The following is a 72,089-nucleotide window of genomic DNA, read 5'->3' on the forward strand; positions in this document are numbered from 1 at the left end:
TTTGCCAATAACAGCATATTTTTTACAAATCAATATGAATATAACATAATATTTAACTTATCCTGCATATACCTACGGCCATTATCGCCGCGGTTTCCATGAAAATGTATAAGTATGCATATAGTCTATTCAACGTTTTTTGGTACATACGTCATCAAGATGTATTAATGTATTGTCGCAAGTTGTAAATTTGATTCTAGTTAAAAAAGACACGATGCTGCCTGATTAGTTCGAACGCGTAATAATGACCAAAGCAACGAATGAGTCTGTCAAAATCGCCCGGTTGTCAGCAAAATTCTTGAAATCAATTTATAAGTAAGAGGTTATAACTCTATCCCATAAACCACTGTGGCTGTATAATTGACTGTAGATTTTAGATGTACTATAATGTCAAAAAATTATATTTGGTAACACTTTTGTTCAATTATTTTATTTAGATTAGAACTTTGTTGTATATCGAAGCCAAAGTGAACTAAAACTCAGAGTTGATGCGGCAACATTGCGACATTTTGACGTCACAAATTTAGACGACGAATGTACAAAATAACTTTAAATAGACTATAAAAATGGTGTTATCTCTTGAGAATATAAATACAAATATTAATTCAAAGATACTTTATTTGTTTTATTTCTTATCCTTCATAAATTATCATAAACTATCTTCGTACGCATTATTATCAAAGAAATGTACAGTTGCAGCAGGTTCAACATCGAAAGTTACTTTCTGCATGTTAGACGGCATCTGAGATTGTCTACGTAACACAGTTGTTCTTCTACGATTAATCGCAGTAATATTATCGGTAGACACTGGAACGTCACCTATAATTCGAGCCGCAATTACGAGTGATATCTATAGATTATTAAATTATTTATCTTACAGTTTCCTTCCTCTCTGATTTTAGCCATTCTAACAGCGAACGCCGTATCGAGATCATTTATAGTAGCACGAACTTTTTCTTTGTTTTTCACTAAATTTACCACAGTGCTTCGTCTGGATACTTCTTCATTGATTTCTTTTTCGTTTTCTTCATCGCCGTTCACTCCCCTGAGTTGTATTAGTTTTCGGAAAATTGTTATTGGATCTTTGTCAAGAAGTTCTTCTTTTGTCATATTTTCAACCTGATAAATATATTATACTTATAAAATATATTTTAAGACCTGTAAAACCAACGCTTCCTTTACATGATAAATAATATGACTAAGAAAAATGTATAACTAAGTATGTCCAGGTTTGTCAGTCTAATACAGTACAGTTAATTTTTTTAAATATTTTCATATAGTAAAATAATTTAAGTCATACCTCTGTGCTGCAGAAATTAAAATCCAGAGAGGTGTTAGCCATTATTTGTGAGTATGTCGCAAATCTATGTAAGAACATACAAAGGAATTGTATCAGCAACAGTCCGAAGAAAAATATCATGAAAACAAATCCTATCGGTTCCAATTGCAAATACGTGGTACCTACTGATATCTAAAAAAAAATATTATGGTAATTATTATGTTGTAATTAATTAGGATAATGATATCAATCAGCAAAATAGTTTATTTGAAGAAATATAATTAGAAAATATAGTAATTCACCATAAGAAGTTTACAATTACAATCACATCATCTTACATCAGTATAAGGTATTTATATCTTTGTATCGTTACTTTAAAAAATATATAGTCTATGGCAAAATGACTACCCCTTTTCAAAAAAGCGTCCTAGGCCTGGAAAATATATTAATTTTTTAAATCGAATCGTTTTTGATACGTTTCCAATATTCGGAAAATCATAAATATATATTTTTATCGGTTTAATGGATATATTGATATTCTTTCAACATACCTAGAATGTAAACACCAATTTATTCTAAGGCAGCTTCAATAATCTCTAGTTTTTTTATGGTTTAATCATTTTATCTGCATTTTTACAGAACCGCAATCCATTTATACGCATTAGTAGTCATAACTAACAAACATAAAATATTTATAACAGAAAACTTGAACCGGCTTCCAAAAATAAATAAGAACTTACCAAAAAATTAATGATAATCAAACTTGGAATTTTAACACAGAAAAACGTTTTAAAATTATATATGTATATAATAATCGTTGTAATAAAGAAATAAATATAAACAAAAGCCTTATTTTACCTATCTACTACACGTATTTGATTTTCTACTGTATACACACAAATTAGCTTAATACCTACCAATTTTTAATATCCTATTTTTTGAAGTTGCTTCAATTTTTTGTTAAGAATACTTTATTTTTCTCTGTTTAGTGATAGATAATTACTCAATACTTATTTTACTTAATTACGAAGTTGTTTTAGTAAGTATTACAATGAGTAGACCTAATAAAAGTGCATCCTTTATGGGAAAAAATAGGAATAGAGAAATAATGATCGAAAATAAGAAACGCTTCAGCCAGCAGGGTCCGCTACCTGATCTACGTGATTTTAAAAATATTCTAACCAAACTACAACAACAAAAAGTTGTTTCCCTCGTCAGGAATCAAATTATTTTATTAAATCATTACCCCATTAAAGCAGTTGCCTGCAATATTTCTACGACTTCTCATATGACATATAAGGTCAACTAAAAAGTCCCCGGTCTGACACATAGATGGCGCTACTAAAATTAAATCCATATGTTTTTCAGTTAGCCCTAACCCCCAAAAGATCCGTGTATTAATTCAACAGCTGCCGGATCATTAGTGAATTATACCATTTTGACTGAAGGAACTTTTGTTATTGTAAATAAAATGGATAAAAAGGAATTTCGCCTGTTGATAAAATATTGCTTTTTGAAGGGGAAAAATACAGTTGAAGCAAAAACTTGGCTTGATGCCGAGTTTTCGGACCCTGCCTCAGGAAAATCAACCATCAAAGATTGGTATGCTAAGTTTAGACGTAGTTAAATGAGCACCGAAGACGGTAAACGCAGTGGACGCCCAAAAGAGGTGGTTACCAACGATAAGATTTAAAGAGTCCACAAAATTAATTTGATTGACAGTAAATTGAAACTGAATGAAATAGCAAACACTCCAAAGATATCAACTGAACGTGTACATCATATCATTCACGAATATTTGGGTATGAGAAAGCTCTGTGCAAAGTGGGCGCCGCGCGAGCTCACTTCTGATCAAAAACAATTACGAGTTGATAATTTCGAGCAGTTTTTGAAGATTTTCAGATGATCAAGCGTAATAAACCCGAGTTTTGGCATCGATATGTGACAAACGTTGAAATATAGCTCCATGATTTCACTCCGAAGTCCAATCGACAGTCGTCCGAGTGGACTGCACTCGATAAACCCGCTCCAAACCGTAGGAAAACGCAACAGTTGGCTGGCAAGGTTATGGCGTCTGTATTTTGGGACATGCACGGAATGATTTTCATTGATTACGTTTAAAAAGGAAGTACCATCAACAGCGACTATTATATAGCGTTATTAAACAGTTTGAAGGACGAAATCGCCGAAAAAGGCCGCATTTGAAGAAAAAAAGTGCTGCTTCACCAAGACAATGCAACATGTCACAAGTCAGTGGAAACGATGGCAAAATTCCATGAATTGGGCTTCGAATTGCTTCCTCATCCACCGTATTCTCTAGAACTGGCCCCCAGCGAATATTTCCTGTTCTCAGATCTCAAAAGAACGCTCGCTGTGAAGAAATTTTCGTCGAATGGAGAGGTGATGGGCGAAACTGAAGCCTATTTTGAAGCAAATACAAATCGTACTACAAAAATGGTATCGAAAAGTTGAAGCGTCGTTATAATTAGTGTATCGCCCTTGAAAGGAATTATGTCAATTAAAAAAAACTAATTTTACCAAAAAAAAATTTATTATGGTAGGCCGGGGACTTTTCAATTGACCTGTTAAATATCTGTTTTATATAAAAAACATATCTGAAAACATTGACCTTTGACATTTGAGGGTTTCCCTCGACCTCCCCCCTTTCCTCCCATCAGATCGTCACTTGGTTTCACCTCAAAAGTGCCCTCTTTCGAATAAACAAAGAATTTTGAAAATCAACGAACATAGTTTAAAAAATATATATCTACAGCCGAACAAAGAATCTCATCATTTATCGAAGGCGGTTAAAAGTGATGTTTAAGCGAATAATAAATGGATAATAGAAAAATAATAAAAGCACATTTGAAGTAATTTTGAGAAAAGTATCTTTCTTTTGTTAGTAATTATTAATACTTACTTCATTCGCCCCCTCGCTGTTGGTATAACTGAAATTGTATTGAGCATCAAAAGGCCATTCTAAATGGACCAAATCCTTCTGGAGCGTCAACAGAAAAACAACCAACACAAACATCGAATTTATAAAGAAGAACATCATCACTATTTTATCTCTCAAGTCCTTTAACGCTTTTGCTACTTTTGCCTATAAAATAATGAAATAATTACTGTTGAATGTAAAACTATTTATTTCAAAACATCTGAAGTTTCATCACAATAATGGATCTTATACATTAGGTATTTTGTTAATGTTGCATTATGTTCTCTTTTAGTTTTAATACTTTTACTTAGAAAATATGTTTCGATCACAGTAATCGCATAAAGAATTAGAGAATATAGTATTTATTTCTGAGGAACCACCCACCTTGTCATCTTCAATGGGATATAAGTACTTATCCAACAAATCCTGCCAAAAGGTTTGTTCCTTCGGATCTAAATACGTCACCTGGCTCCAAATCAATGGTCCATTATAAAACCAACTGTTAGAATTGAACCCGTTAATAGCCGTGTCCCACGAGTCATTTTCCTCGATTTCTTCCCCAGCCTCCTGGATATCTTCAATTGGAGGTAGCATCAAAACTGAGCCACGTTTTAATGATTTCCTCGATTGCATCACCTCTTCACTAGATGGATCAATTTTGATATCTTCGATTCTCTTAATCCTTTTCTTAATAAAGTCGAAACGTTGTTCGACATGTTTCAACATATTACTGATCATGACGTGATGCAAGGGTGGTTTAACGAATTGCTTGATGAAGTCGCGAATCTTTAGAACAAAAAGCCATAATGGTGATTGTTTTTTTTTCTTAACTTGGACTTTAGGAGCGGATCCCTAGGATAATTAATAATTATTATATGCAGAATTACTGAATTCAATAAAACAAATAACTTTACGATATAGTAACGGTTTAGATAGACTAAAATCGCACCTGAACTGTTTTAAAAACGATAAATTAATAAATTTACACTAAATTATAATTATAAGGCAAATAAAGGCAAAATAAAAAATAAAAAAACACTATGTGGCCCTTACACTTTTAAACAGGTCAAGGTGCTTAAAGATGGTGAAGTTACTAATACTAATAACAATAGATGTACAGAGCAAACAGAAGAATTTGAGAAAGGAACACTAGTTCAGTGTGAGTAACAGGTGAATTGAAAAGTCCCCGGCCTGACACATAGATGGCGCTACTGGAATTAAATACATATGTTTTTAATTAGCTTCAAAAGATGCTTGTATAAACTTGACAGCTGTCGAATCATTATTTTGTGAATTATAGCATTGCATGAGCTAGTTTTGCTATTGTGAAAAAATGGATAAAAAGAAATTTAGAGTGTTGGTAAAATATTGCCTTTTGAAGGGAAAAAATAAAGTTGAATCAAAAAAGCCAATCAGTTTTTCCGAATACTGCCCCAGGAAAATCAACCATCAAGAATTGTTATGCTAAGTTTAGACGTGGTGAAATGAACTTTTGAAACAACGACGAGGTGATGATTTCGAGCAGTGTTTGAAGATGATTAAGCCTAATAAATCCCAGTTTTTGTATCGTTATGTGACAATGGATGAAATATGGCTCGATCATTTCACTCCGAAGTTTAATCAACAGTCATCCGAGTGGACTGCACACGATGAACCCGATCCAAAGCGTGGGAAAACGCAACAGTCGGCTGGCAAGGTTATGGCGTCTGCATTTTGGGATGCGCATGGGATAATTTTCATTGACTACCTTGAAAAAGGAAGGACCATCAACAGCGACTATTACATAGCGTTATTGGACCGTTTGAGGGAAGAAATCGCCGAAAACGACCGCATTTGGAAAAAAAGTAACTGCTGCTTCATCAAGACAATGCATCGTGTCAGAAGTTAGCGAAGTGAGTGAAGTTAGCGACTCAGATCTCAACAGAATACTCGATGGGAAGAAAACTTCGTCGAAGAGGTGATCGCCGAGACTGAGGCCTATTTTGAAGCAAATCGTACTACAAAAATGGTATCGAAAAGTTAGAGGGTCGATATAATCAGTGTATCACCCTTGAAGGGAATTATATTGAATAAAAAAAATAATTTTGCCAAAAAAATGTGTTTTACTATGGTAGGTTGAGGAGTTTTCAAATGACCTGTTATTCGACAATTTACAAAAACCACGTCGACAGAAACTAAGAATTACAACAAGGAATACAAAAATAACTTGGAACAAAATAAGCAGAATTTTCAAAAGACACTAACTTATTAAGTACTTGTTTATAATTTGATCAACAATATATATTGGTGAAGACGAGAAATAATAGTATAAAAAACTATTAAACAACCTAATTAAACTATTCTATTTGATTGTTTAGATAATCGTCTTCCTCGTCCCTTATTTTTGAAACTAGTCTACATGCTTTCATCTTATACATCCACTAAAAGACTATATTTTTTTTATTTCAGATAAAGCAGTCAAGTCTGGCCATGTCAAGAAAAAAGAAAAAAGTAAGAAAAAAGCATTATAAATTTAAAAAAAAAAACACTACCATAACTGAAGTAAATATTATAAGCAGAGAGATTATAAAGTATATCGTCTCATAATAAATTTTTACCATTTTCGGCTGTACAAACCAAACTACAAATAGTTTCGATGTTGTTTCGTAAAAGTATACCCTCAAGTGGCCAACAAACTAATCTACAACCGAACCCGCGTAAAACTAATACAATTAATAAACTTACCAAATACAAACCTATTGCTACAACGCTAAACTATATCGTAAAGTTTTCAAAATGTCCTAAATATTCATTTCTCACCGGATTATTAGCAACAACGGTAACCTCTCTGGTACCCCAGCTTACATTATTCATGTTAAAAACAGAGTATATTACCAACAGCATGTACATGCTAGGCACCGTAACCAAATAAATTATCCCATATTTCAAACAATAAAACTCTTTGGGGTGGATAAGGGCTGCTATTATGTAATCTCCTGAAAATATACAGTGATTTAAGTAATTGTTACCTATATAATAACACTGTTTTGGGATTAATAATATTTTGAAACAATGTAATAATAAGAAATCGAATATGTTTTCAAATAATTCTGTTGAAACAAGAAATACTCAATTTCTTTAAAAGCAATCTCAACTGGATATAATAAGCTCAACCTAATAATTCAATACTTGTTGCGCGTTTATAAGGAAAAGGTGGAAGACTTGAAATGACTTTATTTGCACCAAACTTAAACTATAAAAGAACAGAGGGGTATAAAGATAAATAATGATAACCTTCACACTGTCAAAGTGGTACCAACTGCGCGCTCCTTTAGATTATTTAACTACCCTGTATTGCTGAAGACTGTGTGTAAATTTCTGTTTAATTATGTGAAGATACAGTAAAGGCTATGTATGAAGATTGTGTTTAATTGGACGTATACGTCGCTTTTGATCCTGTTTGGATCATAGCGTCTACGTTCTCCTTATTTTAAGTGTTATGCGATTCTAAATATGCCTATATTACCACCTAATTTTTCACATTCTTAAGATTCAAAATCTTAGAAGTTAGCTTATCTGAATGTTCGGAACTAATGTATATATGTTTCGAGTATTTTTTGTTGTTTGCAAATAATTCTGCCATGAGTAAACTAGACACAATCAAACAGCAGACACAAATACATGAAGTCTAAACTAATTTCTACAATAATGTTTCAGAAACTTCTATTACAAATATAAATTCGATCTATTAAATTATCTTTATTAATTACTTCATTCACTCATAATATTTAACTCATATTAAAATTACAATATAAACAGCTATATTGGAACCTTGAAAGAGAATACGAAATACCAAATTACAACAAGATACTGATCTACAATAAGGTGTTCGAACCAATATGTTTATATGGTATAATTACTTCATTCATTCATAATATTTAACTCATATTAAAATTACAATATAAACAGCTATATTGGAACCTTGAAAGAGAATACGAAATACCAAATTACAACAAGATACTGATCTACAATAAAGTGTTCGAACCAATATGTTTATATGGGATAGAGTTGTGGGTCTGTACCCGGGATAGTAAGCAGGTATTCCAGAATAAGGTATTGCCTAACGCAGTGGACGCACCTTGGTATGCATCGTAACCTTGAAATTCTTACAATCAATGAAAAAATCAAAAGGTTCGCTGAGAAATACGAAGCCAGGGTGCATTTTCATGAAAACCCAGAGGCCCTTCAGCTGCTGCATGGACGACACTTTGTTCACAGAGTCTAAACCAGAGTGTAAGATACCAGAAAGCAACTATACATTTTTTATTTACATATTTACATAGTATATATTAACGTAACCTTACATATAACATAGTTATTTAATACTAGATATATTTGGATTGAAGTTTAATCCTTTCACCTTCTGAAGAAAACAGGTCAATTGAAAAGTTCCCGGAGTACCATAATAAAATACATTCTTTTATTTATTTTGCATTACGAAACTTTAGTAGAGAGTACACCAATTATTACCGTTACACATGAAGTTGGGATTAATGAAACAATTTATAAAATCTTTACCTAAATATAGTGGTAGTAACACTTAATATTGGCAAATTACCTATTTCTGAGATATAAAATTGGTATCAAATTATGATAAAATATTAGATGATTAAATAATTAATATATTTTAGGTCAACTGATTTAAAAAGCTTTTACAAGTATTTTTATTGGACTCTGTAGTTTAAGTAAGAAAGTCAACAATGTACAGCTATGATTAATCAAACATTAAGTGATTTCCAAAAATTGAACTTATATTTATATAGGTTTTCTTAATCTTAAGAGAATATATGAAGATTGTATAAATTATTTCGATTGTTTGAATATATTTTAATATCTTTAAAAGATGCGTAGGTATATCAATTTAATGTAGTGCAAGAGTTAATATTTTATATACAAGAGTGGGCTTTTATCTGTTATGAGCAGAGATTGTTAGACTAATCAAAATGTAAATCAACTGAAAAAATCAAAAATAAAATAATGAAATGAAAATTCCATAAATTCAGTAGAAAACTTATCTCTACTAATATATAGGATTTTTCAATATGTATTTTATGGGAATATATTAATAAATATGGTTGGTTGTGAACGTTCTAGCGTTTTTAGATGTTTTTTCATTATTCAGTGAATGTGATAAAGTTTTATTATCAAAATGAGTAATTACTAAAGCCTTTCAAAAATCACACTGTCTATTTCATACTGCTGCCAACATATATTGAATAAATACAATACATTTTTTTAAATATCAGTAACTATTAATTTATTAAGTGCTTTATATTTACCTGCCATTAGGAAGAAAAACAGCGGAGAAGGTGCCATAAATCCGTCTTCCATTATCTGCATTACAACGCCAATAACAACAGCCATCATTAATAATCCGTAACAAGCACTTATTATAGCGGCAACCAAAAGCTGAAAAGAAAAAATCAGTAATTTAATTAACCTCAACAATAAATTGTTTATTTTTAAACCACGTAAACAACACTTGAGAGGAGGTGTCTTTTAGTTATTTAATTGGGGAAGATAAGGAAAATTGATAATTTTACAAGAAAGACTAAAGGAAGATGAATTTGGCATCAAAGGAAGGGAACGTAATTCTTTAACTTGGCTATTTCGCTATTTCGATATGATTTGAAGGAATAGATTCAGAAAAGTTTGAGAGCTCAAACTTTACTTATTATAAAATGCCAATATCCAATTTAAATTAATAATAAAGAGAATCAAGTGGTTAAAATTTAAATCTTATTGAATAGTGGCTAACACAAGGAATATATTTTTTTGATAGTTATCCTCTGCCAGCAACGGTTATATACATGTCCGTAACTATATAGCTGCTACCAGTCTGGCTAATGATTGCTAGGCTTTCATTGAGAATGTCTCATCATTCTAAATTTAAGTAATTCACTACAGGACCAGATTTGGAGACTTCCAGTGCACTTCTCAAGGCACAATATTGAAATATTTCTATATTTTCAAATAAGCAAATGGTGCTGAATTATAAAGAAATCTGCCATAATCTGGTTTGGACCTGATTGTAGATGTTTATGTCTTCAGGATCACGGATTGATTAATGGCTTTAGCTGTTCTTCAAAAAAATTCTGTCAAATCATAGATAGTCTCAAAATATCTTTAGACGAATAGATTTTTAAAAATAAATAAATACATTACAAAATTCGTTATACTAAAATCTACGATGAAAGTACATGGAAATATTCAGGGTTTGGTTGGCTCAGTGGTAAAGGCGACAGGACGGTACTGATTCTGTACAGTTTCTGATTATTTAAAATTTGCGATTATCCTAGGCAAGAAGGCAAATCTGTCAAGGAAAATCGATGCAGTTATGCCAGGAAATAGGCTGGGTAAGACCGGATTTCTAAGTTGGTCACTCGCCAATCGGTAGACTTAATACCGAAGACTCTGGTTTGGAGCCCACGTTAATCAGTAGGTCCAGTCCAGATAAACCCTCGTTGGTAAAAAGGAGACTTTAAAATATATATCCAAGGATTATTTGTAAAATTTATGATATTTGACTTAAATATTGGAATAGTAGAAGCATATTTGCATTACCTGAAAATCCGATTTACAAAACATGCAAACTGCAACGAACAACACAATTGGCACCAAATTATACAGAAATGCAGTCCACTGGGCATACTCAAATACAGCTACTGATGCTCCAACCAACATGAGGAATATTGTTCCAGGTCCAATGATTGTTCCAACCATCAGAACTATCTGAAGGCGTAGAAAATTTTACCTATTTTTATTCTAATAACATTTTATAACATTTACCTGGTAAAATATATATAGTCGAGATATATCATCGTTTTCTTTTATGATATGTTTAGCATCCTGAAGCAAGTCTAAAATATTAGCCATAGTTGAAGGCATCCACCTTCTCCTTTGGTTGTAAAATTCATTGAAACCCTCTGGGCAGTGAGTATAAGCATCGGAGGCGGCAGCATATTCAACTCTATACCCTCTCTGAAGAAGAAGCGTGCAAAGCCAACGGTCCTCTCCTTGATCGTACTGGACATAGTGACGAGCCTCCTCTGATCTGGTGGTATATCTAGCCATAACGTTGTGGTCCATCAAAGCGCTGGCTCTGAATAACGAGAAGCATCCGGGCGAACATAAGACGCAGCCGATGACGTGTTCTGTGGCTTTCTGCATCCAATGACCGACGGCGTACTCAAATATTTGATACCAGGCAATTAAACCTGATCCTGAAATTCAATTTATTTACAATGTACGAGATCAGTTTGGTAAATCAGTGGCTTAACTCAATAGTTCTAGCTCAAAGTTTTTCCAATTTCTATACCTTCAAAATAATAGGGATTGTCAAGGTAGTTAAAACAGGTTGTTTCCGATATGACCTCTTCACTCAAATTAGAAATAGGAAATAGTCGCGGGGGGCCAAATCTGGAAAATATGCCGAACGGGGCAGCAATTCAGTTACTTTTGCTTCTAATCAATATAAACTCTATCCAAAAGCTCTGAATAGTATTCAGATACTATAGGATATAATACTACGAATCATTGATAGAATGACATATCATATCAAATTAGGCTAAAAACAAATTGCCTATCAGTGTATATTTACTAGACTTCGATAATAAATAATAATAAAAAATACCGATAACATATAGAATCATATATATTTCGATATAACACCAGATAAAATCATATGGTTAAGACCTAACTTACCAACTGGATGTATTCTTCCACATGCAGCGCCTAACGATGGGTTCCTTTTCATACATTGAACCAGTAAATGTACAGCATCGGGTTGAAAATCTATATCTCCATCCAGAGCCATTATATACGTATTTCTAGATCTTTCCTTCACCTCTTCCGGCGAAAAATCATCATTCTCCATAAGCCTAACAAACACAACAACTTTTATTATGAATAATTAGAGTTTACCATAAAAATATATCCAAATAAATAATATCAGGATTAATTACGTAATATTTAAAAAAATAAGAAGTAGTTAGAATTTCATAACAATAACAATTAACACAAAATAAATTACACGACTCAATAAATAACTAAATGTTGAAACGTTTTTTATAGCCCTTTGTTTAAGTATTATACACACTTTATGCCTCTATAAAAGTATCAATCCCCGACAAACGATATATCTAATCCCTTGGGAAGTATAATAAAAACTGAATCGGTTTGCTAGGTAAATTAAATTACCTATTAGTTAATGTTTATCGAGAGTTTAATGAATCATTAAGTAATAAAATTTAAGATAGTATGAGTGAGAAAAAGTAATGTTTTAAATTGTAGTTATTTGAACTAAATGAAAAAGGTTTAGAACCAATACTGCGCGATAAAAGAATTATTTTTGATAAAAAAGAATCAATACTTTGGGTGAAGGCGCGTTAGTAATGATAAATCTGGTCTCTAGATGGATAGAATGCAGTTCAGTTGAACGAATTTAATATCAATACCCCTTCGTATTATTTTTAGAAGATAGTATAATTCGTTATTAGCCATCTTCCAGACTGAGATGTTATAAGTCACATGTTCGTGATGAAATATATTTGAAAAATAAAACCAGGCTTCATCCCATTGTGAATACTCACTCATTTATCGGGTTTAGTTGTTCCATGTGATGAAAAAGGAATTAAAAAAATAAATAATGAAAAGTATATTCTTTTAAGCAGAAGATAGTGCAACTAAAAAAACAACGAAAATAAGAATTAATATAAATCCAAGGAAAACACTGGGAGTCCTTGTAACCACTAGAGTAATGTTAAAACAATTGCCTGTCACCAACCTTGAATCAGTCATCAAGTACGAAAAGGTTTAAGAAAAATACTTAGGATTTAAACGGTATAATAAAGTAATAGTCAGACATGGATATTTCAAAATGGAACTTTGGGTCACTCTCTTATTCATTTTAGATATATTGATCTTCATGCTGGAAACTAGGATGATTTTATTCGTAGGATAATGATAATGTCTTCCCTCAAGGGCAAGGGCTACTACCATGAAGAAATGTTTATATAGCTAATATAGGAAAACTGTAGAATATCGGATTGTAGAGTGTGAAAGATTTGTGTGCATTGATATGTATTTAATTGTTCAGATAATATATCATCATTTGGTTAGAATGTATGAGAATGGAAAGAATACTAACTGTTTTGCAGATATAGCAAATGATTTAGAGAATTGTATTTTTGATTAAATCTAATTTTATCAAGGAATATGTACACAATTAGTGACAGAAGAAACAACGGAGAAATACAGTAATATCGAAATGATTTGGTAACGAAACAAAGCAACGAGGGAAGCGTGTAAACGTGTAAAGGTAATATACTCTTTATTAAAAGTAAAATACATTGCTTGGATATTGACTGCTATTAATAAGGTGGATTAGGTCTTGAGCGGATTCCACTTCATAAAAACGCCTACTGCCTACTGCGTACAAACTGCTGTAGCTGTATAATTAACTGTGATTTAAATCCGTTGATGATATATGTATTAGATATACTATGTTAAAATAATTTACATCTGGAAATATAATATTGCTTCATTATTTTATTTACATTAGTATTTTGTTATGTTAGAGTCAAAATAATTCAAAATCAAATCTGATGCAGCAAAGTTGTGACATCACAAATTTCGATCACCCCCAGGGCCCGTTTTATTGGATAGATTAACTAACAGGTCAGTTGAAAAGTCCGCTGCCTGACATATAGAATGCGCCACTAGAGTTAAATTCATACGTTTTTTAGTTGACCTTAACTCTCAAAAGATGCGTGTATAAATTTGACAGCGACAAAAAATATTGCTTTTTGAAGGGAAAAAATACAGTTGAATCAAAAACTTGGCTTCATGCCGAGTTCCCAGACACTTTCCCAGGAAAATCAACCATCAAGGATTGGTATGTTAAGTTTAGAAGTGGTGAAATGAGCACCGGGGATGGTGAACGCAGTGGACGCCCTAAAGAGGTTCTTACCGACGAAAACATTTAAAAAATCCGCAAAATGATTTTGAATGACCATAAATTGAATATAATAGCAGACAATCTGAAGATATAAACTGAACGCGTACATCATATCATTCACGAATATTTGGGTATGAGAAAGCTCCGTGCAAAGTGGGTGTCGCGCGAGCTCTCTTTTAACCAAAAACAATGACGAGTTGATGATTCGGAGCAGTGGTTGAAGATGATCAAGCGTAACAAACCCGAATTTCTGCGTCGATATGTGACTACCGATGAAATGTGGCTACATAATTTCACTCCGAAGTTCAATAGAGAGTCACACGAGTGGACTGCACACGATGATTCCGCTCCAAAGCGTGGGAAAACGCAACAGTCGGCTGGCTAGGTTATGGCGACTGTATTTTGGGATGCGCATAGAATAATTATCATTGGCTATCTTGAAACAGGAAGGACCATCGACAGCGACGAAATGCAGCTTCACCAAGACAATGCACCTTGTCATAAGTCAGTGAAAATGGTGGCAAAAATCTACGAGTTGGGCTTCGAATTGCTTCCTCCTGTTCTCAGATCTTAAAAGAATGCTCGCTGGTGAGAAATTTTCGTCGAATGCAGAGGTGATCGCCGAAACTAAAACCTAGTTTGAAGCAAAGGACAAATCGTTCTACAAAAATGTATCGAAAAGTAAGAGGGTTGCTATAATCAGTGTATCACACTCGAAAGGAATTATGTTATGCATGTAAAAAATATAATTTTGCCTAAAAAATATATTTTACTATGGTATGTCGGGGACTTTTCAATTGACCAGTTATGATTTACTAATTTTTTTTTACATTAATTGATACTCTACCTGTGTCCTAGCAGATAATACATATACATCACTTGAGACCATCTCTTTTTAGCTCTTATTTTGGCCTTATCCTTTAAGTGGGCGATCATTTTGGTTTTCCCGGGCAGAGTCCACACCAGTCTGCCACCGTAAGGCGTGGGAAATATTTCCGGTGGCTTAATGCGAACCTTCGTTTTATGAACTTCGGACGCGGCCTCGGGGACCGTATCTAGTAAATCCATCACGTACGGGTTCAAATTGGGATCGTTATCGTTGCTCGACTTCCGCACGAAGGCGTCATCGAAGAATATATGAGCTGTAAGTTAAATTGTCGTCGTTAAACGTCACATATCAAAACACGTCTGTCCGGTCATTACTTTCCCATTCGTAGTAACTTTCGACGGGATACTGCAGGTATTGTTTGACGATTCTTCGAGCTGCTTGGTCTTCGTCCATCCTGAGGACGGATATAAGAAAATCCATCATCTCACTGCGGGTTTCATGCCACATAGTGGCGCATGCATATATTCTTGTTATAGAGTCATCATATTTATCCAATTCAATATCTATAAAAAAACATTCCAGATATTGGAAGAGAAGTGACAGATCTATGAAAAAATAATCCATATTTTTTTCATTATCAGCCTATAAATTAATTTTCAAGGATTGACAACGTTTAATGTCACTGTATATTAAATCGCATGGGGTACATTTTCAGCAACTTCAGGTATGTGTCATTTTGCCGAAGTATGAATAAAAAATATTTTCAGTGCGTTGATCCTAATGTCTGAATTTGTACCGAATAAATGGCCTTTGCTAGAAGTTTTACTTTATTATCTCAGTTTGTAAAAAAATGCAGCTGAAGGTCATCGAATGCTGCGTCAAGATTACGGCAAATATGCTCCGTCGACATGGAGCATATTTCATCATTTCAAGACATCATTGTTGGCACTGAAGATAAAGAACATTCTAGACAGCCAAAATTTTTTAAAGATCAGTATTCAGAAGAATATCAGTATCAAATCAGATCAGAAGGCTACCGATGGGTTATCAATTACTCGATAAATCAATCAATAGGTAAAGCTATCGACTATAATTGAAGCGTTTCAGTTGAGCACTGCGTGAAAAACTGACAAAGCTAAACCACATTTCATAAAACCGATTAAAACACACTTAGAAACACTAAAGCGAGAACTACTACCACACCCTCTGCATTATCCAGACCTTGCTCCTTCTGATTGCTACTTGTTGCGACATACGAGATATGACCTGCCTGAGCAGCCCATCACTCCTTACACAGACATTAAAAAATAGGTCGATTAGTCGATAGCCTCAAAAAATACATCGTTCTTTCGAGATGGAGTATGCAAATTGACTGAAAGATGGTAAATATTAGAAGCGATCGAAGGACAAATCTTTTAATAAAATGCATTGTAACAACATTTCCCAATAAAGCTTCAAACTAAACACCAAATATTTTATAGGCCTATATTTTTAATTTAAAGCAGTCATCGTAAGCCGTTTAAAGCCATTAAAATCTTATCTTTTGTATATAACAATAAATAATGTTGTTATAACTAAATTAAATACGTAATATAACTAATGTGTTTGTGATGGCTAGTTTGCGCTATGTTCTAGTAACTGAGCAGCACTAAAGTTAAAATCTAGCACATCCCTTACTCTGATCTGTTTTATACTCTGTTTTGTACCAACATTATTTCTCTAACTGTTGAGGTTTCATTCTATTAAGTCTTCTTAACAGGTTTGTGTTGTTCAACAACTAGTCCTACAGCTGAATAGTTCGATGTTTACATGTCTCATAGTTTGATCAATAGTATCCATCCATAGATATCTCCTTTTCTGTTCCTTAATGCTTTATTTTAGACATGCTGGATCATTTGGATCACTCTAGAGTTAAATTGCATAAGACCAACCGAGTTTCAATATTTCTTTATACAGGACCAGTTTTCTCGTTGTTCTTTGGCATCAACTTTCCAGCAGAGACTAGCATCCAATGTCATTTCCAGATACTTAGCTGAGCCAGCAAAAGGGACCAGGGTATCATTTATTCAAATAGGTAAACACTGTTTCTGTTTACTGATAAAATTTAAGTGTACAGCGCGCCAAATTTTAATCCAAGGGTTAATTCTGTCGTTGGAGGTTTGACACTACACTGGTACCTTGTTCTGATTTCGTTTGTTTCACACTAAGCATCTTCAATTCTAAGATATCTTTCTCATAAATAAGTTGGCTAAAGGGTAAAAGTTGTGCATATTTTTGTGGTATACTCAGGTTTAATTTGTAAGGCAATACTACCTGTCACAGTTTGTCACATTAAGGAAAACACTAAAGCTAGTTCAATAATGTTTTCTAAATCCAGACTGGTCGCGGGGGATCGTTATGTCTTTTCTATTATAGGTTTTAATCTCTTAACTAGTATTTTTATGTAAATTTGAAACAACGATATAGATATATCTTGAGCATGTCTACCTGATTTGGGATTCATTATTACATCCGCAACCTTCCATATCTTTCTTGAAAATTGCTTTAAAAGTTCACTAATAATCAAATTAAGGCCTGAGGCTACTATTTTGTGTTGATATGGTTTAAAATTTTAATTTCAATTGCTATTTGTTTTGCTTTTTGAGGACTTTATCCATCATTTGGATAGAAAACACTACCTAAGTTTTCTAGAAACCTATAGGCTTTTCATGCATTATTTCATTTTGCAGACATTAGAAGTTTTTTATATATATTTTAAAATTCAGCACAATCTTCACTAGGATCACTAAAATACATCTTCGAAAAAAAAATTCATATTAAAATCCCATATCATCCGTAGGAAATTTAAAAAAAAAACAGAAATAAAATAGCACGTCAAATTTCCCACAGTTAAGATTTAAATTTGACAAATAATGCCTGTTTTGCATTTATTGTAATAACAGATATTTCAATGTAGTAAAATTTCCTCCTTATTTTTAATACTTATATATGTGTGTATACTTATATATGTGTGTACGTATTGATAACATGGATTGCTTTTTCAGATAAATAATAAATGCATACATTACCCTGTCCTCCTTTGGGGGCTTCTTTTATGTTCCGTCTGTTTAAGGCAACAGATTGGTCAATGAAAAATGCGTCATACATAGGTTTGATGAACAGCTCCTCCGTTGAGGATAAAACGAAATTTCTATTGGTCCAAATATGTTGAGTTATCCATATCTAGAAATCCAAATAAAACTGAGTTTGGACATCCTCGGAAAAAATCTTCAAGTCTCCAAAATTATAAAAAGTGACTTCAATCCAAAGCAAGCACAAGACTATGATTTAATAACCGTAGATATATTGGAAGATATACCAAAACTGGCAATTATAAAACTAACCAATTTTATAAATGCTACATTCCTATTAAAACTTTTCTATATTATTATGATTCCGAAACCTGGAAAACCTCCAAATGGAGTATAATCTTATCCGCCAATTTCTCTACTACCAAAAATATCCAAAGTATTTGAAAAACTTTACTGCTAAAAAGATATATCATAGATAGAAAAATCTAATACCTTCACATCAATTTGATTATATTAACAATCATTTAACAATTAAGTAGATATATAAAGCATAAAAGAGATACTTACAATACGTATAAGTGGACCTAGGTATGGAGAATAAAAGTCAACGAGACTAAATCAATTCATATTGAAGTCACCTAGAACCAAATTGTTCATATACCAATAAATAAGAATATTACTATTATCCTATACAGTAATAATGCCAAACTTCCGGATAAGCCTTTACACAAAACTTTGTTGAAAGCATATCTAAAAGAAAAGAGCTTCAAACAAAGTACAAAAAAGCATATTGGTTATTTAGAAGAAAATCTAAATCTGTGCATAATAAGTTGGTAGTGTACTAAAACCTATATGGTTCCTATGAAACTAAGTTATGGAGATGTTCTACGAGATATATGTAAGAACATAAAACAAGTATTTTAGAATAAGTCCGAAGTCCTGAGAAGTATTCTGGATGCACTCAGATACCATAGCAACAATTACTTAAATCGAAATATTGGAACTCCAAATATTATACAAGAGATTAAGGGGTTCCTGACAAGATATGAGGAATACTCCGACCCATGATGACATCGAAGTGCTTCAACTCTTGAAAAACACTGAACTAGTACGCTGACTCATGTGATATTATATAGTTTTGTTTTGAAACGCACTAATTGGTAAAAATACTGAAAAATTCTACTAGTTTTTATTTTATAAGAGACTAAGTAAGGGCCAAAGGGTCTTTCTAAGAGGTCAATTGAAAATTCCCCAGCCTGATACATAGATGGCGCTACTAGAATTAAACCCATATTTTTTTTAACTAGCCCTAACACTCAAAAGATGCGTGTACAAATTTGGCAGCTGTCGGATCGTCAGTTTGTGAATTATAGCATTTTGGGTGAAGCAACTTTTGTTATTGTGAAAAAAATTGATAAAAACAAATTTCACGTATTGATAAAATATTGCTTTTTGAAGGGAAAAATACAGTTGAAGCAAAAACATGATAATGCCTTGATGCCGAGTTTCCGGACACTGCCCCTGAAAAATCAACCATCAAATATTGATATGCTAAGTTTAGACGTGGTGAAATGAGCACTTTAGACGTGAAGACAGTGAAGGCAGTGGACGCCCAAAAGAGGTTAATCCACAAAATGATTTTGAATGACCATAAATTTAAACTGCATGAAATAACAGACACTCTAAAGACATTAACTGAACGTGTACATCATATAATTCACAAATATTTATGTAACAGAAAGCTCTGTGAAAAGTAGGTGCCGCACGGACACACTTTTGACCAAAAACAACGACGAATTGATGATTTGGAGCAGTGTTTGAAGATGATATAGCGTAATATACCCGAGTTTTTGCGTCGATATGTGACAATGGATGAAACATAGCTCCATCATTCACTCCGAAGTCCAATCGACAGTCATCCAAGTGGAATGCACCCGATGAACCCGCTCCAAAGCGTGGTAAAACGCAACAGTCGACTGACAACGTTATGGCGTCTGTATTTTGGGATGCGCATGGAATAATTTTCATTGACTACCTTGAAAAAGGAAGGACCATCAACAGCAACTATTACATAGCGTTATTGGGCCATTTGAAGAACAAAATCGCCTATAAACGGCAGCATTTGAAGAAAAAAAATGTGCTGCTTCGCCAAGACAATGGACCATGTCAAAAATCCATGAATTGGGCTTCGAATTGCTCATCTCATCCACCGTATTCTCCAGATCTGGCCCCAGACTAGTTCCTGTTCTCAGATCTCAAAAGAATACTCGCTGTGAAGAAATTTTTCATCGAATGAAGAGGGGATCGACGAAACTGAGGCCTTTTTTGAAGAAACGGTCAAATCATACTATAAAAATGGCATCGAAAGGTTAAAAAAAATATGTTTTACTCTGGCAGGTTGGGAACTTTTAAATTGACCTGTTAGATATCGACCTAGCATTAAACCACTGTAGAGACAAATTGTAAGTTAGACGACAACAATAAGTTATAACATTTTAATAAATAAGCATACATCTAGACATACACCATTTAATTTAATATTACGAAATGAAATGTCTGAAACATGTATTTAAACATTACAACCAGATATAATTTTCATACAGCTAACATACTTTTTAAAATAAATACTGACCGAGCAAAAAATACGTTTTCAAAAAATTCGTCTCACGTTATAACTCCTGAAAAATAATACGAGTAATCTGAACAATACAGAACATTTTACATCAGCATATAAAGGTTTAAGCGTATTTACTTTTTATTCCTTCTGTTAACGACACGGCATAAACAAAACTACCGAAATACATTCGGAAAATGAAATATAAAATGTAATATCTGCCCCATAATCGTTTATAGTACTATAAACACGAATATAATATAACCATTTTGTCGCCTCAATTTTATCCTTTCGCCCTATATAAGCAATGATAAGTACTAAAGGGTCATATGAAAAGGTATAAAGATATCCGTATGTATTTACACGTTTTACATGTTCCTCGAATATATAAGTTTTACCGTTTTAGATAGACCCACTGAGTTAAGAGAACTAGTTTTACATTTATAAAGATATAAACGGCCATTTTATATATTCTTTCATATAGGGGTTTATAATGTTAAAAGATGTAACAGCTAAACCATTGGTGATTCAATGATATTTTAATACTAGTCTATCTTTTTGAAGGAATGTTCATTCTTTCATTGGGTATATTTTCTTCATTCCCATCCCGCCTACTTTCCGAAAAATGTGGAAGATGTGAGTGAAGAGCAAAGTTCACCAAGACATTAGAGAGGCACAAGAAACCAAAGTAATTGGACCATCTCAAGATATCAGAGCACTGTCGTACCTAGTATTGGGAACTATCGACTGAAATCTACTATCAATTGTTTAGTAATAGACTATTTTTTATCAGTGTGTCAGTCAACCGTTTTCAGTCGCTATTTTCGGTCCGAATGATTCTATTACTATTTACGATCGACTGTTTCAGTCATGTACTTTTAGTTACTATTTGTGGTTCTACTAGTTTCATTTGACTGATTTTTAACATTCTGGCTCTGTTAAGGTAAAAATATTAAAATAGTGAATGATAAATAGTAAAATACTTTTGACTGTTTTTATGGAAATAATAGGAAAATATTTCCATTGAACAATAAATAAAGAATTGACATTTTTAACACAAAAAAAAAACATCTTGAAATAAAATGTGTACATAATAATCGTTGTAATAACTAAATAAAAATAAGCAAAAACCTTATTTAACCTCTCTACTACACGTACTTTATATTCTACTATATAGAAACAATTTCGCTTAATACCTACCTAAATCTATTTATTTACTTATAATATTATTTTTATTACTACCAACTGAATGAATACTTTGAAGTCGGTGCCGAACCCAGGTAGTTATATTAATTTAGATTTATTTTGTCGGAAATTTAATTTTCCGTATATGTCACAAAATTATATTATTATTTTTGTATTATTATTATTTCCGTCTTATATACTACAGTTAATGCTTAGGAAGCAAACTGATCGCCTTTTGTACTGAACGACGCCCGATTTTCCATCACCTCAGTTAAACAATTATATAATAAATTTGAGCGTTTCCCTCGTTTTCCCCCAACAGATACTGAGTTGGTCAAATGGGACCACCTCAGAAGTGCAATCTTTCGAATAAAAAAATAATTTTGAAAATTGGTTTACAATTGAGAACTGAATCGGTGAATATACATAAAAAAAATAGACAGTTAAACATAGAACGTCCTCCTTTTTCACATTCGGTTAAAAATACCTTACTACCTTTAAAAAAAGGCAATAAAGTTTGTGTGTTGTGTGAGGCTTAAAAAATATGGTGGCTGCTTAGAAAACATTCCGGATTAACCATCTATTACAATTTGTTATTATATTTATAATTTTTGTAGTCAGTGTGATTTCAAAATTATTGTTTTCTTTTATTGTTCTGCAGGACTTCTTCACAGCTTAACGCGTCATGATATATTAAAAATGATGGCATCCGCAAAGACCTAAGAGTAAAACGAACTAAATAACAGGTCAATTGAAAATTCTCCGCCCTACGGTAGTAAAACAAATTTTTTTGGCAAAATGTTCTTTTATTCAACATAATTCCCTTTAAGAATGATACACTGACTATAGCGACTCCAACTTTTTGATACCATTTGTACCACGATTTGTTTTTTGCTTCAAAATAGGACTCAATTTCGGCCATCACCTCTTCATTCGCGAAAATTTCTTCTCAGCGAGCATTCTTTATGATATGAGAACAGGAAATAGTCTCTGGGGGCCAGATCTGGGAATACGGTGGGTGAGGAAGTAAATCGAAGCCCAACTCACGAATTTTTTCCATCGTTTTCATTGGCTTTTGACACGGTGCTTTGTTTTGGTGAAGCAGCACTTTTTTTGTTCAAATGCGGCCGTTTTTCGGCGATTTCGTCCTTCAAACTGTCCAATAACGCTATGTAATAGTCGCTGTTAATGATCCTTACTTTTCCAAGGTACTCAATGAAAATTATTCCATGCATATCCCAAAATAAAGACGCCATAACCTTGCCAGCCGACTGTTGCGTTTTCCCACGATTTAGGGCGGGTTCATCGTGTGCAGTCCACTCGGATGACTGTCGATTGGACTTCGGAGTGAAATGATGAAGATATGTTGTCACATATCGACACAATAACTCGGATTTATTACTCTTGGTCATCTTCAAACACTGCTCCAAATCATCAACTTGTCGTTGTTTTTGGTAAAAGTGAGCTTGCGCGGCACCCACTTTGCACAGAGCTTTCTCATACCCAAATATTCGTGAATGATATGATGTACACGTTCAGTTGATAACTTTATAGTGTCTGCTATTTCATTCAATTTTAATATACGGTCATTCAAAATCATTTTGTTGATTTTTTAAAAGTTTTCGTCGGTAACAACCTCTTTTGGGCGTCCACTGCGTTCACCGCCTTCAGTGCTCGTTTCACCACGTCTATTCATAGCATACCAATCCTTGATGGTTGATTTTCCTGCGGCTGTGTCCGGAAATTCGGAATAAATTAATTACACAGTTTAACCTTACACAGACCTAATCGGAGATTGAAGAAACAAAATTATGTTTCGGGCTGAAATCTTAACATCTGAATATTACAAACAATATTAAGTAAAACTTACTAGACAGCGAATAACTAAACTTAAAAGAAGATCAATTATATTTAGAATAAACGGTAATATTACCTGCGAGACGAGCCATAATAACCATATCCAGGCATATTCATCCACCAAAAACCCTATCATATCTTTGCTAGGCGGTACGTTGAAAAATAAATAAGCTGGCGAGTATGCATCGAAATAAACACATTTATCTTCTATATAGGGACCGCATAGGCTTATGAGTAATGTGAGTAATATAGGGACGGTGAGATTAATAGGTAATGCAAATCCAGCAACTGTAACATAAACATTACAATTAAATTATAATAACGTAATAAAAGGAGATAGACTCACTTTGAATCATGATTTTACAGGCAAATTTTCCGAATGCATAACAAATATAGGTTGCAGTAACATTTATTAAAAATATTCCTATATTGAATAATGTATCGTTGTAATTCTGGTAAATTACTCCAGTGCTTATAGCACTGTTCAGATATTCAGCATTGTCACCTAATTGAAATTGAACCTAAAATATACATTAATTGTTATAAATACACTTTTTTAATTAATTTACTTATTTGGGTCCCTTGTACACATGTATATTGTTTGTCTACGATGGTATAGTATATCCAAAGTGTTTTCGTACATACGTTATCATGATCTTTAATGTATTGCCTGTCGCATTTTGTAAAATAATTTTAGAATCTGACAATATTTGCTTTCCCATTTTATTCTAGTAAACGATTAAAAAGAGACACATACTATCTGATAAGTTCGAACGTGTAACCGAGATAGCCTGTCAAAGTCGTCCGGTTGTCAGACGTATGCAAAATTCTTCAAAATAATAGCGATAAGAGTTTACAAACCGGCAAGAATTATATTAATGCTTTGCTTGTCTAGATAAATTTCAAATAGCTGCTTATTATTACTCTGATTCAAAAATTCCGCGGCCAGACAAAACAGATTACGGCTCTAATCAGTTGCTTTGAATGGGAACGAGATAACGGAGGCCCCTTTTACCAGTAAAACTCGTTGGAGACGTAAGCATTTTTACTCCTAAATATTAATCTGCTGCGATTTTTATTGAAAATATATTTAGCGTGTTGCAGCTGCACTGGATATTAACATGACACGGTCACTGAAATATTCCATAAAATGAAAAATATGATTTTGTGTTCACCGAAAAAAAAACCGTCCTCATACGAAGCGTCCTCATACGAAGCGGGTGAAAAATGATGATCAGCTTTATGTTAGCTCTATCAGAGATTAAATATATGAAACGTACAAAAGCAGTGAGCAGTTTTTCAATACAAACATAATTTAATACAACTATTTCAAAGAAAATTGTTAGTCTTAAAAGTAACGAAGAAGTCAAATGGAACTTCCGGATATTGCTTTTAAAAGCATAACATTTTTAAAAGCATATAATAAAATGAAGGAAAACTTATTATTTCAATTTATGTACTTAGATGAGACATGGATATTTCAAAATGGGATCAATAGACCCCACGGTCATTCATGGCAAAATTATTATAAATATAGCGTTAATACAACAGAAGTTGAAGGAAAAAGGTAAATGTTGAAATAACAATTGATTAGGTTTTATTAGTCACAATATTTGTTAATATTCATTGTAGTTACATTGTACTTCGTGGTGGAGATAGGAATGGTTAATAACACCTTCAGTTTAGATGAACTCGATACCACACATTCAGGAAGAAATTGACATATAATGGAATTGTAAAGAGATTTTAGAAAGATTGGATTAGCAGCTTAGTTATTCACTTGAATGAAACTTTCTGAATATGATATAATTTAATGGTACCAATTTCTAAGATAGGGTGCAAGTAAAAGATCAGTAAAAGATCAGTATATAATTAATAAATGGTAATTGTAGGATATCTTATTGTAGAGTGTAAAAAATGTATATGCACAGATATGTGTGTAAATGTTCAGAATAAACTTGAGAATTTGGTTAAAATTTATTTAGGAGAAATATAGTGATATTAAAATGTCTTTACAGGCAAACACTCTATCGAAGAACACAAGAACCTAACGTAAAATGTCCATATGCTCTATAGTCAAAGTAAAATATATTACTTAGATATACAATAGTTAATTAGGTGGACTAGGCATCCAGGGGATACAACTATAAACGCTCCTAGAACTTTTAACACATACGTGGTATGGAATAGAGTTAAATGTAAATATAATCAAATATAACCCTAATCTACAAACAATTACAACTGTATACTTAATGCATATAAAGATTTATATTAGGTACAGAAGACATGTATTATGTATAAATAACAAAAAAATAATTAAAATATTTTTCCTTTCTGAGATGCTCCTAATAGTTCTGAAAATATGAGAATATGACACATGAGAATATGTTTTTGTCGATCCACAGTACATCCACAGTACGATATTTTTTTAAATTCCTTTAATTTCCGAAATTCCTTTTCCTCCAACCTTATATATACTTGTTATCAACATTACTTAACATAACATTCAAATTCCAATTACTACAATTCAAATTACGTCATATATATCACTCCTACCTCTTTAATAACATCCGCACATATTTTCAATAAAATTGTTTCATACATTTTTGGACTGCCTTACAGTTTTATGTATCCCCATTATACTTCAAAGGGCTTCAAAATTGAACAAGGGTGAACTTTCTCAGTATATGGGCGGTATTAAATATTTACGTATTCATATTTTATATCCTTTTGTCCGTATATTTTTATAATATTTTAATATATAGGGCGTGGTATCATAATGGCGTTTTATTTTTGTAATGCGTATAGCAAATATTGATGAAATGTGTAATACTTAATATTGATAGATAACATATCATTTTACTTTCCAAAAATCTTGTGAAATTTTCTTGATTGAAAAAGTTGTTTGGTGTATTAAAAGAATCCTCCAAATTTCTTTAATCAAAACTGAATATATTATAAGCGTTAAGGTTGGCTGGTTATTTGTAGCAACTTAATTCTTTACACTCAGACTATCATGGTTAATATCAATCCATTAGGCTAACAGTTATCAGTACATTGTTTTTTATAACAATAATTAATAGTCCAACCATTTGTCTGCTATACTAACTAATCGAGAAAAATACTCATAGCATCAGGGAACATTATATTGGGGAGACAACATCTTGATGAAAACAGTCTCACCATTTTAAGGTGTCCAAAAAGTTTAATAATTGTTATTAGATATTTTATTGTTATTCCCAAGATACTTTTAAATGATAAAAATAAATCAATAAACAATCAGCAATATGTAAAAAAGAACAGGCTAATTGCTAATAGGCTCAGAAGCTACTGAGATGCAACAACTTTTTCAGTAGAAAACAATAAAGTTTCAACAAATCTGGTTTAGCAACAGGTATAATTATTTTTTATTAAAAACCAAAAACAACAAATGATTTACGATTTTTTACAAATTGTAAAACACTAATTCTCAAAAATTAAGCAATTTAACCATATTATTAAAAAGTTATATTAAAAATATTATACTTACTTCTGTGATTGTTATAGGATGTTCTGAAAACGCCTCTAAAAACTCAGTGAAAAGAAAAATGCACTTGCCATCAACCAAATAAAAATAGAGTAAAGTCGTGGACAGAAACAACATGCACTTCATTATTGACACTATACTGTAAGTGAAATACATATTTTTGGCAAGATCCGTCTTGGGCTGATCCTTCTGATTCAAGAAATAGGTCTGCAAACGTATATATTACAAACAAATTATTAAAACAATATCAAACTATTTCTAATTCAGTTATGCAGTTCATTGTTTCTATTTATAAATCAATTAAGTAATTATAATTTAAATAATTTGAATGCAACCCATTGTAATACCTATTGTAACTGCATCTATTATTTTATAATTTTCGCGAGAAATATTGTTTTTTTATCAAAAGATCTCGGACATAGAGGCTAATAATTTTCTAACAATTTTCTGTGATTATTTGCTATATATGGCAAATCTATTCACCTATAATAATATGTACATCTTCAATTAATCTATAAAGTTTTTTGGAGGGTATTTAGTTTAGTTAACATTAAGCGTTTTATTTGCGAACTAACCAGAATATCTCTTTATTGTTATATCACGTGGACATGGAACAATATTTACTCTACTATATACAATAACTTCCAGAGTTCAAGATAAAAATATCGTTGTTGTAGCTTTCAAGATTCATCTATATGTCGCCATTTTCCGACCAATTTATATTTGATCATCCACTGTTATACCTAGTTTGATTAGGTGGTTATATAAAGATGTTATTTAAAATATGATCAGATAGATAGATAACATCTTAACAACTAATTGATTTTTACCTGATTTTATCAACAAAAATGTGCACAGAATAATGTAGTTTGCATTTTGAATACATTACTAGAACTAAGTTTCAAGTGAAACTTTACGTTACTGATGTATACTCATTCATCATTATAGATGCGAAATCGTTCCATATAATGCATAACAACTGTTGTATATACATACGACATTTGAATATACATATAAATATACTTAATTTATAATTCAGTTGCATATTTACTATATAATTTATTTTCTATCTTACCACTATTTTTTCTGGGAAAAAGTTTTCCCACCATCCCAAGGAAATTAGCAAAACAGACGCAGGTATTAGATACAATATTGGTCGATTCTGCGTCAATGGCCATACGACGCAAGCAGATAATTGTGCCAAAATTGCGAGAATATCTATTATAATTGTGTAATTATTGCTCGACTGGAACTTCTTGGTGTTAAAGACAGATCCTGAAATATATAACAGTCATGTAAGAATAATAAATAAATATTAGTTGAATATTTTAATTAATAATAATTAATTTTGAGTTCTCTCTTCAGATATAACTGGAGATTTTACCTTTTACTACGGTTCATTATCTGATATTACGTTTTTACAGAAAAACACTTTTTTCAGTGATAAATTTAACATGCTTCGAATGCTTTTCAAAAGTTTTCTTTCCATCCCTATGGAGTTCATATTTTTAAACCTATTTTATTGCAACAACATTGGTTTTATCCATTCGTTGAATATACAGGGGGAAACCACCTTGTTGCATCTTGGCAATACTGCTTTACGTAATTTTTATTACGTAAATAATGCCGGGCATATACACAGTGCTTTGCTCTACAAGCGATCAGTTAAAAGTATGATGTATTCGACTTCTTTAAAAGTTTCACAAGCGACATTATCCACGGTATTAACAGCATATATGAAAAATGTCATGAACTGAGAGAGATCGACGAATATAAACAATAATTGTGGCTAAACAGCATAAAACTAAAGCGGCCAAAGTGACACCAGAACCAAACAGTCACTAATACTGTTTTGACGAAACCAATATGGCGGGAGCTCCACAAAGCTAACATTCATGGTAAGGCAGTCATTGCGAGACCATCTTATTCATGTCATTGGCCTGATATTTGCTATGACTAGCATATTGCTGCCAAACACTTCCGTATTAAAAGATCGTAAGGCGCTCAAAAACATAGCCAGTAGTGCTTATCAATTATAAGCACAACTACCAGACCTCAACATAATTGAGCCATTAAGGGGGAATTAAGAGAATAGGAGGTCCCCTCATGCTCTGCCCCAATCATTGAGGTAATTGACGAGCGTTATGCAACAAGAATGGGACGATTGATGGGAAAATGTTTAGAAACGAGTCTGAGAATCTGTTTCGCAAAGAATTTCAGCTGTTTTAAGATCAAGTTGTGGCTCAACACTTTATGAATAAATAAATACTGTATATACTCCAGGTTTTCACAGTATTTTATCACACACATTTTATCTGGAATCACAACTTAAATCACAACTTAAATCACTCGCAATTTACAAATTAATGACATAACTATATTAATTAATTAATTAAAAAAAAAGAGCTGTTAACTTGTAATCTCGGATTTAATAAACTAAAAGTGGCGCTACTTCTGAATCATCTATGCCAATTATTACCCATATGAAATATTGATAATGAGAAGAAGGAAATAAATCTGTAAATTTTGGTGCATATACGGATTAGATGTTTATATATGTATATATATATATATACATATATATATATATATATATATAAGCATTATCTCTTAATCAGCCACATCTATTGGTGAAAAATATGAAGTGACAATGTAAACAATTGTAAAATTAAGAACCAGCAATCTAACCTAAAATAAACTTCAGATTCTTTGGTTTTCATACTTTTCGAATAACGTACTTGATTGTCAGGGAAAAAGAAGAGTTTTCTGTGAGGTATTGTTACTGGTGATGAACAACAGATTTACTACGAAATTTTTAAGCCACAGGTTACTTCAGAAACTAGCTGTAATATATTGTTGTCCATATGGTAAAATCATTATGATATAGAATATTAGGAGCTGCGAAGTCTCTTACTGTAGATGTCTATCGATATTAAGTGAATAAGTTTAATGTCCCATCGTTACAAGAACACCAACAATAGCCAGTAACAGACGCAAAGTCATACATTACAAAAAATGTGGAAGTGCGACAATCAAAAGCGCTTTAGACAAAGTACGACCATGTCGAAAGAAAGATGAGAGATGTGGAAAATAAAGGCAATTTTTCTCGGTAAATTAAAATTTAGAAGTAAAATAATTACCAGAATACATGTATACACCTAATAATATGACTAAACCGTTACGCTATATTACTGTTGACTAAGTGGAACATATTTTGTTCTAGTAATAAGTTAAAACTTGAAATATATAATAAATTTATGTCAATATATATTAAATAATTAGTCATAGTTATATGTTAACAATTACCTATTGAGGGTATTAGGCAGATTGCATTTGCTAGCATAGCTCCCTTTATAACGTCAAGCTCTGGTAAAACCCCGAACACAAACAATGCACTTCCAATGGCTGAGAGGGATTCGACTCCTAACCGTCCGAGGAAATCTCTTGGCTTAGGGTAGACCCAGGTCTTAAATATTAAAATGCGTATTGATCTGGAAATAAGTTACAAACAGTAAGATTATTTTTTAGAATCCATCTTTTTTACATAAATTACTAACCTTAATAACGTTCCTAATTCAGGGACAGCATAGGCAAATATAATCAGCCAAATCCAGGTAGCACGTTCACTATCAGAGTTAGTGTAGACATACTCTCTGTCGACATCTTGAAAAATGGAAAGTTTTAGTTTCAAATAAATTAATATTATAGGATAATCTACGTAGAATAAACTCGAGAATTTTAACGAGAATTATTTTTAATTAAGTTATTATTTATTCTTAAAAACACTGAAATAGTATGACCAACTGAGTGAGCAACTGTATGGTGTGGTACTCATGCTTGAATTATCGTTGGTCCCTATCTTTTTGAAAACAACCAAGATGTAGCAGTTACTATTGACTGCTGAACGGTACCAAGACATCATTTGAAATTGTCTTGTGCCTGAAATGGAAGAGCAAGGACTAGAGGACATGTAGTTTCAGCAAGATAGGACCAGAGCACACACAGCTCGTTCAAAAATTCAATAATAAATGACGTTTTTCCACGAAGACTAATTTTGCCCAAGTAGCTATTTAGCATAGCTAGCCAGATCACCGGATTTAATAGCACTAGACTTTTCTTTTGGGTTTTTTTAAATCAAAACTTTATGTGCATAAACCTCAAACAATTCAACATCATAAAGACAATATTTGTTAAAAAAATTGAAGAACTTCAGCCTCAGATGTTGCCGGGCGTCATGAAAAATACCTTGAAATGTGCCAAAATTTGCTTAGCGAATGGCAGTCACCATTTGGCTGATATAATTTTTCAATCATGACGAGAAAATAACGAAAAGGCCAAATAAACTTTTTGTGAGAACCAAACTTAGTTATCTTTTCTTTGAGCAGAGTTATAGGCAATCAAAATGGTAGCGCAACTTTTGCCCCATGTTGTAGTTCATATTTTGAGCAAGCAGTTTCACTGATATCGCAGACAACATCTTGAATTTCTACCAATATGGAAAAATAATTTTCATATACTTGCACTATTTTTTATGCAAAAGTTCCAAAAAAACAAGGATAGGCTTGACAAATGCTATAGAGATTCCGCACTACCAATTTCAATGAAGGGGTTACTGAGTTCTATTGTGTTCGGATCAATACAAGTCATATCGAAAGTTCAGATCGCCCATAAAAGTTTGGCACGCTAGAAGTCGTTGATGAAATCCACGGCATGATATTGGATCGGAGAAAGAAAGAACGTGAAATTCCCGAGACTTCCTGCGACCATTTTCTGTTTTGAAATGGTTCCAAACCTGAAGAAAAGGCTGGTAAGAGGTTTGGGTAAAATGAAGTATTATTTGGAAGTAACACGGCTGGTGCACACCAAAATGTTAACAATTATTAATGTTGCTAATGTCATATTAACAAAAATTTTAACAATTAATATGTATGAATATCGTAGGAATATTGACAGAGCATAAAAACTCGGAGAAAAGTCGGAGAAACTTTATGACCAAACTGGCGAAATAAGGAGAAAATGATTGAAAATATATTGACTGAATCGAATTTACATTTTAAATTGAACATCAAAAATACTTATTATGATATCAAAGTAATTGTTGTAAACACAATTGTGTAAACAAAATGTATTTACTTATCAATTTTTATCTCAGTTTTTCATTAACAGATTTGTTGAAAGTACATGTAACTCGTTGAACTTATAGTCAAATATTATTGGTAATATGAAGAGATATAACGTAAACAATAAAACAATTACCTTTTAAGATAATGTTTTTTTGAAAACACAGTAATATATGCAGCTTACCTATAAATTTATTGCAATATTGTTTAGTAACATTATTCTTAACTTGTGATGTCATAAAAAGTAACGTAGTTTTCGATAGAACTGCAGATATAAGTACCACGGTAAATATTATGATAATAGTTGAGACTTTTAGTACTTTCACGCCATTTTCAATCCATTTTGACTCCACCGTCGATCCAACATCGGGTTTCTTGTGAAGTATTTTAAAAGAATCCCATGGTTTTATAGTTTCACCGCCCCTAGAAAGAATATATGGGTATTATAAGCTGTTCAATAAACTTTGTCGTTTTATTTTACGATTTCAAATAAATTAGATGTACTTCGTTAGTTAGCATAATCTTTATTTTTATCTCAATCAAGGCATGGATTTCAGTCCTGAAAAAAATACCGATCCACTACTCAGATGTCCTCCTTAAGGGCAGTTAAACCTAGCGCATAGAATACAGTGGCATTTTGAGATGTTCGAGGGGTTGTTGATGTTCTATGAATTTTTACTTTTTACGCCGAATAACTTATTCTGGAAACTGAGCCAGAAACCAAGATGTTAATGAAGCAACATCATAATGCCTAATATTCCTAGTAGAGACATCTTGACTAATTTACTTTCCGACAGTCAACCAATCATCAAAAACCCCATAATTCCAGGAAACTTATTAAAGAAGTAAATATGGAGGTAAATATAATACAAAATATTCCGTTAATTAATTGAACATATTTGTGTACAAATATCATCAGTTTAACTATCCGAATTTCTATTTAATTCGTCATTTTGTTATCTTATCGACATAAGTGAGAAATACTCATTTTTTACCATAAGAGAAATACCAACTCGAGAAGGTTTTAACTTTAATATACAATTATTATTATTAAAATACATCGAGTACTATTTCTGGTCATAATTTAGATAGATTTGGCATACAATACTTTTTTCAAATAATATATTTAGAACTTAAACGAAGTAACGAACTGAAGTGGAAGCATAAGCGAAATATGTATTAATTAGACAATCGCTATTGATTGCAGTTATTGTGTCTAAACCAAGTATTTATGGGAAAATAGTCGTTATTTGCGACAAAGAGAAATGGTTAACTTTAAATTACTTTTTCTAATTATCATGTGATCTAATTTAGCACATAACTTTACATATCATAAATAGACTTAGAGCTTAAGACTTACAGCTCTGACTGTAGCTGCTTAAGTGACATAAACGGTAATTTCTTGAACCAAATTGAAGTGGTTCCAAACCTAAGGAGGCTGTTAAGAGATTTGGGCAAAATGAAATATTATTTGGAACTAAAGTGGCTGATGCACACCAAAATGTTATTAGTATCTAGAAATTAATATGTATGAATATCGTATGAATATTGATGGAGCATCAAAACTCATTACTCAAAACTAATTTTATCGATACGGTACCAAGTGTGAGAAACTTTATGACCAAACTGGCGAAATAAGGAGAATTTTTTTTTATTATTTAATTAATATATTGTTACTAGTCGTTTCCTTCTAATCTACAATTTGTCTCTATGATAATTTAAATCTAGGTATATAACTAGTAGGATCCATCGGCCCTATCTCAGTCTCTGGTAAAATAATGTTTATACATGTCACTGCTGAATTTTTTAATATATGCACCTCACTACACAATACTACACAAGATCAAATGGTTTGATTCTTTTGAGTCTGTGTCCTGTTCTGGTGGTATCCAATAGTTGTAATATTTCAATATTCGTGTGAGAATGGAGTCTTTCCTCATGCCCCTTGCAATTCTCTTGATATCTGGTATCTGGAGGTCTAAATGTAGATAATGAGTCCTATAGTATTTGGGTGCACCCATAATACTTCTCAGGACTTTGTTATGAAAAATTTGTACTTTATTTATGTTACTCTTTGCAGAATATCCCCATAATTGAACTCCGTGTGTCCATATAGGTTTCAATATTTGCTTATATAATAGCAATTTATTATGTACTGATAATTGTGATTTTTTTCCAATTAGCCAGTACATTTTCCTATATTTCAATTCCAGTCCTTTTCTTTTCTTCTTTATATGTTCCTTCCAGCGAAGTTTTGCGTCGAGATTCATTCCGAGATGTTTAGCGTTGTTGCTATAGGGAATGATAGTATTATTTAATGTTATGGGTGCTTGTACGGTCTGTTTAGAGGTGAACTGCATATGTACAGATTTACTTTCATTAATTATTATTTTCCAAGCTTGTGTCCAATTATTTATATTGTCACTTGCCTGTTGTAATTTTCGTGAGTCTTCTTCACTATTGTCTCCGATAGCTATAATCGCAGTATCAGGAGAAAATAATTTAAAATGTATTGACTGAATGGAAATTATATCTCTGACTGGAGCTGCTTAAGCAAAATTAATGGTAATTTTTCCAACTATATTTCTAAATCAAAAAAAATAGTCATCAGAATGTACTGCAATCACTGAGAACCTTCCGAAGATGTTCAAGTTATAACTTCAATATTTAGAAATGAGCATAGAATTGTGCTCATATATTGGAAAGTTAAAAGTAATAATAGCAAACATTCATGGTGTTACTAGATCGACTTAAAATAGAAATCACAAAAATGTATAATAAAAAGTACTCTTTCATCAGGTAGATGCATGTTATTTCAAGCGGTCGAAAGCCAGCGTCAAATTGGATAAATTTTAAATCTAATTTCGTTGACGGTTAGTTTTTTGGTAATCTCCAAAAGACTTACAAGAAATGGAGAAGATGTTATAAACTCCTGATATTTATATACAAAATATGTTTTCACTAATAAGTTGTTGAGCAACAATTTGCTTTTAAAACAGCTGCAATTCATTGCGAAATTCGTATAGTGTCTGAATAGTTTCCAACAAAATGTTGTCCCATTCTTGTACCAAACTATAGTACAAGGAGTTGGAAATCTACTCCTCATTTTCTGCGTTAAAACTCCCACAGTGGTTTGATTATGTCGAGGTCTGGCGATGGTGCTGGTCTGGGAAGATGTTTCATGATATTCTGATGCTCTTCAAACTTAGACTGAACCTTTTTGGCTGTATGTATGAACGCATTATAATCTTGGAATATTCCAGTATTTGCAGCAATACGTTAGTCGTGGTAAAAACTTCATCACTGATGGTTTCAAGATATCCATTTGCAGTAATCCAGCCAGTGATGTGAATGAGACGGCCAGCTGAATATCGCGGTATTGCTGCCCAAACCATACCTGGAAACCTCCCCATGTTTGACCGTAGGGCAGGAAGCAGCTAGTGTGAATAGTAGGACACTTATACATCAACATGGACGTTTATAGGAAACAATGTATATCAATTTTGCCTAGTTGTGTTGGAAAAAATAATGATCATTATTCAATATACCTACAATTCTAAAAACAACATAAAGCTTATCTAATTAACTCATTAAATCTTTATCATTAGACTTAATAACCAAAATCTATGGAGTACATCCGTGAATATATAAATATGCAAAAGAATATCACTTTACCTTTCACTTTCATCAGGCAAAAATGTGTCATACTCGTCTCCTCCCGTGTCATAAATGTCCATTTTTAAAAAGGAAAAATCAATACAATAGAAATTTTTTAAAAAATTCACGATTCAACCATCACCTTGTCTTTCACGATATTAGACATTTATTTTTTTATTAAAACATTATCAATATCAAGTTTCGCTAATCAGTGAGATTAGCATCATTGAATTATAATATCGCCGTGATTTATTGGACAGGATTAAGAACGAAGATTGACGGGACAATGCCTAATACATAAAACATTTATTTTTATCTAAAATAAATATTTTGAGTCACTAAAAATACCAAAAATTAACAGTGTTTTATTTTATGTTGTTTTGGTTCAAATTAGGTAGTTTGCCAAAGAAAATATTGCCGGCGTAGTTGTAAAGGCGACAGAACGCTCCGCCTTCTGTTGCGATAGTCGCAGCTTCAAATCCTGCTGCGACATGGTCGTAAATTTATGTTTGTAATTGTTTAGTAATATATTTGTGATTGTCCTAGGCAAGAGTGCAAAATCCGATAAGGAAAATTATCCTATTCACGTCAGTAACCAAGCTGGGTAAGGCCAGACGTCTCCTGGGATAATTTATAAGTTGGTCACTAACCAGTCGGTAGGCTTGATGCCGATGACCGTTGTTCGGAGCCCACGTTAAACAGGAGGTCCAGTCCTAGTCCTATATATTGACCAAAAAAGTTTTCATCACTATGTATAAATGTTTGCCATATTTCGAGTGAAAGATGTGCATTTCTTCAGCATTTCATTACGAATCTAAAGGTATTGTCTGCTATCTGGTGAGATCTCTGGTTACGGCCGAACTTCCCATTCCAATGTATTCTAAACAATGCTTACAACGTATAGCAGTTTTCCAGGTATCCAATACTTTATCCAGTTTATTCATCAAACTTCGGTAGATATCTGCAATAATCATTTCATTAGGGGTTAGTAAGTTATAATATATTAAAGCTGTAAGAGCCATGAACACTCAGCTTCCGTGTCCTGGACCTAATCATGAATTTTTGCAGTTAGAATTGTCGTAGTAGCAATTTTCAGATAATTTTGATGGTTTTATTTGAATTTTCAAGTTTTGAAGTCCAGCAATTTATTGTTTTTGTTTTCAAACTTTAATAAATCTATTATGAACATTGATATGACAACATATTTATTATGATAATATGTCAATCAGGCGATAGATTTCTTTGTACCAGGTTGAATCTAACAGACCGACTGTATATACAAAATCTCTATTTTCTATAAAAATAAATGAAGATGTATCACTCCAAAAATAATACTAAAATAAGTAATAAAAATTATAAGTTATTTCATTATTTTATTTTATCAAACAATTAATCAGTTTCACGCTAAGTAGGAACATAAAATGTATATTTCGAAATCTGTTTTAGAAATTATTGACCAATGTCATCATATCTATTCTGTGGATGACATAGAACAAAAAAAATTTATTTACTTTTCTTTCAGTGCGTTCTTCTGTCATTGTTTGGACAGAAAACATATCTTTGAAGCTTAATAACCAAACAATCATCAGAATCTATAATTATACGATTTCGCAGCAATGTTGGATGAAATATCGTATTCAATAATAGAAGTAATAGATCACTAAACTATTGAATTACTTGATGGATACGTTAAAATTTAGACCACGAGACCTCATTCACCATATTTTCTCACGCTTAAACGAAACTAGGTCCTAATTAAAATCATATTTCTAAAAACGCAATTTTGTTGAAAAAGAGACTTAGTATACATGATGACTAACTTTAAAAAACCATGTTATAATAGTTCTACTATATTTACTTTACTTGAAATAAAATTTATGGCAAAAAAGGATTAGTTATAAGAAAAATTGTGTAATAAATAGTGTAATTGTAAAGGCGCACTAAGGCGATCCTAATCTGCCATGTGTGGTATCCACACATATGTTTATGACGTAGTTATTTTGGTTGCACTGGACGGTTTGAATGGATACAGGTCTTATTTATAAAATATTTTAATAATATTATATTATAATCAGACATTCTAATATATATCGATAATGTGAGGATAGTTAATGTAATTTTACATCGGTAAAAACTCTAAAAGTACATTTTCGTTCCAAGATAGAAAAATATTAGAGAAATATCATTAAATCTCGCAAGTCGGTTAGTATAATTTCAAAAGTTTAGTACCTTCAATTATGTCTTAATTGCCAATAACGTAATATTAAGGTAAATAATACTTGATCATATTTGAGGTTAGACCTCATTTTTTTGCTTGTGTACATGAATCCGCTTGTTCTTTTCCTACTTACCAAATAATATGGAAAATTATATTTAATATAATGTGATGGGTTTAGTCGTACAAATGTGCATGAAGTCAGTATATATTCCTACAAGATTCGAATGCCAACCAAACAGAAGAAAATTGACTTATAACTGAACTCACTGAATATTCGCTAAAGTTCTCTACTGAACGTTCACATATTTTGAAAATATGAAGAGAAAAATAGATAAAATCAAACTTGAACAAGTGACAATCAAACTCAATCATAGTTACATTAGAGAAATATAATATGAAATATCTTGTTTCTTATGCGTCAAATATTTTAGTGAGCTTTTTACTTTACTGGGTTAAAAGTAAATAGTATATATTCGATTGAATAATCTGATTTTATAAAGTTTTTATACCGTGGTACGTATAATTTGTGACAAACCGAGGTTTTAGTCACAGATTTTGTAAAGTAGTTGATAAAGTATTGACTTGCAATTTTTGCATTTTATTTATTCAAACATTACGAGGTAAATTAATTCTATATCGGATATTTTTATCTTTCAACATATCTACTAAAAGTTTAAGAAAATCACATATCCATCATATAATTTAAAAAGTATATAACTTAAACCTTTTTTTTGTAATACTATCCCTGTCAAATATATCTGCATCTGTATCTTAAAAAAAGTAATATCTTGTCTCAGCAAATATGGGGCACTTAATATCAATAATACTATTCTCACAGTTACCCATCTGATCATTTTGCTATTGCTGGGTATTGTTTAGAGTTATTACCTGCGCTTGTTGCTAAGTATTATACTATACATTTCATGGCTAGTGTATCTGGAATATTAATTCACTTCAATTCTTTAAAATTTCAAATACTCTTTCTAAAATTATTATTTCAGACACAGTCACACTATACAGAATGTATTTAGGATATTTGCCTTCATAAATCCTTCCTAGTGCTAGCACAAAATGATAAAAACCTGAAGAATTGAAATACGAAAATTATTATTAGGAAATTAGTAACGTTAATGTTCCGTAATGCTTCTGATTAGTGTACTATTAGTTATCACATTTGCAATTTTCTTAGAACATGTCTATTATATATTATTATTATAAATCTGTAATCACTACATAGTATAAAACAAAGTCGCCTGTTCTGTCCCTATATCCCTATGTGCGCTTAAATCTTTAAAACTACGCAACGGATTTTGATGCGGTTTTTTTCAATAGATAGAGATTCAAGAGGAAGGTTTATATGTATAATACATGCATAATATACTAAGGCAACATTGCTAATTTTAGAGGTTTCTAACGTGATGTCGTAAATTAACCTATTTTTTAGGCTTATTTAACAATTAGCAAAAACGCTGCCTAATCCTACGAGTTAGATCAAATTAATGTACTACAGTATTGTACACCATAAAAAGGTCTACAAAAAAGTCCGCGATGGTATATGTTTATCTTTTAGGGATAACCCACATTAACCATTTTTATTGTTTACTTTTTACGTGAGAAAATGGCTTATTTACGAAGCTATTTTACGCAATACGGCATTAATTCTTATCGAATTAAGTACCTTAAATACAGTGTGCAATTAATATAGATCAATATGGTTCCTTACAGCATGTAAATTAAACAAATATTTTCGGAGATATTACAAATTTAAAATTTGCGTTTAAAAATGTGTAATGTAATAAAAATTGTATGAATTTAGATATTCCAAAGATAGCAGGAAATCTTCATAGTAAGTATAGGGGAAGAGGAATTGTTTTACTCCAAATTTAATGCGTGCAGGCCAAGGGCAGTAATGAATGAACCAAAAATACTGGATCGATTTTAATCATGTTTTCATTGAGTGACATAGGCATATATATTTTATGCCCGTGCAAAGTCGGAGCGGGCCGCTATGCTTTTATATACAACGTTCATATTTTTTCTGTAGTGTATTTAATTTAGTATCAGCATTGCACCCGTGCGAAGCCGGGGCGGGTCGCTAGTATTATTATAATTTTTAACAGTCTATTAGTAACGTTTCGGAGTAAATAACGGTGTTAAAATAAAATGTTTAGTAACTATTTTTGATCAATTGCTTTCAAAAATTGATACCAAATAGAAATAGAAGAACGGTTAATTAGCTAAACCAGACATTTTTCACACGATATGATAAGCAATTACATAAAATTATATTTAATTAATTTATGTATGAGTAAAATCCAAATATAGATATAATCTATTTTACTACAAAATATATAACGACAAATTACACTTACATTCGAAAAGACAACTCGATCTACCCTTTTCAGCCCTTCAATCTTCCGGGAGCAAAAAACGCTCAAAAGTCCCTGCAACAAACGAAATCTCATTGTCTCGGCTGTCGCGAGATTTCCTCCGGTCTAAATTAGTTCAGTACGTCAGGGAAATATTTTTCTGACAGTCCAATTTTTCAATTACTTTGGTTTTCGTCCATAAATTGGAAACAGGTTTCTGTAGCTTTTGTAATAAATAAATTGAAGGAAACTACAACGACATTGTTGAAATAATAAAAACTTTATTAAACTCCTCTATAGGATGACAGTTCCTAAATAGAATATTCCTATACGGGGTGATAAATTATCAGTAAATTCTGATGATTTTGTAGCGACCTTGAGGCATGTCGAATTTTACATCGTGGAGTAAGCGTCTAGAAAATAGCCAGAAATATAATCCCAGATGTTGAACACGGGCGGGGTGTCATCAGCGCCAACTAGAACACGATAACGAATAGCTGGCAACCCTGAGACGTTTATCTGGGATGTTATTGAAGGTTACTTTGGATCATTCAGTATCTGACCAGCGCTGAGTTCAGACGTGCCACCATCGACTGCCCAAGCATCGTCAATGGGTAAACCCAGAGCTGATACATTTTATCATTAGTATTTTCCACATTTTATTTTATATCGTCAAGAAATAAAGGTCGCATAATTTAAACACTGATTCATTTCGTATTACCTCCATTCACCGAGACACAGGGGTATGTTTATATGTGGTTTTTAAAGTGGTGACCACGACGGGTTTGCACTCGTGAATGCAGGGTACGTGCAACATGGTGAATTTTACGTGACCGTTATGCAAAATTTTCAATATTTTTAATACGATTTTTTTTATTTTACTTATTTTCCTTCAGCATTACATTAATTCAAACATTTGTTCCTCATTAAATTTTATTTTAGTGTTGAGACAATGAACCTTAAAATTCATTTCATTTGACAATCATTTGAATTTTTCACAGCATTTCGACTAAACATTGCTTACTGTGCTATGTTTAAATCATAATGTCTTCCTTCGGTCGCACTCTCAGTTATATTGGAGGCATTTTGATTGGAGAGGCTTTGGGCAGCTTCGATCGGATACAGTCGTTATTTATTTTGTATCAATTACCGTAACGTATGTGACTACAGATTAGACACAGTGCAGCCCCAGAAGCTAGGTACCGATTGCAGTCACCGTAGGATCATGTCTTCGCCGCGGTACCAGAATTGCCAACGTCTCGTCGTCGAAGAAAATAAGTGACCATGTCGTCGAACAATCGAACCTCCCACAGCGTCTATTAGAGGAGACCTGTCAAAAAATAGCTTATTTTCAACGTCGTTCGTAGACCACGTTTAACTGCCAAAGCGATTGTGAGGCAACGGTATCTATAGGACCGAAACATATCATCAGCCGTACTAGCGCATAACCACCGTACCATTTATTTCGTTTTGTCAACCGTATAAATCAGTTTTGTTCAATCATATCTAAATGTTTTAAAGCTCTTTCTATACAGTATACTTATTTTTTATACATATTTATGCCTTTTTTGTATATTTTATTAGGAAGCGACCTTGAGGCATGTCGAATTTTACATCGCGGAAACAAAACAGTGCTTGATTGCTACATTTTATTATCATGGCACGTTATTTTCTTTTGGATACTATTTTTGATGTCTATAGCACCAAAAAAAGTACGTTTAGCCTTTTATTTAGGTCACTGTGACTAAATTATGATCGGTATTAATCAATTATAATACATTTTCCATTTAAAAAGGGATTCTTTCTTTCAATAAATAGAAACAGTTCTGGTTTGAATATCATTCTCGACCTGAATGTCTATTAAAATAAATAAGCAATTGCACTAAGCAATCGTATCTCCCATGTATCTTTCCTCTCAGCTTTCAACAAGTACATACGGATGGCGTACGTCACTACTCTTTTGAATAGGCTATAGGTGTCAACATGTTGCCATAACGCCACCTAACCAACATAGTTGAGAATTGTTTTGTTTGTTTATTTATGTTTCTTTTCAAACCCCTAATGTCATAAATGAATAGACCAGCTCTATGAATATATCTCAACATATATATAATAATAGATCATGTGATCTATTAGTTTTCTCTTTTAATCATCTCTCTAAGAAATATATATAAGTCCACTGTAATAACATTTAAACATGGAATTATTCTAAATAATATCTATTATTTCTGCTGTTTATGGTTTTCTCTTTTGTATTGACAAAATCTTTTTTATAATAGAAATCAAACAACAATTGTAATCTATAGGCCCTCGCAAAACCATAATAAAATAGCGAACCATTATTTTTGTGTAAAACTCACTCTGTGTAAAAAAAATACTTTTTTCAAAACAGAATATTCTGTAACAAATATAAGAGGAATACGTAAAATATAGAAAATAGAATATAGTATCTCCAAACTAAAGCTAATCTAAATCTAGAAAATTTTCAATCCAGCAAAATGAAGATACATTCCCATATACAACTTTTTTTTCATCAAATTCTACTTATATATTATACCATAATTGTTTTCTAATGCAAGGTTCCAGCAAAATTAGACCGAAGGAAACGATGAAATTAATCTCTAATCTTGCTGATTAAATTCTTCCTAGTCTAATGCTCCTGTTGTTCATATTTTCTAGTCTTTCTGACTATACCAATCACAATTTTTAAACTATCAATCTAGAAACCACACTTCATCATCGATAAACTATTTTCACGGAATAGTTTCGATAATCTTTTGATGGCTTTCAGTAAAACTTTCCCTTAGATTTTCAATAAACTTTTCAACAATTATGTAATATTTCAAAATATGTATTGACAGTCTTAGAATCAATAAAAATCGTTATCTCTTTATCTATGTCTATAAAATTTATAAATGTATTACCCCACATACATGATTAATAAACACTGAACAAATAAGATATATCAAATAGTCGTGCAAATATATCAAGAAGAAAAATAGTCGGACTCCCAACAGAGAATGTCACTAGCTCCAATAATTTATCTCGCAGTTGTTATTACTGTTTCAAAATATATTAAAAATGAAAAATACTTCCAAGGCTGATGATTATGGTTAGATTGTAATATTTCCTATTCCAAGCAAAAAATTAATTATACTCCATTAACCAGATAAGCAAAATAATTTTACTGAATACTGACTATTAACTAGAAGTGAATCTAGATAATATCATATTTGTAAATTCACATTATAAACATAATGATGGTTAAACGATATTTTTCTCCATTCGCTTTTTTAAATCATTAATGATTTTAATATATTTTCTAACTTCCCGTAAGTTCCAAAATATAAAGGCGATACTGAGGGTTCAAATATATTCTAATATAAACCAAACCACCATGTCCCACTCATCATGGCATTGTTTTCCTTGCAGCTGCCTATAATGAAGATTGAGAGTAAACAATCAAATTAATTGACTGTGTAGCGACTGCTACGGCCCTTTAGGCCACTATGTGTATATCTACATTAAGATCAAAAGTCGGCAACGCTGGTGGATCGGAACCATATGATTCCCGGCTATAAAAACCACCACGACAATGTGTCATTCTCTTTTATCTACCTTTTGTAATAATACCACCGCTTCCGTACTTCCTTAACATAACCTAATATCCTGTCTATCCTCCAGTCGACCAAATGTAGTATTTAACACGTGAAATAAACAAGTTTTTATTCAGCCGGGGTCTTCTGTTCACGTGCGAAATTCCTCCACAAAAATAGTAGTGAGGGTTCAGACAAAAAATCCCGTTGACAGTCACACATTCCGACCGACAAGACGAACGTTCCTACAATTGATGACCCCGTCGTGATCGACGCGCCTACAGGGTCCACAAGACCAACAGGATCCACGTGCTCGACAAGTACATGCAAGGATAGCGCGAGGCATCCATCAACACAGTCGACGCTTTCCCACGAAACTAGCGCTATGGACGAAGACCACAGAAGCCCATCATGCATAACATCAACGCATGAATACTATTGCATCACGAAACGGGACATGTAAGGCACCACACTGACTAAGATTATGGGGATCCAAGCATTTCCCTGGGTGATTGATTACATGATTATAAATGTCTTCCCTGCAATAATCCCCTGCACCACATGGGGATACGTTACACGGCAGCTCCACTCGGAGGAGAGTAATGTACACGTACGACCCATCAGGCCACCACATGTAAATCTACATTAAGACCAAAGGTTGGTAACGCTGGTGGATTCTTGTTCCCCGCTGCAAAAGACCACTATGACGACGTCTCTATCCCTTTTCTCTACCCTTTGTAACAATACCACCACAAAAATAGTAGTGAGTTTGTTGAAAGCCACACATTACGACCGACAAGAGCATTCCTACAATTTTTTTTTCTTTTTTTATTAATCTCCTAAAATTTCAACAATCTGCCCCTGGGCAATAAGTATTATTATATGATTTCCGTTATATAATATGTAGTAGATCACTTCAGTAAATGATCTACTGTACAACTTATATTCTAAATCTTATTCTAGATACTATTCTAACTTATTTTAAAGTCCATCCTAACTTATTCTAAAAATTATTCCAGTTTATTCAAGAGATTATTAAATCTCACTCTATTTGTCTTTCAATCAGTTCTTACGGCAGTTTGTGTTTGAGCCTTCGCATTTCACTGTCATCGCGCACATTTAGCTGTTTGGTGAATGCATTGGGATGCACTAATAGTCCTTCAGAGTACTTCGAACTAACACTCCGAATCACACTCATTATGGATTCTATGGGGATATCGCGGTGAATCAATTTGTTGGACACGAAATATGGGGCATCGATGATGACTCGGAATACTTCATTCTGGAACCTCTGGAGGATATCTATGTTAGATTTGCTAATAGTACCCCACAGTTCAATACCATAGGTCCAAATAGGCCTAAGTATTGACTTATATAGCAAAAATTTGTTATCTAATGATAATTTAGATTTACGCCCTATCAGCCAGTACATTTGGTCTAATTCAAACCCAAGCTGTTTACGTTTTGTAACTGTATGTTTTCTCTATATCATACGTCGATCGAAATGCATTCCCAGATATTTAACGTTGTCTGCTTGCGGAAATTTATGATTATTCAATTTTACTTTTGTTTTGTTTTGTTTATTTTGTCTCACTTGCTTTGATACGTCACGTTTTCAACCACAATTCGACTTTATTAAGATGAAGTTGGAGGTTTCTTGTGGCTTATATTGGATCCTCGTGTGATGATAAAACCGCTGTATCGTCAGCATATGTTACAACAGTAGTGTTTCTTGAGGTCGGTAGGTCAGCTGTATAGAATAGATATTAACAATGGGCCAAGAACACTGCCCTGCGGAACACCCGAATATATTGGGTATAGGTCAGTGTATTCGTCACCCTATTTGATAATGATAAAGGTCTGTCTGTGAGGTACAATTTCAGCTATTGAAAGTGCATATGGGGCAAAAGCATTTTCAGTTTAACATGCCGTCCAGTATGCCATACCTTGTCGAAGGCCTGAGAAATATCGAGAAATACATAATGTATAATTTTTCAAATAGTTTAGAGATCACAGGTAACAGGCGTATAGGACGATAAGAGGAGGATTCCTACAAATGAACGATCATAACCCCTTCTATATATTTGGCGAAGCAAAACTTTCTCCAAAAACACCTATTGAGTTTTCTCTCTATTACTCTATGAATATAATGTCATCATCAGTAATTTGAATTCGCTTAAAAAATATTTATGGAATCTAATTTTTTATTATATAAAGACCTGTCTTAATAAGATTTAATAAGGTATCCTTTTAGATTCGCTACATTATTTAATCCATGCGTTCCAAACAAAAGCCTCCTAGATTTTATCTTCGGACCTTCCACTATCTTGAGAACGAAGGGAAAAATGCTAGGGCTCTTTTTCTCCCTAACAAATGAAATTTCATTGTCTCTGCGGTCGCGAGATTTTCTTCAGTCTAAATTACTTCAGTACGTCGGGGAAATATTTTTCTGACAGCGCAATTTTTCAGTCGCTCCGGTTTTTCGCCCACAAATTTGCAGCCATTTTTTATCTTTTAATTGTCGGAGAAAACAAAATAGCAAGTAATTAATGTGTGTAAAGAGATTTGGTATAATGAATGAAATGAATAAATAAGTATTTGTTTGTTTTAATATGGAATCGGTTAAATTTGTTTTGATAGTATTAACCGAACTATTAAATTAGATGGTTTTAACATTCTTCTCCATAAAATTACATATTTTCACTTGATAGTATTGTACAAAAACTAATCATGATATGGTTTGGTTTTTAACGTAATTTTTATACGGTAATATTGGTTTTGACCAATTTTGACCAAAAAAAGTTCCAAGACAATTAATTACAAATTTAATTGAATGAAAATTCACCAAAAAACTCACCACGAATTTTCAGACAGACTATAGACAGACATACTAAAACACATTTCTTTTGGCAAAGTATGTTTTTTTTTATTCAACATAATTGCCTTCAAGGGTGAAACACTGATTATCGCGACCCTCCAACTTTTCGATACCATTTTTGTAGTACGATTAGTCCGTTGCTTCAAAATAGGGCTCAGTTTCGGCAATCAGCTCTTCATTCGACAAAAATGTCTACTCAGCGAGCATTCTTTTGAGATCTGAGAACAGGAAATAGTCGCTGGGGGCCATATCTGGAGAATACGGTGGGCGAGAAAGAAGTTCGAAACCCAATTCATGGATTTTTGCCATGGTTTTCACTAACTTGTGACACGGTGCACTCTCTTGGTGAAGCAGCACTTTCTTTTTCTTCAAATGCGGCCGTTTTCAGCGATTTGGTCTTTCAAACGATCCAGTCACGCTATGTAATAGTCGCTGTTGATGGTCTTTCCTTTTTCAAGGTAGTCAATGAAAACTATTCCATGCGCATCCCAAAATATAGCCGCCATAATCTTGCCAGCCGACTGTACGTGTGCAGTCCACTCAGATGACTGTCGATTGGACTTCGGAGCGAAATGATGGAGCCATGTTTTACCATTGTCACATATCGATGCTGCAAATACTGCTCCGAATCATCAACTCGTCGTTGTTTTTGGTCAAAAGTGAGCTCGCGCGGCACGCACTTTGCACAGAGTGGTGGATTTTTATGACATTTTGTGGATTTTTTAAATGTTTTCGTCGGGTAACAACCTCCTTTGGGCGTCCACTGTATTCACCGTCTTCGGTGCTCATTTCACCACGTCTAAACTTGGCATATCAATCCTTGATGGTTGATTTTCCGGTGGCAGTGTCCGAAAACTCGGCATCAAGTCAAGCTTTTGCTTCAACTGTATTTTTTCCCTTCAAAAAGCAATATTTTATCAACACGCGAAATTCCTTTTTATCCATTTTTTCACAATAATAAAAGTTGCTTCACTCAAAATGCTATAATTCACAATCTAATAATCCGATAGCTATCAAATTTATACACGCATCCTTTTAGTTAGGGGTTAGTACTAACTAAAAAAAATATGGATTTAATTCTAGTAGCGCCATCTACATGTCAGGCCGGGGACTTTTCAATTGTCCCGTTCTTTAATGAATCAACTTCTACTTCCTTTAATACAAAATACCGAAATTGTAAGTACTAATAATAAAACCATTTCTAATCGGTTGAAGAATATAGACATGACCTAAAAGCTTGGATATTCTGTGCCGTTGAGGCAGGAATTGAGGCTAAGGGACATTAAAAGGCGTTTGATCATATATAAAATGCAGCTTCAAAGGGATAATCGAAAAGGTTTATTGCATCCTATTGTTATTCGTATTAAAAATGGGTCCATTACAATAATCCAAGACTTTAAAAATATCATGTGGACCATCTGGTCATTAATTAACATCAGCAGCAAACCGAATAACTATGAGCTGCTAAAACCTAATGAGATCATCAATGGGCATCAAACATTGCACAAAAGATGGCCAGAATACGGGCAAAGACACGCCAATGTTATTCTTTAAATGATACAACAACTTTCGACCACATGTAATAAAATCGGTAAAAACATACTTGGAAACATTAAAATGAAAATTATTACCTCATCCTCAATTTACTCCAGACCTTGCCGCTTCTGATTACTAGTTGTTCCGACTTGAGTCGCAACTGAATATGACATCTTCCGAAGATGCCAAAAATGTTGTCGATTTATGGATGGTTTCCAAAGATACATAGTTCTCTCGAGATGGATTTAGTAGAATTGCCTGAAAGATGGGGATAAATAGCACCTATCCATGGTGAATACTTTGCATAAACTACATTTTACCAATTTTTCACAGTAGAGCTTCAATTAAAAAAAAACATTTAAAAATGTATAGGCAATATATATCGTAGAAATTTTTCGTAATAAATACCTTTTTGGAATGAAAAAATCATCCGATTGCATAAAAGCACCTAGAAATATACTAGAGAAAAATACTTATCTATTACGCCTCATTCTATATTTCGTCATCTCATTATATCATAACATTCCAGATTTTCTGATAAAAAAGAGAGAGGGGAACATTTTTAAGCCAGGAAGATTCACTTACGAGTAATGAATTTTGCTGGGCAATTCAAGACTCATCCAGTAAATATCTCTTTCAGCTGATTATGTGGTATCTGCAGATACTTAGAGTACCAAGAGAACTGGGAATGACCTAGGTGTCTATTTTTCTATCTAGCTGTATGTGCTACGAATCATGTAATAACGAAGAGGAGCATTACGAAGGTGGGACAAAACTGTTTGCTAATAAGGAGTTTTTATTTGTATTTTGGGCTTAATAATGGAAATACGACAATTTATTATCGAAAATCGCTTTATTGTTTATGAAGAAACAATAAAGCGATGATCAAAATATCTTTGTATACGCTTGGCTCTTGAATACGTCACCAGGGCCAAATCAGGGCTTTACGAATAACCTTTTTCCCAGTTAAATCTTCAGCTGTTTCAACTGGTATGAAAAACTTACATTATCATGATGAATCGTTGACATTTTTTAAATATTTCATGAAACACTTCTATTAAACAAATAGTTGGGTACTGTTCACTTCTTCACTATTCTACGCTATTCTAATAGCACTATTGCAATATGTCTAATTATTCCGAATAAATAACTTTTATTGGATTTGGCGCATCTTGGAAGACCCATACAGTACATTGTTCTTTTTTTTTTCGGGTTTATAACTGTAAATCCAATATTGGTCATGTAATATACAGTTTCCAATTTACAGTATTTGTACTTCTGGGCTATATCCATCCAACCATCTAACACAAACAAATATTTTTCACAACTAAATGTTCATGCACTATGTTATTGATACTCACAGTATACAATACAAGTTTTTCTTACACAATACACGTTCTTTTTTCATTATTTATTATAGCAATCTAGTAAATTATCACTAGCAAGCTATTTGTTCGTATCCTAATTTGTTTCCGTTTTAAAATTACAAAGTACTTATTCTAGAGTTTTGTCTTAGAGTCTAGAGTTTCTAGAGAGAGGAGACATTTTGGTCTTAATATCCATGTCACTGTTTCCAATGTACACCGAATATGATTAATAACATAACTGAACTAGATCAAATAGAGACTGTTCATGTCTTTCATGTCATAGTTTTTGATAACGTTATCCACAGCTTCTACCTTCAAATCCTTATGTAGATTATTATTACGAACGTACGATTGAGCATCAACAATACATCCCAGTGTCTTGTTTCAGAATTTTCATATAAAATTACTATTGCCTTGGCTGGTACAATCCCAGATTTGAACTGCAAAAGTCCAAACTGGATTCAAGGCTTGTTGGCAAAGTAAAAGCTTATATATATATATATATATATATATATATATATATATATATATATATATATATATTTGTATATATATATATATATATATTTATATATTTATATATATATATATATATATATATATATATATATATATATTTATATATATATATATAAATATATATATATATATATATATATTTATATATTTATATATATATATATATATATATATATATATATATATATATATATATTTATTGTATTCTGAAAGATCGAAAGAGCTGAACACCAATAAACAAAATACAAAATAAAAAAACAAAAATACAAAATAATCAATAAACAGTACACTTTACTACAAATTCTGAAGAAGTTTATAGTTGATAATGATCAAACTTCTAAATCTCTTAATATTTCTTATGAATTCCAGAACTATAGGGAGACACATGTTCATATTAGTGAGAGAAACAACGAAAATAACCAATGTGTAGTGTGTAGATGTGCGGTTGCTTATATTATCATTACATCGATATAAACTAATTATACGTATCATCTATCGGTCGTGAAAACTAATAATAACACAGTCACATTCGACAGCTTCGACATATATCTGTCACTAGTAGTAATTTCCCCATCAGTACCAATATTTTATTTTTTATTTGGCCTTCAAATAATATTATTTCACTAAAAATAAATTACATATACCGGAAATAATAGAAAAATCCGTCATTATCCGTCAGTTTTTATGACAGACAGAATGAAACAAATAAAAATTCATTGTCTGTGGTCGCTGAATATCTTTCAGTTTGTATTAGTTTGCTTTATTGAAAAATATTTTGATGACAGCGCAATTTTCAATAACTTCCATATTCCTATGCAAATTGCATTGGCTTTACGCTATCTCCGAACCGGAAATATCGTAAAAACGAATTAACTGTGAAAAAAAGCAACATAGTATGTAAGGAAATAGCGGATTGGTTTTACTGCTATTTCTTGTTTTTATATATCAGAATGAAGAAACTTCTTCTTCTTTTCTTTTTTATTTCTCCATATTTATTATTTCGTAATCAAGATACCAACATATTCTTATTCCACTGTTAACTTACAAGTTGTATGGAAAGTAATCTACTATTTGAACATTTAAACAAAAGTAGCTTAAATTTCTTTAAATATATTTATGTATTTAATATACCATAATATATAATAACTATAATGATGGCAACAAAAAATCTGATAGATAATAGGTCAATTGAAAAGTCCCTCCCATATGTTCTTTAATTAGCCCTAGTCCTCAAAAGATGCATGTATAAATTTGACAGCTGTCGGATCATTAGTTTGTGAATTACAGCATTTTAAGTGAAGCAATTTTTGTTATTTTTATTAATAAAAAATTGATAAGAAGAAATTTCGCATGTTGATAAAATATTGCTTTTTGAAGGGAAAAAATACAGTTGAAGCCAAAACTTGACTTGATGTCGAGTTTCTGGACACTGCACCAGGGCAATTAACCGTCAAGGATTGTTATGGTAAGTTTAGACGTGGTGGAATGAGCACCGAAGACGGTGAACGCAGTGGACGCCCCAAAGAGGTTGTTACCGACGAAAACATTTTAAAAATCCACAAAATGATTTTGAATGGCCATAAATTGAATTTGAATGAAATAGCAGACACTGTGATATATCAACTGAACTTGTACATCATATCATTCACGAATATTTGGGTATGAAAAAGCTCTGTGCAAAGTGGGTGCCGCGCGAGCTTACTTTTGACCAAAAACAACTGAGTTGATGATTCGGAGCAGTGTTTGAAGATGATCCAGCGTAATAAACCCAAGTTTTTGCATCGATATGTGACAATAGATGAAACATGGCTCCAACATTTCACTCCGAAGTCCAATCGACAGTCATCCGAGTACACTGCACACGATGAACCCGCTGCAAAGCGTGAGAAAACGCAAGAGTCGACTATCAAGGTTATGGCGTCTGTATTTTCAGATGCGCATGGAATAATTTTCATTGACTACCTTGAGAAAGAAAGTGCCATCAACAGCGACACTATTACATAGCATTATTGGACTGTTTGAAGGACGAAATCGCCGAAAAACGGGCGCATTTGAAGAAAAAGAAAGTATTGTTTCACCAAGACAATGTACCGTGTCACAAGTCAGTGAAAACGAAGACAAAAATCCATGAATTTGTCTTCGAATTGCTTTTTTACTATTTCAGCGACTATTTCCTGTTCTCAGATCTCAAAAAATGCTCGCTGGGAAGAAATATTCGTCGAATGAAGAGGTGATCGCCGCAACTGAGGCTTATTTTGAAGCAAAGCAAAAGCAAAAAAATATATTTTACTATGGTAGGCCGGCAACTTTTCTATTGATCTCTTATAACCTGATTACTAAGAGTTTAGTAGAAATAAAAATATGTTATAAAAGACGTTACGAAACATTGACCTGACGCCTCCTAATCATCATTTTCGCATTACATCATTTGGTTATGTGTAAACCTTCTGGCATAGTGATAAAATTGGTTTTGTGCGAACAGTACTTATCAAATGGTGATTATTACTCGGCTAAATATAGTACTGAATCTTCCAATTATGTAAGTATTACCTACATTAACTAAGACACATTGTACGATTAATTTATATATTTCCAAGACTTTACATATACACCCTAATATGTAAATCAAAAATTCATTGAATATTAAACAATTATTTTGGAAATACTGTAATTTGTTATAAAATATGTACCATTCTAGTAAATGATACCAGTATTATCTGCGCAAAAACCGTTGAATATATATATATATATATATATATATATATATATATATATATATATATATATATAATAAATCCATTAATTTGTTCAATTGGCGTCGGCAGATATCTGCAGTTACAGCTTTAGCACCTCGTAATACACTGCACTTTGTCTCACCATATACACAGTAAGACTTCAAGACCATGAATATTCCGCTTCGGTGTCAATGTACATGACTGTTTACTCATGTGATTATTGTAGTAGATACACTTTTCATTACTTGCCACAATGGTCCACAGAAAGATCTTCACTGGCTAATAATAATATGCAATGTTGAAAGGGTTAGAAATGACATTTTCGGTAAGTTTATTTAGCTGGTATTTTGCCTCCTTTTTGCTTTGTTTTTTGCTTTGTTTTCATTTAATCTAATAAGTTTTTTCTCACAGATCTCAATATGTCATCTAATATCTTCCAAAGAAAATTTTTTTAGGCACCTCAACCTACGATTTTTGCAAGCAATTGTTTTTAATGGGCTTAAACATTCGGTGTTACAATTAAAGCATTTCAACAAACTTAAAATATCTAAATAAATATATATTTGAAGTAAAAATCGGTTAAGTGATTGCGCAAATGATGATATATATAGGCCACTCGACTATATTTTATTTTTATTTCATAGCACAGGGGCAAGGTTCGCAAAATTAAAATTGATGATAAAGGAGAAATAAGCTCAAAATAAACAAAAGCTGCTTATGTTTATGATTTATCTAAAAAATATATGGCCTTTACCTGGATATTTAATTCGCTGGCGATCTTGGATAAATATTTATAATTATAAATAATAAATGAAACTAATATATAGACAAGCAATTATGATATCCCTTTTATGATATTGTGCTAAAAAGGTTTATTTTGTTTTGTTCTGTTTGTTTGATTTTGACCAGTCACGAGAAATTAATCTGCTACAACAATGGCAAGCGTGAAAACCATTAAACTATGAAAATCATAGGTTAAGCCCAGCAAATCCAATCAGTGTATTTAGTAGAGGCAGAGGGATCGATCCATAAGGGGATATATTTAAACAGCATTTGACTGCATTTAAAGATAACAGATATTAGCTAGGGATGGAAAATATTTTTAATAGACCTAGTGTTACTAGAGATAGTGTTAATGTATATTAAATTGCATCGGGTCATTGCATTGCATTAGTCAATGTTAATACATCGCTGACAGATTTCACTTTTCAGTATGCGTAATTTCGTTCAAATGCGAACAAACATTTTTTTCAGTGCGCTGAAAATGTCTGAATTTATACCGAGAAATCGCTTTTGCTTTTTATTATGCCAAATTTGCTTCTTACTTCAATATCAAGAAAAATGGAATGACCACCATTATTTCAAAATATAAATACTGGATTTTATGATTTAAAGGTAGTGACTTTGATACCAAAAACAAGAGAAAGCGTTCTGGGCCGTATTAATTGAAAGGGAAGAAAGGCATTTGGACATATGTGGAACGATGCTTAACAACAAAATTGGAAAAAATTTTTTCACGTATTGTTTCTGGTGATGAAAAGTTAATGCTCTGTTTTTTATGGGGTCAGCTTGCACCGAGCACTGCGCAAAATATGACAGGAATATGAACAAAGATACAATAGTGATATTATTCAGCATGATAACGATCCTAAATGTTGCAAAACAGATTAAAACATTCTTTAGGAACATTAAAATGGGAAACGTTACCTCAGTGGTCGTATTCTCCAGATCTTGCTCCTTCCGATTACTACTTATTCCGAAACAAGAGTTCTGATTGCACTGCGCTATCGCTATGAGGATAATAAAAATGAGTCAATTCGTGGATAGTCCATATCGTTATATATAGATATATCGTTATTTCAAGATGGAATCCGTAAATTGCTTGAAGGAAGAGAAAAAGTAGAACCTATCCATGGACAATACTTTCAGTAGAATATATTGTGCATTTTTTTTGACATAAGTATAACAAACCGCATTAGAAAACTATTATAGAAACAGAATATCCATTTAATTCAATCCAATACTCAACACAAGAAGAAATTTTAAATCCTCTCCAATACCAAAGGTAAAATGACTAACCTAAAGATAACCAGAGTGTTCACACATCCAGGGGAGTATGGAAAAGTGCATCTAAGAGAGACTGGAAAGCTAATTAGTACACGGATCAAAAGTAAACAAAACAGATAGTGGTTATATATTAACATACAGTCCCCTAACATATATATTAACATGGCGACAAGTGGGAAGCCAAACTAGTTGGAGACTAGTGTTGGGAACTATCGACTGAAGTTGACTACCGACTGTTTCAGTCACTATTTTTGGTTCGACTGATTTTACTACTTTTTACCAGTGACAGTTTCAGTCGCTATTTTCGGTCCGACTGATTTTGTTACTATTTACTATCAATTGTTTCAGTCATAAATTTTAGTTACTATTTTTGGTACTACGTGTTATATTCGACTGATTTTTAATGCTCTGGCTCTCTCGTCCTAGCCGCGACCTTGACAAAGATATACCCAATTTATGCTTACGTAGATTTATATGTAATATATGTAGTTTTATGATTTTTTTGTAGTTTGCTTGTAAATAACAGTATATTGTATATTAATATTATAGCATTTTGGTACGATATTTTTCAAGATTGTTAATATAATAGGGTAAATAGATTAAAATTAGGAATGATATATAGTAATATATTTTGACTGTTTTTATGGCAATAATAGGTAATAATATCATTACTTTCTCGATTTTTGTTAAAACATATTTCCGTTCAATAATAAATAAAGCATTTATATTATTTCATTTAGATTATTTTGTCTCAATTATGTCATGCATTAGTTTTTTTTATGATTAGATATATGTTTATTTTTTATAGTATTTATGGTTTTTGTACATCTTTGGTTTTTAGATTTTTTCTAAGTTCTATTGTATTATGTATATTTATTACAGTTTATCATTTAAAAATAGCAATTAACACATTAAAATACAATAAAATATTTGTGGAGTTTTATTCTATTCCATATAAAAATTCCATTCCTTTTTACATATCCAGAGTGTTTGAATATTTCAAATAAAATAGTAATTCTTCTTTTCTTTTATAAAGTTGTTTCGTTAAGGAATTTATACATCTTCGTCTCGCTTATACTACCGTTGGAAAATATAACCACATTCAAAATTAACTGCCCCAAGCATTTATCTCCGTCCTTTCCTCCCTCACAATTTATACAGGAAAGGATTTGTACATCTTCGTCTGACATACCGAATGGAAAAAAAACAATCGAACCGCTCATTTGACTAAACATAGTAATTACTATTTTCAGTCGCTAGTTTTTTAACTATCGCCTGTTTCGACTATTTTGCGACTATCGACTGTTTCAACTATTTTCAGTCGATAACTCCATAAATGGTCAGGTTCATAGAAAAACAGATAAAATTGAAAAATCCTATGGTGTAGAATAAAACTTCGATAAGATATGACATGACGGCTACTTGTTCATAAACTATAGATAATGTTTTCAAAACAACACACTGAACTATTAAAATCTTACCTCACAGCCAGAATTTTTAGAGTCAAAGAACAGGAATCCAACTCTACAATAAAATAAGCCAAAGTAGTTCTACACATATAATATACAATAAATGGAAAATATCACGATGGCTACATTTGCTGATAACACTGCAATTTTTGCTGTCGGAGACAATAGCGAAGAACGACACGAAAAATACAACAGGCAAAAGGCAGTATAAATAATAGCATACACACCTTGAAAATAAGAACAACAAACAACGCTAAGTATCTCGGAATGAATCCTGTTGTAAAATTTCAGTAGAAGGGAAATATAAAAGGAACACGAAAGAACTGTAGTCAGAATATAACAAAATGTATTAGTTAATTGGAAGAAAATCACAATTATCAGCACATAATAAATTGCCATTACACCAGCAAGTGTTAAAACCTAAATGGGCATATGGAATTTAATTATGGAGATGCTTCGGAAGAAGTAATACAAATACAATAGCAGTTACACAACAAAGTCCTGAGAACTGTTATAAGTGCACCCAGATACTACAGAACTGATTACTTATACCGAGACATAATGACTGTTACTCGGGAAATCAAGAAAATTGCATTTTCTTGTCAACATCGAAGTAATACTACTCTTGGAAATCACCAAAAACACATCGCAGACCCAATAGAATCAAAGCATTCAAAAATCAACATCAATCAACAAATCAAGCCACTATGTAGCGTAATGTAATGTAATGTAGCAGCGGTATTATTATATAAACTTTAATACACTAGAGACTAAGATAAGACCGATGAATGAGGATGAATTAAATATAAACAGCACGTTAGCACGTAATTTTGATCTAGAGGAATTTTTGGACATCTGATGAGTCCTTTGCTTTATAATGAGGGGGGAAGTAAACCGGTGTACGTAGCAGCTGTACTCATTTACACTCTGTTCATGAATGAGTGCGAGGTACCTTCGTCTGTTGCACAGGGCATCATTATAAAATTTTCAACCATTAAAGACGTTAAACCATCGAAAACTTTCACTAGTTTGAAGACACAGTTTGGGGACACTACACTGCCTCAGAATCGAATACATACGTGGGTAAGAGAATTCAGCGATTAGCGAGAACGTCTCGTTGTGTCATCGAGTGTGAGAGTTTATTAAAGGTGGCCACCGGTTAAAGATTATTAAGGAAGCTATGGATGTCCACAATCCATCATCACTAATCAACTTGGCTTTGGAAAAATTAGTTCTGGCTAGGTTCCAAGGTCGTTGTTGCAAATCTATGGCAAACATGTGCAGAGCACAGCTATTTCTTCTTTTTTTTATCAATATTAATCACCTACCTACTAAAATCTGTAGGAATTATACATAAGTGCGTATTGATTAAACTAAGTAAATTAAACTTAGTCAATAAGCATATTTCTTAGGCGGATACCTGAAGAGGATGACTGGTAACACCAGTTATTTCTTAATTAATTAGAGCGGCAGTTTTTGAAAATAACAAAATTGTATTAATGAAAATGTATGATAGCATAATTGACAATATTTGATCGAACATCTAAAGCTATAAAATCCACCTTAATTACTTCATATCAATAATTAGATTTTACTAATCAAGGTTAGTAATATTGATATATGTTTCTATAATGCTTTTAACCGCGCTATTATAAAACAAAACTAAATTATACAACCACGAAACTGTTATTTCAAATTATACCGTTTTTTTTTCCTTCTTAAATGAGAATTTTATAATATCTCCTCAGAATATATTATTTTGGAGTTTAGAAATGTTATTCCGGCCAGACCCCAACCTCCTAATTTAATTTCGAAAATGGAGGGTTGGATAAGCAAACCCCACAGTTGCAGTGCCTTCATAATTTAATAAAAAAATACAGACCAACGGATTGATTTCCACTTTGCGAAGCCAAACAATCCAAAGTATCGAATCCCGAGGAATATCGTTCATTTATTTTTAAATTTGTTGGTGCTAGGGAAGAATATTTGACAAGGATTAGCAATTAAATTGAAATAATCTATTTATATATACGCTGTGATAAATAGAATGTAATAAAAAATCCGTTCGGTTTTATTCGTTGATAAAGAATTAATAAAACACCTTTGGAAAAATCATTGAATTAGTCTAAAGTCTAAGAACATAAATTACAAGTTTACTCAATATTGCCACAGATCACTTAGTTATTTTATTATTAAACCACGTTAACACACTGAGTACAACTTTACCATGACCCTATCCATTATAATATATAAACAAATTGAAAATAAATAGTCTATTCAAAGTATTTTAAGTTTTTCTATACATACGTCATCAAGATGTTTCATGTATTGCATGTCGCAATTTGTAAATTCGTTTTAGAACCAGATAATATTTTCCAAACAATTAGAATAAAATGAGAAGGAAAACATTGTCTGAAATGAATTTACAAATTGCAGAAGGCAATACGTTAAACATCTTGTTGATATATGTACAAAAAAACTTAAAATATACTATATAAGATATGCATTGTTCTTAAAATAAATTATATTTTATTTGGATTAGAATTTTGTTAAATGTAAAAGCCAAATTGAACTAAAACTTTAAATTAAATCGGAAATATCGTGACGTTGTGACATCATAAGTATGGTTGTTTTCGTTAAAACAAATCAGATATCAAGTAACATAAAACTTTGTTTTAAGCCCTAAACGATTGTACTTAACAATCAATTCGAAAATACTGAATTCTTTGAAGAAAACACATTGTATCTTGTAAAAGCATCGTCAATTATCTTTATTTATTTTTCATCTTTTCTATTTTACTTTTTATCGTATTAAAGATAAAATATTGACAGTATTCCTTACATTTTATTATGAAAATGGCGGCCGCAATATCTCTAAAAGCAAATTGACAACTGCCTCAATTTTCTCGTGACCCTCTGGACGCGCAAAATAAACTGGCAAACCGTCTATTCGGAAAATACGAAGGACATATCTGGACGACGATGCGAGGGGAATGTGTACAATATTATATTGTTATCTTTCTGTGTCGATCCGACAGGAGACTGTAATAAAGATTATCCTGAAGTGTTTCGGAAAATTGACTACCGAGACTGGACGTGACAGATTTTCAAATAATAGTAGTTTAGCGAAATAGAATTGGGTATTGTTTTAATCTTGCATTGGAATATTTTTACTATACTATCTTATAGTAACTTTGAATTGAATTATTTTTATTTCAATAGTATGGTAGAAAATCTTCTTTTATCTTACTTATATAACCTAATGCTAATTTTGGCGCAACAAAAAGATTATCACAATTTTTGTTATGTATTTTTGTCATTGTTATATTCTATAGTTTCGACATTTATCTGATTAAAATGGATATTTCATACAGCCTCCAATCATGGAATGCTTTAGATATTTATCCCCTTTGTTGTTTGATTTGATGAAATGTACTGCCAAAGCTCATCGACCACTTTTAGAACAATCTGGTGAACTTGTTCAGTCATATTCCGATTACCGATTTTAGTTTCAACGATTTATAAGATGGTTATCTTGATGTCAATGACAAAGTTCAAACCTGGAGGACCAAACAAGTTCAAGAACAAAGAAATGCTGTACACAAGATTATATTCAATATAATTAGTCATCAGATAAATCAAAGTATTCTTTAAATACAGAGTTGCTTCGAAAAACGTGTAAGTGAATTAGGCCCGGAAGCAGGCAAGTTTACTTGCTATAGATTACCACCTATTACCCTATGATCGAAATGAATGAATAAGCTGAATTATTGCAAAATATTTAGCTAACATATATCAACCGAATAACACAATAGACCTACAGTAAATTAAATTCAGTTCTTTAACCCGATGCAACTGTAAGCCTGATTGAAATTTGTATGGAAGTTACCACCTGAATACTAAAAAGGATCCAGGAATTGATGACATTTCACCTGGTGTATTCAAAGAGCTTTAACGAAAAGCAGTCCTTATGTTAACATACATATTCAATGCCTGTTTGATACTAAAGCATATTCCGGAATAATTTAAAGTTGTTCGACTAAGTATGCTTAAAAAACTTGACAAACTGGCAGAAAAAAGCTGGATCTTACAGGCCTATTTCGCTGCTACCGATGACAACAAAATTATTGGAGAACCTGCTGTTAAAATTTATTAAAATATTTCTAGAAATACCAGATTTCTAGACTGTATTTCGAAATCACCACTCAGCAATCGACCAAGTTCACAGAGTAACAGTGGCTCTTGAAAAGGTATTCGAAGAAAAGAAATACTGCCCTGCAATATTCCTGGACGTCTCACAAGCTTTTGACCAGGTATAGCATTTGGGACTAATCTACAAACTGAACTAATGTTTACCGCCATAGTACTGTCGACTATTCGAATCATATCTTCAAAAAAAATTTAGAGTTTCGCATAAAGAGACATTCGCAACACGTACACCTATTTCCGCTGGAACTCCCTGTATCTGCTCTACGCTGAACAAAAGAAACAGTACTTGGACCATTTGTCGACGACACAGTTATCATGGCAAAAGTTATATTTCATTACCTAAGGCTGTAGAAAAAGTTCCAGTAGCAGTCAAGAAGACTCAGAAATTTTTTTTTATTATTACTCTTCGTGAGTTCACAATCTGCCCTATTGGCAATAAGTATTTCTTCTGTCTATATTATATATACATGGCATGTAGAAAATCACTTCATTAAGCAATCTTCTGTATAAAATATTATCTTAATTAATTAGTCTTATTCTAATGCTTATTCTAAAGTCTACATATGTCCTGTAATCAGATCAGCTGGTGTTAAACGTTTTAGTCTACGCACTTCACTATCACATCGCATATTTATCTGATTAGCGAGTACATTGGGATGCACTGCCACTCTTTCGAAGTACTTCACACAAACACGTTGAAATACATTCGTTATAGGTTCTAGAGGAATATCGCGTTGTATCACTTTATTTGAAATATAGTACGGAGCATCAACAATGGCACGCAACACCTTATTTGGGAACCGTTGAATGAAGGATATATTAGATTTGCTAGCGGTACCCCATAGTTGAATTCCATATGTCCAAATGGGCTTGAGTATAGACTCATATAGCAATACCTTGTTATCTAATGATAACTTGGATTTGCGCCCAATGAGCCAATACATTTGATATAATTTTAGTCCCAGTTGTTTCCGTTTAGAGAGTATGTGCTTCTTCCAGGTTAGGCGTCGATCTAAGTGCATACCAAGATATTTAACATGCTCTGCTTGGGGGAGTTGACGATGATTGATATTCACTGGTGGACATGTTCTTCTACGCAGGGTAAACGTAATATGCGTGGATTTTGTTTCATTGGCTTTAATGCGCCATGTCTTCAACCATATTTGTATTTGCTCCTGATGGGTTTGTAATTTTATTGATTCTGTGACTGGATCTTCATGGGATGCTAAGATTGCTGTATCATCTGCATATGTTGCCACAGTAGTTATTTTTGTGGTGGGCAGATCAGCCGTATACAGAAGGTACACCACCAGTACACTACCTTGCGGAACTCCTGAATATATGGGATTTAATTCGGTATGTTCATCGCCTTGATTTACAATAAAATGTCTGTCAGTGAGATACGATTTTAGTAGCTGATAGTCCGGATGAGGCAGAAGTTTCTTTAGTTTAACCTGCAAGCCCGTATGCCATACTTTGTCAAAAGCCTGAGATATGTCTAGGAAAGCAGCCGAACAATATCTTTTGGCATTTTGGTCAGCGTTTATTTTGTTTACAAGTCTATGCACTTGTTCTATAGTCCCATGCTTATTGCGAAAGCCAAACTGATGTTCTGGAATAATTTTTCTTTTTTCTATTATATAGTTTAGCTTTTTTATGTATAATTTCTCGAAAACTTTCGAGATTATTGGTAATAAACTTATAGGTCGGTAGGAGGGCACATCTTCTGGTATTTTTCCTGGTTTAAGTATCATTAATATTTTAGCTACTTTCCAGATACTAGGGAAGTAATTAATTCGTAGCATAGCATTAAATATAAATGTTAAAGGTTTTATAGCCTTTTCTGATAGTTCTTTTAAAATTTTGCCAGTAATTAAGTCAAAACCAGGAGCTTTTTTAATATTAGTCTCTCTCGTTATTGTATGTTTAACTTTTTTGACCGTTAATTTCTCGTGCGGTAAATCCATTTGAAATGGCGAATCTAGAAAGCTAGTAATTTTATTTTCGTCATCTCTATGTAGCTGAGACTGGAAAGGTTTAAAAACATTTTTTAAGTGTTTTGAGAAAATGTCGGCCTTCTCTTTATTGCTTCTCGCCCAATTATTTTCGCTTGTTTTAATAGGTGGGTTATGCTGTTGGGAAAAGATCCATAAATGGGCTAGAGATTATAAGATGCAGCTTAATTGTTCCATATCTGTCGATGTTAATTTTGCGTTGCTGCGAAATAACAAAAACTTAATTATATCACATAACGAATGCCCAATTCAAGCAGAATCAGCTACATACCTAAGCTTACATCTCGATTACTGAAAACATCATGAGCAGATTAAATTCAATGTCAAGCAACTCTACTGGTTAGTTGGTAAAGACTCTCAGCTTGACCCAGAGTCGTTAAGTCGCACTAAAACATCAAACCAACTAGTAATCCATCACAGCCAAAACAAAAGTTCTACGACTAATTACCAATGTTTATCGCTACGTAACCAACGAAGAGCTGCATGATGACCTCGAAATCAAATGAATATATGAAGTAATCCAAGATTTCTTAAAACATGAAATAAGGTTGCTGAATCCAGCAATATGGAAGCAATACCGTTACTGGACAACACGCAGGAAATCAGACGATTGAAGCAAACCAAACCAAATGAACTTGTTTACTGTATAAGAATGTTCTTAACTTTAGCTTAAATAGTTTTGTTTTATTTTTATTTGGTGGATACATAGTGATGTATTAATCCCAAACTACTTTTACTTTTTCTTACTTCCCTACTTTTATTTCCGTACCCGCCTTGATTGTCTCTTACAGCAGAACAGTAGCAATAAATTAATTTGTAAATTAAGATTATGCTAAGCACATCTAGTGTAAGATGTAACTAATTTTCAAAAATCCCAGAAGTTGATGAATGGACTTTAAGTATTCAAAAACAATGAGAAAAACCTAGAAGGAAGAAAATGACCTCCACATGAATTATCTGATAATGCTATTTCGAAACGTTTCAACATCGCAGTTTCATTACTTGTTGTAACTGGCGATGAAAGCTGTTTCTACTATGACAAACATAAACAGAAACAGTCATAGGTTAGAACAGAAGAACGATTCATAACAATGTCAATTTATAGTCTTAGAAGCACGAAAATTCTTATTAATTCTTGTTCAGAACGATGTATACATTATGTTTTTATTTTATTTTCAAGATATTTCTGTGATTGGAACATTTCTCATGCTCATTACTGACATCTTCATAGCTAAATAGAAAAATCAAGATTATGTATTGGAGCAAGGAAAATACATTTATATATAGTAGTTTGAAGTTACGTGACTAATAGAGTATAATAATCACTACTCTTATTCCCTAACTTTTAATTTTTAATCCAGTGTATAACTTTCTTGATAGCACTCATGGCTCTTTTCTTGTCCTTCTAAAACTAAATCGGCTCAATAAAATTTTAAACATTGACGTAATTTTTGTCTAACAATGCCTTCCTTGACTTAATTTTGGAAAGCTTCCTCTCATTATTTAACAAGCAGGCCTAGCGTCATGGTTCCGATATCAATAGCAGCTTGACAATTACATTTTTCTCACTAGAGTTGAGATTAATTGCAGGCCAAACTAGTTGAAAGTAATTTGAATTCACATTTCATATCCTTACAATCACAAACAAAACACAACACAGCTTGGTACACTATATTTGAATTCCTAAAATGTCAATTATAGTCAGATTTGTCAATTATATTCCATATATTCTTTATGTTAACTGCATGACCAACAGAAATAGAAGATAAACAACTACCTTGTGAAGCAATACAGCTTTCAAATAATCTATGTTATACTACATCATATTTACTAATGCTTTTATATAACTACTAATTTCACAGAAGAAGCAAAATTGTTTTTCTTCTCAAAGAACGGAAGAACTTCATCGATATGTGTTCTTGGAGATCCCGACATCATTTTGCAGAAGATTCCTTTTATGTAACTTTGACACTAGAAGTTCTTATGAAAAATCGAAACTAAATATCAGCTGCAACAAATATATGGATACCAAAATTTACTCTGGTCCACTACATACAAAATTTCACAGCATTATATCCTACATCACTTCCAAGAAATATGAAGTATGAAATTCACTGTTACAAACAATTAAATTCTTTCTATACTGACAGTGAATAAACCTAAACCTTCAGTAAGTCTTATGCTGTTTTACTATAAATATTTTAATACTTCGATTGCATAAAATAAGTTCTTGTCAATATAAATAATTTAACATTAAATACCTTATCGAATGAAAACAATTCAATAAGCTATTAGAATGTTCAACACTATAGCTCTTTTCGTATCCAGAAGGCTTTGTTTTTATTAGCGTTGGAACTTTCGACTGAAAACAGTCGAAGCTGTGGATAGTCAAAAAACTAGCTGAAATAGTAATTACTATTTTCAGCCAAATCCAAGGTTCGATTGTTTTATTCAATTCGTCATATCAGACAAAGATTTACGAATTCTTTCTTGAATAAATTGTGAGAGAGGAAAAGACGGAGATAATTGCTTGGGGCAGTTAATTTTATATGTAGTTATTATTTTCCAACGGTAGTATAAGCGAGATGAAGAGGTATAAATTCCTTCATGCACTAACTTTAAAAAGGAAAATAAAAACATATTTACTGAATAGTATTGTAAAAATAATACATAACATGCAATTGATAATTTAATTTTAAACGAAGTAGAATTACTTTTATATTTGAATGTTATGTGACTCTGTAAAAAGGAATAGAATTTTTCTATAGAATGGAATAATACCCCACAAATATTTTATTGCATTTTAATGTGTTAATTGCTATTTTTAAATAATATACTATAATAAATATACGCAATAGAACTTCAACAAAACACAAAAACTAAAAATGTACAATAACCATAAATACTATATAGAAATTTAAACATATACCCAATCATAGAAAAAAACTAATCCATGACAATTAAAAATGATCTAAATGAAATGATGCAAATGTTCTATTTATTATTGAACGGAAATATTTTTTAACAAAAATCAAGAAAGTAATGGAAATGGTACCTATTATTGCCATAAAGCACTTAAAAGTATTTTACTATTTATCATTCACAATTTCAATATTTTTACTCCATTACATAAAGAATCTTGAAGAATATTGCTACAAAATGTTATAATATTAATATACAGTACAATGTCAATTACTATAAATTTATGTAACCATAAATTGGGTACATTTTTGTCAAGGTCGCGACTAGGACAACAGAGCCAGAACATTAAAAATCAGTCGAATAAAACAAGTAGTACCAAAAATAGTAACTAAAGTACTGAAATAGACGATAATAAATAGTAACAAAATCAGTCGGACCAAAAATAGCGACTGAAAACAGTCCACTGGAACAGTCACTGGTAAAAAGTAGTAAAATCAGTCGAACCAAAAATAGCGACTGAAACGTCGTTTTAGTCGTTACTAAAAAGTAGTCCATTACTAAACAGTTGATATTCGATTTCAGTCGATAGTTCTCAACACTTGTTTTTATTAAGCATCGTTGCTGGAAAAACTTCTTTTTAGTAAGTTTAATGTTAATTATAAAAATCATGATATTCATGTTGCAAAACTTGAAATAAAGTAAAGTATCTAAAGTTATTGTTAAAACACTATCAAATCATTATTTTTGGCGATTTAACGGAACCTTTATAATTCCATTCATATTACATGTTTGACATTATTTTTTCAAAAAAGGCGACCATTTATATTATCACCTGTATCCACAATATTCGACATTGAACAATAGCGTTATTTTGGGTTGTGATATCTTATCTAGAACATAATATATATCTGTCACTTCTACTTCCTAGTAGACGTTTACAAAAGGTTCGCTAGCACTGATGTCAGTTTTCTATCAGACATATTGTAAACAATATATATTTTTCTACCAACAATGAGTAATTCTCTTCTGAAATAATGCTTCACTATAAATAAACTACTTTGAAACAGAAGTCGATTTTAACTAGCAATTCCCTTGAATATAATATTAATATTATAACATTTTGTATTATTTTTATACAATGTTTAACTCCTCTTAATACATCTCTAACAGAATTAATTATATATATATATATATATATATATATATATATATATATATATATATATATATATATATATATAATACAAACTAAGTAAAATATCAGAAAATAAAAAACTTTCAGATGTAAACAGCTACATCAATATCAGCCACTTGTTATTATAAAAAAAAAACAGATAACTTTTTAAGTTTGTTTAATATTCTCAACACTTCATCAGAAGAATTAATCAAAACATAAGCTTAAAAGCTTTTGAATATAGTTCCAGCGCCGTAACATACAGTAAGCTATTTATTTTCGCTAATAAATTTGCTTTTCTTGATAGATGTGGTCCATCAATCTTAATTCCGTTCGAATTACTTTATATTTAGATTTATTTCCCTCCTAGGCGTATAATTAGAAGCAGAAGTAATTGGACATTAACAGAATATTATTAGGTGCTTTAATATGTTTTTATCAAAGATACCTTTTGGTTAAAACAAATAGTATCAATTTAAACAACTGTTAACCTGTTAACTTAACCATTAAATTCGATAGTCTCGACATTTCTCTAAATAAAATTACAGTTTTTCATTTGGTATTATCTATTTATTCAGCGTACACGGACTTTAATCATGGAATGTTAATTCCATGATTAGCGTCTGATGAATGAAATTATATTCGTTACATTTGTTACTTAATTCCATCAACCACACTTAGAAACGCTTGGTAATCTTACTCGCAAAAAATGCAGAGAGTGAACGGACTTACTGGGCGAGAACTCAGCTCAAATCCAGAGAGTTCAGCTCTCAAAGAACTTTAGGTCTATCAGCTTAACAGTTAATATCAATTTTGACGTTTATATGCGAAGGATAATATTAAGAATAGAGAAAACCTACCTCACGAAACGTTATTGTGGTTTAATTTCCTGCAGGGCAAAAAAAATTGTTTTCTAGAGCGTTTTGTGACTGCCAAGAAAAAGATCATAGGTTGCACCATATATAATCTATTCCAAACTGAAGTGAACACATAAAGTCATGTGAGTTTTAGTGTATTTTGACTTTGAATAACAAAATCTTAATCCAAATAAAATAATTAAACAAACACGTTATCGAATATAGTTTATTTTAACATTATAGTACTTCCAATGCACATATTATCGATGAACTTTAAATTACATTTAATTATACAGCCACAACAATTCATAGGTTAGAGTTGTTTTATTATATTTACACTTACATAAAGCATTTGCCATATCTGCAATACAGCTAGTATTATATATCTCCTCATATTTTTCACCAAACATGCATGTATATGCTGAACAATAACGCACATGCACATAAACATAAAGCTTTCATACTCTATAACACAATTTCCTACTGTTAAAGTGCATTAATTATATACTGACCTTCAGTTATTTCCTCTTCCACAACTGCAAAAACAAGTCATGGTTCATTTCTTCATGGTAGTCACCCTTGGACTTAGAGGAAAACATAATTCTGCACTAAGAATAAAACTATTCCTGTTTCCAGCATGAAGAACTATATGTGTTAAATGCATTACTAATAAATGTTATGTTTATTTATTATCATCTTGTTATGATTGACCCGATGTACCATTCTAAAATATCCATGTTTCATCTAAACATACAAGCTGATATAATAATGATATAATAAATCTTCATGGGTTATCTTTACACCACTTAAATCCTGTATTACTCATCGGTGTACGAAGGCATGTTCTACATCCCTTAAATAGCTTCATATTTTTTGATTAACCATTTTCACTGAAATAATGGTATTAATTTATGTTTAAATTGAAAAAAACTACTTACAGTTTTACACATCACTACATAGTATAAAACAAAGTCGCCTTTTCTGTCCCTATATCCTTATGTGCGCTTAAATCTTTTAAACTACGCAACGGATTTTGATGCGGTTTTTTTCAATAGATAGAGAGATTCAAGAGGAAGGTTTATATGTATAATACATGTATAATATACTAAGGCAACATTGCTAATTTTAGAGGTTTCTAACGTGATGTTGTAAATTAACCTATTTTTTTAGGCTTATTTAGCAATTAGCAAAAACGCTGCCTAACCCTACGAGTTAGATCAAATTAATGTACTACAGTATTGTACACCATAAAAAGGTCTACAAAAAAGTCCGCGATGGTATATGTTTATCTTTTAGGGATAACCCACATTAACCATTTTTATTGTTTACTTTTTACGTGAGAAAATGGCTTATTTACGAAGCTATTTTAAGCAATACGGCATTAATCCTTATCGAATTAAGTACCTTAAATACAGTGTGCAATTAATATAGATCAATATGGTTCCTTACAGCATGTAAATTAAACAAATATTTTCGGAGATATTACAAATTTAAAATTTGCGTTTAAAAATGTGTAATGTAATAAAAATTGTATGAATTTAGATATTCCAAAAATAGTAGGAAATCTTCATAGTAAGTATAGGGGAAGAGGAATTGTTTTACTCCAAATTTAATGCGTGCAGACCAAGGGCAGTAATGAATGAACCAAAAATACTGGATCGATTTTAATCATGTTTTCATTGAGTGACATAGGCATATATATTTTATGCCCGTGCAAAGTCGGAGCGGGCCGCTATGTTTTTATATACAACGTTCATATTTTTTCTGTAGTGTATTTAATTTAGTATCAGCATTGCACCCGTGCGAAGCCGGGGCGGGTCGCTAGTTTCATATATTTACACTCTAAAACAGTTAACATCAATCTGATCTTGATTTGGCACTCGTTTTGCATATAGACGGTTCCTTTTTTTGATGAATATAAGGTTATGTTTTTTTTTATTTTTTGAGTGCCCATGTCCGCACTAATATTCAGTGCGGCAGCAACACGCTAAAAATATTTTCAAAAAAAACCGCGGCAATTATTATTTTACAGTAGAAATGTTTACCTCCCTAACACATTGTACTGGCAAAAGGGGCCCCATTATCTCCTATAATATTGTACCTGGTTATTCATAGTAAGTTCAGGTAGTAGCATATATTCAAAAACAGTAGAACCTCCTATTCACCAAATTTAGCTCCCTCTGAATTTAGAGAGAATCATTGAAATTAGGGGTGTTGGCAACAGAAAAAATATCGATATATTTTTTTCACCAAGTATAGAAAATATCGAGATTTTACAGAAAATGTATCGATATTAAAAAAAAAAGTGAAAATAGGGATATATTAGCTTAAAAAGATATATATTTTTTCAAAATATTTTAAAAACTTGGACCATTAAAATTAAGGTTTATTAAAAATTATATTTAATTTATTTTAAGGAAATATTGAAAAATACCGGCCAAAAATACCGATATTTTTGTCAGAAAATATCACTGCTTTGCCTTGGCCAGGGATTGAATCAGGCATGAATCCTCTTAAAAAAGATATGGGAATTCACCAATGGGCGATTGCAAAAGAAACGGTTGACACTAAGCAGCACTTAATTGAAACTCTCATCAGGGAATGGTATCATAGCTCCAAACTCCATGAAGGTTGGAAAACATCCATTCAGAGTATGTCCGGACACATAGAAGCTCTTATTTCAGCAAAGGGTGGCATCACTGAATTTTAAAAGTAATTCCATTATCTTTAATAATATTATTATAACTAAAACGAAGATTATAAAACTATTTTGTATATTTTTTTATACATTATACAATTAAAAATATATAGATTTCGCCCCAACCAATCATTTGTTACAAAAATTCAATTAAACTAAAAAATTAAATAATTTCGTTATTGTCCCTAATAATATGGCCACCCGCTATATATGTTCCATACGTATATACAGGAAAGTTTGTATTTAATGAAACTTAATCAAGTCGTCCGAAATTTAGACAAATTGCGGGCACTTCGAAAGTAATTTAAACAGTTCATTGTTTAAGTACACGCTTATAGACTTAGTTGGAGCACATCATTGACCTGGGGCACAATTAAAAGTCTCCCCCGGCCTAATATATCCGAGACGAAGCTTAAAAGGACGCTTGACAGTGACGGCTAACCCTTTAAGCAACAGCGAAAAGGCTGACACCGCCACGGACCGGGAAGAAAGGCCGAAACTTGGCAAGAAGGTCAATTAATCATACTGTATTCGGGAATGGTCCACAGGTCGAGTTTCGGTCACTGTTCAATTTAGTCCCTATAAATTAAGTTTCCGTACGGTTCGAGTTCGGCCATCTCTTAACCGTATTCCGAAGAATCAAAGCTAAACAACGCCACTAGGTATAATTGCGGGCTAGTGGAAGTTTGCAGTATTGATTTAATAGGACAACTTGGATCTAATCATAATATTGTCAGTTACAAGACTTTATAACGTAGAACTATAAATGGAGACCGGTACAAATTTTGCTTTATTAATAAGGGTGACCTTTCTCCCGGAGGATAAATCACTTGTCCTATTAAATTATGTTTGGTCAGTCCATATTTTTCAAAGCATATTTAGCCCAACAGAATTCAAACAATAATGAATGATATATGACCTTTCCAATAAAACAGGCAATGTATGTCTTCAAAATATGTAATGCAACTATCAAATTCATGTTTTCCTTGGTTTTGTAAATAGAACAATGAAACATTTAGTGCAAATATTTCCGAAGGGCTTAATGAACACTTAACCAAACAGACGCAATAGTTTGTAGGTTTGTAGGAGAAAGTTCTAGGCAGGTTTTAGTGGTATCTGCTGGAAGCCTAAACTACCTAATTAACAACTATATATCCAATTAATATATTTTAGTTTCACTATATGTATTTTAGTTCCTTCTTTATTTTTCCTTGTTAAGTCATTTTGATAACTCTTCTTGATTTGAATTTCTTCTGTTACTGCTCCTTTATAAAATTAGATTTAATCATTAATTAGATTGATTAGATGTATTTGTACACACAACAGTTAGAATTCACTCTGTCATCACGAATTCAAACCTTTATATTTAATAGTCATTTATAACCCA

The 72,089-nt window shown here is 32.3% G+C and overlaps 1 protein-coding gene across 1 annotated transcript; it reads right to left on the reverse strand.

Annotated features, from left to right (window-relative positions):
• Positions 1–600: 600 nt before the first annotated feature.
• Positions 601–36,229, reverse strand: LOC143190413 (chitin synthase chs-2-like). Its single transcript, XM_076394672.1, has 21 exons — positions 36,092–36,229; positions 32,601–32,839; positions 30,854–30,959; positions 30,603–30,787; positions 28,372–28,571; positions 27,300–27,503; positions 24,117–24,291; positions 23,847–24,058; positions 18,112–18,265; positions 15,418–15,606; positions 15,062–15,356; positions 11,961–12,136; positions 11,046–11,479; positions 10,821–10,988; positions 9,536–9,665; positions 7,017–7,192; positions 4,602–5,069; positions 4,200–4,382; positions 1,301–1,471; positions 879–1,119; positions 601–819 (listed from the first exon to the last, which is right to left on the reverse strand). The coding sequence occupies exons 1-21, from the start codon at positions 36,151–36,153 to the stop codon at positions 650–652; spliced, it is 4,338 nt and encodes a 1,445-aa protein (XP_076250787.1). The 5' UTR covers positions 36,154–36,229; the 3' UTR covers positions 601–649.
• Between the last annotated feature and the right edge of the window lie 35,860 nt (positions 36,230–72,089).

Source organism: Rhynchophorus ferrugineus, unplaced genomic scaffold (genome assembly GCF_030347505.1).
Source record: "Rhynchophorus ferrugineus isolate W39M unplaced genomic scaffold, kcgeb_rfMv2 rfM2, whole genome shotgun sequence".
NCBI lineage: Eukaryota > Metazoa > Arthropoda > Insecta > Coleoptera > Curculionidae > Rhynchophorus > Rhynchophorus ferrugineus.

Excerpts from the sequence above, each read along its gene's own strand:
- LOC143190413 (XM_076394672.1), bottom strand. The coding sequence starts at position 36,153 with ATGGACATTTATGACACGGGAGGAGACGAGTATGACACATTTTTGCCT. Across the intron at positions 30,960-32,600 it reads ATATTGCAATAAATTTATAG|ATGTCGACAGAGAGTATGTC; the intron begins GTAAGCTGCATA and ends CCATTTTTCAAG. Across the intron at positions 15,357-15,417 it reads AAGTTACTACGAATGGGAAA|CTCATATATTCTTCGATGAC; the intron begins GTAATGACCGGA and ends TTTAACTTACAG.